Here is a 72,089-nt window from a genome sequence, read left to right as displayed (position 1 = left end):
TCAGTAACTTGTAAACACTGAGCGAACAGAAATAAGTAACTGTTAATGCATCTCAATGATTCACAGATCATATACAAATATGTAGCTCCAAAAGCAAAGATCAGCCACTTCGGATCTTGCGTCGCAACTAAAACTAACTAGTACGATTCCCATACATAAGATCAACATGTTAATGCATCTCAATGACTCACAGATCATATACAAATATGTAGCTCCAAAAGCAAAGATCTAGAAAAAACATCTGTTCTTCCTACTAACATGGATGCTTCTATTGGCCAACATTCAGTACAGACTGAAAGACAAAAATTTTTGTGAAGTCTACAATTCCTCTTGCAAACATAAGTGGTTTCACCAACAGCTGGAACCATGAGAATGAACCAGACATGATGGAGGAACATGCACTGCAATATGATTTGGTCTTCCCACGATCACACTGCGAGACTATTTTCAGAATACAAACTTTAACTTAGGCAAAATGATGTCCATTGTATAATCAGACCAAACCAATGAAGCACCTAGTGTTGTCCAATAAATAGTACAGTACTACATTTCTGCAGTCCATGAAGTGGCTATCCAATCTTTCTGTGTCTATTTTCAAATGGCACTGCATGCAGTGACTATACTATTCTCTTCTGCAGTTCAACCAAAATTGCGGGCACTGTGTTGGTTTGCCAAATAGCAACGGGCAGACATCTCTGTCTGCACAAATATCAAGCAGCTAGTAACATATACCACACCTTGTATTTTCGGTTTAAACATGTCTCTTCCGCTTAGCATCTGTCATGTTCTGCACTGGACAATCTGATACAGTTATGTTTTGCCCTGGACAATTTCTTACTGAATTGATTTGCTGGTTGAGAGCAGAAATATAGCGCCTATTCTTCATCAGACCAAGGATATCCATGTTCGCAGTGATGGAAGAGGTGAAATCGATACAACCGAAATTGAGCATCCAATCATTGAATCCTGTCCTGCACCTCCAATGTAGGTCCACCCTGCCAATAAATTCACATGCAAACCACTAGTATTACTATCTAATGACAGTACAAAAAGAGTAGCAAGATAGTAGCAAACCATGTACCTTCATAATGAACAGCTCATAGTGCCACCAATTGGATATAAAGGTTGGGGGAAAACATGCTCCTAATGTTGAACCAGTTGGACTTTTTGTGCAGTTCCACTAAAATCGAGCATCCCTGTTTGCATAGATATTGAAAGTGTGATTACTCTAAAAGTGGCGCTAGTTGAAGCATAGACTCACAAATATAAGCATTCCAATTTCTTAATGGGAAAAGGTAGCAAGACTGTTTCTAACCACTTGTTTGAAGGAATAAATAAAGCAATAGTGGCTGATGTGAGGAAGGCATACATAGTTTTTTCTGGAAAAGTGAGCCATTCCTGACCTTTCCTCTTCTTTTAAGCAAATTTTGTGCAGTTCTACTAAAATAAAATGCCATCACCGCCTTGACAATTCAGTGACACTGTACAAAAGGAAATGACTTAACATTACATCATGATGTCAGGTATGTAGTCAACAGGCATTAGAGACAAACATACAGACCTCCTCAAGAGAACAACCGGAGAAGGAGGTGCCCACTCTTGACCTTTCCTCTTGTCTTCATAATTGTCTGTGCAGTTTAACAAAAATAAAATGACATCAGCGCCTTGGCATTTTGGTGACACTGTACAAAAAAATTAACTTATCTCATGAAAGTGAGGTATGTAATCTATAAGCATAAAAGTGCAAAAATCTGACAGGAGTAACAAGTTTCATCGTTGGTATACTGGCTGTGCAACATCATTAGAATGCCTTATAGCTGAAAAATCTTTAATACATCCACAATCAATAGCTAACCCTGAAATAATCGAGTGACATTAAATGGCATTGCTTAAATTTATGGGTGGCATTAGACTGAGAGCAGCATTAGTTAAATGTGGCATCATTTTAGCAGTAGCATTGCTTGACTTGACTGCTGGCGTTATATTAACAGCAAAAAAAGTGGCAATAAGAGCATGGGAGGCACCAGTACGATGTACCTCCACGGACGCAGAGTGGTGAGGGAGGTATGGTTGCCTAGAGCAACAAATATCCACGCAGCATATGTGGATTACGGTCCCATTTTTGTTCTCTTTAGACACCTTTTCCTATGCGAGGACAACAAACCGATCGACCTGGTCATTCTCTATTGCGTTGTCATGCCTTTCTACTGTTCTTCAACCAAGAGACACGAGACTCGTTCCTTAGCTACTGATTTTTCACTTTTCAACCTAGATGCGGGTTTGATGCCTACTCTCTTGGACAGTACAGTCTCCCTTCCTTTCCTTATTCAACCCAGACATGGATTAGTCTGCATGAAGTAGGGTTTCCTTTAATAGTGCAAATTATGGTTTTCGTTTGCGTGGCCAGCAGAGTAGAGGATAGTAAATTGGGAAGATGGTGGAGTGGAAAAAGATCCACATGCAACGACGTAGAAGATGGGGCAATAGAACAAGGTTATGGCTCGAAAAGAGGTAGCATACCTGAGGGTGGGGGGAAGTGGCTTCGCTCGTGGTTGTCGTCCTCCGCACACACTACGGCAGCGAGCTTGGGGACGGAGGCCATCTCGTGCGGGCTATAGGTCTGAGAGGACGGCCTTGTCGTCAGTGCGTGACCTCTCTCGCCGACGACGAGTGCGTCAACGCTGCACGTCCTTTTCTTCCCCGGAGGATCTGTGACCACTGGTGAGGAGGGAGAGAGGGTCCGTCTTTTTAGATCTGGAGAGAGGGTGGTAGTGTGAGAAGCAAGTGGGCAGCCCTTAGCAAGAAAGCGCTGAAGCTCCAGCCTATATATATCTTTTTTATACTACTAGTACTGGAGGTGGGGCAGTGGTAGATTACTTTATATTTTATCTGCGTATAGTACTAGTTAGTTGTGCTTCAAAACTGATCGGCACACCATTAAAAAAATAAAGGTCGATTACTAATGCGGCACCTCGGGCCAACGCGGCCAGATCGCATTTTGCACGAGAAATTACACACCATGTTTCGTTGACATCTGGTCCCGTTCCAACATACTAGTGAGACGACGACGAGTAGTAGGAGTATTTCCGAACGGACGTGTAAGCCGGGGCGCCTCTTCATGAACCGTGGCAAACTCGCAACCGTCAACCGACTCTTCGCCTTTCCCTCTCGATTTGGAATTGTTGTCGCATGCTCTTCCTCTCCCTCCTCCATCTTCCTTCAGCCCTTCACCCGCTCTTGGAATTACAATAAGTATGATGTTGTTGCTATCTTCAACAAGCTTGTTGCTGTCCTTGATGGTTTCACTTGATGGATATTGCTCAAAAATCAGTTTCCGTACACGGATGAGTACTGTGATGCAATTGAATACGAGGGCCTTGTGTTTGCTGCCACCACTCGTGGCACTATTTCTTCATGGCATTCTCATTGTTTTCGTACATTTATCTTCCACCATAATTATAATTGTTTCATCCACATGCATGCGGGTTAGCAAGTTTCCCTTTACTAATTAACCTTCTTCTTGTGTTTCCAAGGTCCTGTCAACATCCCACCACCTATACTTGAAGATTTTTATAACCAAGGGGGAGATGACGATGGTGATGATCACGAGCATGAGGACGAGCAGCACCGATATACTATGTGGCGCCTGGCAACTAATTCCGATGGATCACCTCTTCTTGTGTGTATACAGCCCACTGATGATGTTACTGCTAAGGAAGCAGGTGTAGTCTCCCATGGGCGCACTCTTCGGACCTATTCCAACACCCGTTGCATGGTATTCGGGATGGATACTAGGGTGCTAGCGCCAACTCCTTCTCCTTGGCACGGAATTGATAGTCTTGGAGAAAACTCGTTCTTCCTTGGACAAAACTATCCGATGACGGTGAAAGGCGATCCAACTGCTGTTGACACATTTATGAGAAGCAAATGTGTCTATACCTCGGACATTTGGGTGGTTCCCTACCCTGGTACTGATATAGTAGGCCGCTTCAACCTGGATGATCAGTCCTGCGTTGGTCTCCAGATCGACAACGGATGGCCCGTCCCAGAGAATCACTTGTTGTTCAAAGAAAGCGTTTCCAACACCGCGGAATGGTTGAGTTGAAGTTCATTTCATGGCTTGTTATTTTTTGTTTGGTGAAAACTTTAGTATTTATAATGTATCCTCGTTGTCGATGTGGGTTGATGACCTGTTGTACTATGTAATAAAATGATATGCATGTGATAAACTTACTAAATTTATGAATGGCTTTTGAGTCGCTTCTCTGAGTGAGTGGTGCGACGAGGCAAAAAAATATTTTCCAAATACATAGTTGTACGTGCATTGCAATAGGTTATCGGATGAGGCCAATCAACAATAGTAGTACACTATTTGTACTAGCTTCACATGCTTCGCGCGTCGGGCGGTTGTTTTTACTGTAGCCATATGTTAATGTGTTCGTTGTATGTAACCAACACCTCGAATCCTCGATATACTAGTAGTATAGTATATAGTGAGAGTAAGTAGTAGGAGTAGTAGGGTGGCATGGGCCAGAACAAGCATTCACGTCCAGGAGTACGGCACACGCCACCACCAGGACATCCATCTGACACCATATTATTTCTTGGAGTCCGTGCGAGAGCAATCTCTTCAACCTCGTCGTTTCTCTAACTTCATCCATCGCACGGCGTGCGAGGTGGGGGTTTGCCGATAGTCGGTTTCCTTAACCGCAGTCCCACTTGTAAGGCCAACTCCAACGCACGACCGCAAATGGACCTCTATTTTGCACGAACTCCAATGATAATTTTGACTACTCCTGTAGTAAGTTGGATTAGTGCCTTCTCGATGCATTCATTGTTGATCTGCGGAGGCTCGATCTTGCGTGCTTCTTTCTTCTTCGAGTGTAAAGAAGTAGACGTTGCTTCCTCGCATCTAGTATCATGTCTAGCCTCTATTCTATACTAGCTAAAAGTGATAGAACATCTACTAAATTGCGCTCTATCAATATATGGATGTACTCTCCTTCCCAATACAAAAACTTGCATCCATTCTACTCCCTCCGTTGCACAATACTACATGCCTTCTATTTGTCAAAATATATATGTATCTAGACATGTCTTAGTATATAGGTACATCCATTTTTGGACAAATGGAAGTCAAGTATTTTGGAACGGAGGGAGTACACAATAAAATTTTTAAGTTAGCACAACTAGTCTAATCCGAGAGCAGAACCGAAGATTTGGTCGGGTTCTTCCTCCTTTTGCCGACACGTGGGACATCCAGCATCCAGGTCGTGTCATGAAAGAAAATAGAGTGGTAGTTGAAGCCACGAGATGTGCATCTTGGGTTAAACTGTAAATAGAATCTTACTACTCTTGAGTAACTCCAAAAGCGGCCACCAAAGATCTTTATTGGATTTGTTTTTCATCACCAGCACGTCGAGGTGAAAGATGTGCAGGTTCAGTGGGTCCTCTTGTGTTTTCACTGACATGTGGGGCCGCATGTGAGCAAACAGACGATGGGCTCCGCGCGTCCGCTGGCTGGCTGAGAAGAGAGATAGAGGAGGGCTGAGCACGGACTGCAGGAAATTTGTTCTACGTACCTCGATATAGGCTCGATATAGTGGGGTGGCATGGGCCATAACTAGCATTCACGTCTAGCAGTACGGCACACGCCACCCACATGAGTCCCATCCGACACCAATTTTCTTGGAGTCCGTGCTACAGCCATCTCTTCTCCCTCCTGTCCTCTTTTCTCAGCCATCGCGCGGTGGGCGGGGTGGGGGTTTGCCGATAGTCGGTTTGCTCAACTGCGGTCCCACTTGTAAGTGAAAATGCAACACCGCACGCATTCCCGCTTGAGCGGCGTGCCGGACCAACCGTGTGGGGGTGCGACACGAACACGGCAGGCTTTTCCTTTTGAACTCGTAACTTGTAAAATTTGGTTCTGCTCCATGGCGCGACCGATAGATAGAAAATAACGATTTTGCCTAGAGTAATGAGAAGTTTGCTTCTGGCGCCGTTCATGCATGGAGTACGAAAAATTATGAAGTTGATGCGAAAGGTAAGATAATTACTGTAGTATCATATACTACTACATGGATATGACGGAAGGATAAAAATACATACGGATCCATCAACGTTCAACGACATCCTCACGCCCTAGTGCGCCGGGTCACCAACCGACGTGTGAGGAGCAGCGGCGTTGGCGGCGAGCTCAACGTGCTTCTGAACAGTGCCGTCCAAGGTTGCCCTGGGCTCCAAGAAGGCCAGCGTCCTATCGTCCTCCTCTTGCATGTACTAGTCCTTGTGGACGATTTGCGCGTAGACGTGGGTGATTATGTCGATGGTGTCTTGCTGCGCTAGGCGCTGCGCGGCGAGCGCGACCTCGAGGTGGACATTCTCCGGCGCGACGGCGGGCAGTCGCAGGGCCACCAGTGTGTCGAAGAGGTTGTTACCATAGTGGCTGTTGAGGGTGGCGGGCATCGTAGAGCCTGGGCGCGTCGACTGGAGGCTTACGTCAAAGTCGTCCGCAAGCTTCTTGACGACGGTGAACTTGTCGAGGAAACCGACGAGGACCTCGTCGAACAAGGATGCGAAGCTGTCGTCCAAGCGGCCCCTCGCCCTGGCGGCCTCAAGCAATACTACCTGCCGGGCCGCAGGCCGGCGTCATGGACCATCTGGCACAACCGGCCGATGCTCGCTCTCATCGCCTCCATGGGTCTAGCGTAGCTTCTAGTCAACTGATCTTGCGATTCGAGTGATCACTCAGCCCTTGGTTAGCGTGCGTAGGTGCGTAGGATTTCGTACTACTCCTCGGCCCTCTACTGCACCTGCCTTTGGCTGTATGATAGGTGGGCCAGCCACCCCCTGGGGCCACGTGTCATTCACCTCCTGACCCGTCTCTCACACGCACCCTGCTAGTGTATATACTCCCTCCTTTCCGGTTTATAGGGCTTATCTCAAAATTTTAGTTTTTCCATTTCATAAGGCTCAATTTGGTTGTTTTCCATCACATGTTCAGATTCCAAGGTGCATTAAATCATTGCATGCAAGTACTAAGAGAAAATTGACCAATGCATGTAATTTATGCATGCATGCATTGCAATTAATGCATTGGTAAACATACTTTTTTGAGGAAAACAAGAGCATTAATTGGGTGCTTTTGCAAACTACAAAAAGTATTCCACCACTCACCATCTACCTTGGTTGGTGAGAATTTTGAATTGAGCCTTATAAACCGGAAAGGAGGGAGTATAGTGGTTTTCTTTTTCTCTCCATATCAACCATTTTATATTGCGTACGTGTCATTCAAGAGTGAAATGATGGTTGCTTCTTCCGACTAACTTACTGTGTGATTTGACTGCTCCTTAGTGGCCCCTACACGTACTCCCCCTACGTGTATGCAACAGTCACACGTACACATGGATGCAAAAACGCGCGCGACGCCCTAATGCATGCATGTCCGAGCACACGACGGAACACACACGGTGACGCTCAAGTGCTCAACCTACACGTGCATGCACACACATACTCAGTCAGGGTGAGCTAGTGACCGTATGAACACCGGAAAATATATATATTGAGCGCAATGAGCGTATTATGAAGTCCACTGACCGTATTTTTACAAATATACAGTGACAGACAGTGTATTTATCTCGTTTGAAATTAAGCCATGTTAACCGGAGAGGAGGCAGCATGGACTAGCATTACTTTGCTGTGTCCCGTCAACTTGCCGAACGAGGAGAAGGTTGCAGGATGGGAGAAGCTTGCGCGCGGTGGCTCGCAGGACAAGGAGAAACTTTTGACTAATGCAAGCTCTCCCTCGCTCAGGCGGTGGACGTGCAACAGTTAATTCGGTGTCAGATTGCCAGAAGCATACTACACTATACTACTAGGAACCGGATGGAGGAGCGTCTGCACTCTTATTATAATTTTAAAATGTGATAAAGCAATCTTCAACACATTTGGTTCTCTTCGAGGGTTCTCGCATGTGATAATGGAAGTTGATTGCATGGAACACTCGCCACAATTCTCGCTTAATTCTGGCTCATATCCTGTTACAAATAGTAGCGCTCAGTAATATTTCCTCTTTTTTTGTTATTCGGCATGTAAACAGGTCAGCAAACCTTGCGGCGCATCTTCGTGCGAACCGTGCTTGCTGCACTTTGAATGTGGCCGAGAGCTGGCTTGATGAAACACCTCGCTTCCTACTTCTTTTTTTGGCTTCCTAGTGACCAGTGTCTTGGCTGATCGTCCTAAGAATGCTTATATATGAATAAAGCTCTCTCATTTACCCGCAAAAAAGATTAAGCCATATTAACCGGAAAGGAGGGAGTATGGACTAGCACTACTTTTTGGTGTGTCCCGTCAACTCGCAGAACGAGGAGAAGCTTGCAGGACAAGGTGAAGCTCGCTTACGCCTTTTGACTAATGCAACCTACCCTCGGTGGACATGCATCAGTCCATTCGGTGTCAGATTGTCAGAGGCATACACTGTAGTACCCAACATGCGGAGTACCATCATTGTTCGACTTCACGAAGGGGCGAAGAGCCAAGCGCAGTACTAGTACGCGTACTTGGTTTTGCACCTTCATACTACTCCACCCTCCGTCACAGTTTACAGGGCGCGCTTCATTATGATGCATTTCTCTCAATGCATTTCCACCACCAGAGAGACTTTAGACGCGTTTGGTTTAATGCTCAATTAATTAGGGCGTGGTAACCGCAATCAAGTCCACAATTTTCTCTCCATGTACTGTACTACTACGGAGTGCATGCATGTGTGTACCCGGGGTGGAAGCACTGCATGCATGTGTGTACGCATTATTCCCTCTAGTAATAGACGCCGTGCTATAACTACCAATGCTATTTTTCAGGCCGATCGCTAGTCGCCTTGGTCCCACAGATTTTTTTCTTTTTTCTGAAGCGCGCTGTATAAACAGTGACAGATGGAGTAGTATGAGCGGATTCAAAGAAGAGCGTATTGATGGTTGCTTCTTCAGAGCAACTTACAGTGGGAAAGGTGGGGCTTATGATTTGACTGCTCATTACTCACTATTAATGCGGCGCAACGACCGGGCTGAGTCTCCCATGCGGTTGTGCACTACCCCCTCGGTTCTTAAATATACTCCGGAGTATTTGTCTTTCTAAAATATGTTGAAATCTCTGTTAAGACGAATAGAATATTTAGGAACGGAGGGAGTACACATACGAAGCAAAATGAGTGAATCTACACTCTAAAATATGCCCGTTTGAAATTTGTAAAAAGACAAATATTTAGGAACGAAGGAGTATAATTTCGTGCATGGCACATGGACCCGGATGATGAAGAGGCTTCTGGCAATGCTATCAAGCTTCCATCATTTGTTTACATAATTGACGTACTATACAAATAATTTTCCAGCGACATGAAATTGTACAATGGTGTGAGCTTTCAGCTTTTGTTTCGCGTGTCTTGCCATCGATGCTCTTTCGGAAACAATAAAAAACTAACTTCCTTGCTAATGCATGTCAATTATTAGCAGATCAGAGCTAATAATTACATCACAACTGAAGACAAAGTTGTGAGAAGGTGTTAAATTAAAATTGATCCATGCTTTCATTGGCAGCAACGTCCCCCCAGCTCTGTCTAAATCAACAAGGCATGTTGGGAAAAAAGTAGCTGTCTGGAGCATGCAACATTCCGATCATTTTGTGCAGTTCCACTAAAATAGAGCTGAGCGTCCCTGTTCCAAAGATATCAAGTGTGATTACGATAATAGAGGACTGGTGATGAAACAATAAACACATAAATAGAAGCCGGTCACCTTTGCGGTCTCTCTTAAGACTAACTAGTTGGAGAAGATTAGGCTTGGAGTTGGATGAGGAGGATAGAGCAAAACCAATCTCCCTTTGTGAAGTCACACTGAAATGTAGAGACGTTGCCCGTGTGACATTTTATTACAACTGCACAAAACACTCTTAAGAAAAAACTGATTTGTGCAGTTCACCAAAAGGTCGCAATAGCAACGAGGTGAAATGGATAGCCCTGTTTGCAAAAAAGAGGTAGAAAGGAAACAATTACTGGCCAATAATAGTTGATGACACATGCGACAACAAAAAATAAGCATATTCCTTGTCCTAAGGGAAGATAACAACACGGTTGTGTTTGTCTAAAACGGTGTGAGGACGAGAATACAATACGGAAAGTACGCCGGACGAGCTACGTTTTGGGCAAAGAACTATGGAAGATCCACATGCAGTGACGTGGGAAAATGGGCAGTGGAGCAAGGCCGGAGGGGATACCTGGAGGTCGTCAGGATGTAACTAGGTGAGCGGCGGTGGGTGGAATCTGCGAGCAGGTGGCGTAGGCGTGTACCGCAGATCAGGACGTGCTGCCTCGGCGCCGTCGAACAGAGAAAGGATGCACTTCCTTCCTTTCCCCGGCAGATGGGATGCGGCCGAATCAGTGACCAACAGTGAGAGGGAGAGAGGCCACCGCACTCCCTTTCCCCCGGCGGACGGGATGCGGCCGGATCAGTGACCAACGGTGAGAGAGAGAGGCCACCGAACTCCCTTTCCCCCGGCGGACGGGATGCAGCCGGATCAGTTACCAACGGTGAGAGAGAGAGAGGCCACCGGAGCATTGTGTGAGATACTCTAAAGAGCGGACTACCTTTTCCTCCATAAAAATCATGTTATATTCTGTGTACGTGCCATTGAGCGCTATAACTTTATTTAAAAATAACGCGGCAATGCGTCAAGTCGAACTTTGTTTCGTGCACGCGTGGTACATGACCTCCCTAGGTAAACAACTGCTACAGGCGTTCAAATTAGCATGTGGGCTGCCATTTCGTAAAGAAATGAGCTCCACTGTGTACCCGCGTGGGTGTGGCTGGGCACGAAGCGTGAGTACGTGCACAGTGCACCTATTCTCTTCTTGTATACGTACACCACCTACGTGGGATTGTGTGAGAGAGATACAAACCTAGAGAGATATAGTGTGTGGGTTCTTGAGAGTTTTTTTTGGGGGGGGGGTCAATCAAAATTTTTAACATATGCAATGTGTGTGAAATAGAGTCCTGGATATAACATATATATAGAGGGGGCGATCCACGAGAAGAGAGTGGAGGTATCATCGGCTTGAAGTGTCTATAGAGTCGAAGAGAGGGATGATGTGTGTGTGTGTGCGCGCGCGCGCGATCGATAAAGAGTGCCATCGAATTTGTGTGTGCCCACGTCAAAGATATAGAGTGGCTGGCCTACTGGAATGTGAGGTGGGACATGTGCAGTTTGTCTCTGTGGCATGGATACCTACCTGCAGCGCTCGACTATCGGTGTGTGGTGGGGGAAGAGGGAGGCCCAATTAACTATAGAGGTATAATGGCTGGTATATGTGTGGAGGAGGAGAGAGGCCTACCTCATGTATTAAGGAGATCGATCTGCCTCATGTATTAAGGGAGATCGATCGGCATCCATGCATATGTGCAGGAGATGAATAAGGTTGGGAGAGAGACAGAGCTAGAGTGTTGGAGGGGGTGGTAGTGGAGTTGCTTCTAACAAATGGTGGGATAGGCTTGCTAGACAAACGGAGGGCACGCCCGCAATATCAATAAGAGAGGAGATGGCTGCTTGTTGTCTGTGCACGTGCGTGTGAGAGACGGGTCAGGAGGCATGCACGAATGATGAGGGGGACGATGTGGCTGTGGTAAGCAGACGTAACTACATAGGAAGATCAATCGCCCTTTGTAAGAGAAAGGAGAGACATAACTTGTGAGGTACGTCGATCGATGGGGGGGGTAGTTAAAGTCGATCTAGGTATATGTTGGGAGATCGATCGGTATACATGCATGTGTGTGTTAGAAGCAAATGAGGCACGAGGAGAAGGATAGAGAGAGAGGGATGCATGTAGGAGGTGGTACGAGAGGCATACTATATCGAGGGGGAGGAGTGTGCGAGTACGAGAACGATGAAAAGAGTGGTGGGAGTGAGGCATGGACGGTGACAAGAGAAGAGGGGAAGCTTGTGTTTGTGCTAGGCACACCTGGCTAGAGAGGCATATCGATCGATGTGTGCCGTAAAGAAGGAGCTGGGGGGCCTACACACACCGTGGGTGAACGACCTAAAGTGAAAACACGAATTTGCGCGATGGAGCTAGAGAATGCTGAGGGAGGGTGAGAGGGATGCGGGCGTGTGCATGCACAAGAGAAAGTTAGCGCTAGCTACAAAGATAAGAGGGTTGTGTGGGTGTAAAAGACGAATAGAGATCATATATACTTCATTATAAAAAGCGAATTCGGATATTTGAAGAATTTATCATAGTGTTTAAAACCGACGGATGTGTGAATATATATAACGGTGATAAACATGGTGTGGTTATGAACATGGTATACTACATTTAATATATTTTATCTCTACTCTTATAAAAAATGGAGTTGTTGATGATGGTGTGCCTGCCATCCTGCATTATAGGCCGTCTGATTTATATCTGGCGGATAGCAAGGAAACTTTGATGGTTGAAGTTGGCAACAATCATGATTGTAGATTCTTATTGAAATAGAGAAACGAATTCAAATTTAGTTCGAATTGCAGCGGTAGTATAGACATTTGGAATGCACTAAAATGTTGGTATGAGTAGGTTACATGCATTATACAGCAAGCGAAAAAATTTAATCGGACATAACATGGATTCATACTCCCTCCTTCCATCTACATAGGGCGTAATGAGATTTTTAAGACCGCCTTTGACTATTGACAAGATTAATAGTACATGACATGCACAATGTGAAAATTATATCATTGAAAGAACCTTTCACAGACGAATTTAACGGTGTGCTTTGTGTAAGTTGCATGTCATATATCATTGCTCTAATATTTGGTCAAAGTTAGCATCAAAAACGCATTAGGCCCTATATAGATGGAAGGAGGGAGTAGCTTTGAATAGCATTTGTATAGTAAAACGGGGCAAGACTCTCTCTTTGTGTGGTGTGAATAGTTTTATTTTTTCGTTTTCTTTTTGGTTGAGGGAAGTGCGAATTGATTTGGTACGTACAAGTACAATGTTACGACACGTTAGGCTTGTCCCTGAAATTCAACCAGCGTCTTGTTATATCCCGAAAATTCAGATATCGTGCTCCCAAAACTGGCGCCTTCATAACCCGCACCTTCCTATCCCGAAACTACAACGCGCGCGAAAACTCCCTCCAGCTACCAAATCCCGACATGCAAAATCCCCCTTCTAACCCTGAGCCGAAAGCGCCGCTAGTTCAAATCGGTGGGGGGTACTTTTGTAACACACCCTACATTTTGGACAAGCGAATTCCTAAGTCATGCTTCACCCCCTCCCATCACCCCCTTTTCACCATTTGAAATCACAGGCCGCCATAACCTCTCCGCTCCAGCCGCGAAACCCCACCCTCCTCCGTCCACCACGTCACCGCTGCCCAGTCAGAGCCTCTTCCCCGACGACGTCGTCCACCACAACAGCTCGACGTCCCTCGCCCACCTCCCCGGATGAGGATCCATCGTCCATCTTGCCGTCCCACCGGTTCAGCCGCCCCATCCTCCACCTCCAAGGAGCTGCTCCGACGATCGCCTCGTCTATCGTGGCTGCTCCATCCCCACAGCACCGCCTTAACCTGCTCCACCGGAACCGCAACATCCTCACCGACTCCTCGGACGAAGCCGAGGCCTACTCGGCGCCACCAAAGAGGTTGTACACTCATCGCATCGCACCTTCTCCTTAACTCGACCTCCCGGCACCGACAGTGCTCCATCCTGCACCCCCATGGAGCGGTTACCTTGAAGCCGGCGTCGAGGGCGACATCTCCATGGCGGCTCTTCCCCAGTGCGAGGCCCCTTCGGCAGCGGCGTCCATACCAGCCGGATCTGCTACTGCTGCTCCGGCTCTCGCTTGATCGCTCGCTCGCCCAGCTGCTGCTGCTGCTCTCCCCCTCGCTCGTGCTGCTGCTCTACTCCAATTAAGCCACACTTCAGTCGACTGAATCGACTTTTGGGTCAGTCGATTTTCAAGGGTTGGGGGGCTCGCCGGAGTTAAGGAAGAACCACCCGCAGCGGGGACGGGGGCTCGCCGGAGAGGTACCCCACTATCTATCTTAGGGTTCGGGGTGGGGGCGGGGGGCCTAGAGGGCTGGCCAGGGCAGCGGTGGCGAGTTGTTTTGGGGCGGCGAGGCGGCGCTGGGGCCGGCGGTTCGGCCAGTGGTGGCTGTAGGCTCAGGGGGGTGCAGGTTGAAGATGAACTGCAGGCCCTCCCTAAACTACATGTCAAGTGCCTCTCTGCTACCATTGCGTTCAGTTTCGACAGTAGCATTCAGATTCCATAGTAAATTTCAGTTTCGACAGTTAAGTTCAGAGTCCACTATTTTTACCTCATCTATTGTAGTCAGGTGGTTTTTGGTGATGTTAATTTTACATCCATTTTACATCATCTATTGGAAATGCTATTAGAATTCCACTTGAGATTGACGATGTCTGTCTTGTGCTGCTTCAGCCTTGACGTCTTACGGCTCACCGGAGCTGCTCCAACGATAGAACGATCCATCACAACAGAGCAGTGCCCTGGACGCCGTCTACAGATTCCTCAGATCTTCCTCCACACCTCCGACAGCCACCTCTGCCTCAACTGCTTCAGCGACCAACCCAATGATGCTGAGGTCGACACGGCTACGGCAAAGAGGTTGTACACTTGTTGCATCACTTATTACTATACATTCACGTCGATCCATTAGGGCTATTTTGGTTCAACGGAAAAACATCGATCCACTGGTTGTTACCATCACTCTAAATTTCTGCATGCTCTCCTTACATAATCTCACCATATTTTTTTCGTATGCATGTCAGATATTGTACACAGTCATGCTGAACATGTAGAGAAAAAGAGAAGAGTTTTGCGCGGCAATACAATGTCATGCAGACATCGCTCCATGGTGGGTTCAATGGCAAACCCTCCCCACCCCTCTCCAGATTGTAATCCAGAGGAAGATATCTGTTCTGAGGCGGATTCGGACGCCGCTGACCACTCCTATTTACCCCCAAGGTGTTTGCTCTACCTTGGCATGATGATGTTAGTCATATCATGCATATGTTGCCTTGCAGTGCCTACTTTTGACATCATATATGTCATCTGCTTAGTTTAGACATGTTCTGTAATGCCACCTGTTTAGTTTCTATATCATATATGGGAATTATGCAGTCTCATGTCTTTTAGCCAGCCATAATATATGTGAAATGTGCAATGCCATCCTGTTTAACCAGGCATCATATATTTGAATGATATCTTGCCCATCCTTTTCTTCATTACATTTCCATTTGTCGACAATGTTTGTACATTAAACTACTCTTCCTGTGAATCAGCCATTTGGGTGGGAGATGGAAAAATCTGGAGTGAAAACAAGGCCTTCAGAGCAGACAGTGCTACCTGTCGAAGCAGATCTCTTGTTGGGTCCCGATAGCTCCTCAGAGATGGATTCAGAGACAGATGACCAGTCCTATTCCCCCACTGAGGTGTATGCTCTAACTTGGCACGGTTATACTGCTCATATCATGCATACGGTGTCTTGCATTGCATAGTTTAGACATCATATACACAATATTCAACACCATGTTCTTAGTTCAGACATCATATCGAATGCCCTCTGTTTAGCATATAAATCATATATGTGAATTAAATGATGCGATCCTGATTACTTAGATAACATGTAGGTGAATTATGTCAGGCGATCCTGTTTAGTTATTCATCATATCTTTGAATTATGTTATGCTATGCTATCCAGTTTAGATAGACATCATATATGTGAAATTATGTCATGCTATCCGTTTTAGTTAAACAATATACATGTCAACTATTTCATGCCCTCTTTTTTCCACACTATCTATTGCATCTGTCTCTCATACAATGTCTGTACATTCAACTATGTTTCCTGTTTATCAGCCATTTGAATTGGAGCGGGTGATGCCAGTATCTAGCGGACTAAAAACACGGTCTTCAAATAAAACAGTGCTACCTCTTGGTGGAGATAGCACCCCGGTTGTACATGCACAAGAACCAGCCCTACCACACATAACCCAAACTCTCGCAGATTGTACCCCTACTACGATGGACAGAGAACCAGCTTCACCCAATCTAACCCCAACCCCAGCCGATAGTAACCCAGTTCCTGTTGACACAGCACCATCTCCACCACAGAGCTCCCAAACAAGAGCAGTTAGTAAGGCAGCTCCAGTGCCCAAAGGGCCAGTACTATCACGGCGAACCCCAACTCCACCAGTTAGTACGCCTATTCCTGTGGAGGAAGCACAACCAGCTAGTCGTAGTTTAGCATCTATCGCATTTGATGTTGTTAAATCGTATGTGCGTATCTTCCCATCTTGGAAATATTATACTGAAGATGAAGGAAAATGCCAGTTGCAGGTGTTTGTCCAGGAGTTATGTGTAAGTAATGTTATTCATGGCAATTACTTTGCTTTGTCCCATACATCCTACCTCCATGATGGTTATAATACAACAAATTTTCCCATTTTTCTCTATAGAGAAGGACCGATTTGGAAACTCAGGATGAGGTAACCTGTGCTAATACCTCTGCTATCTTCAAGAATGCTTGGTGGCAGTATCGGAATTACCTGAAGAAAACGTACTTCACCGGCAAAGAAACTCATCAAATTCCCTTACGTTCTCCTGAGACACATTTACTGGACGATGACTGGGAACGCCTTGTTCTGTACTGGTCCCGAACCAAGAATGTGGTAAGGTCTATGAGCTCATTTTCTATTTTTAAGTATTATATTCTTGCGTCTTACTGTACTCTGTTCATGTAGAACAAGTGCCTAAACCTGAAGAACAACTGTTCTAATTTAAGATTCCATTGCTACCATAGGACATAGATATATGTTTGTTTGATGCTTTTATTATGTACTAGTACTTGGCAATAGAAGACTTGGTAGTTTAATCCTGTCCACCTTACTAATGAACTGGTTCACCGAAATGAGTTTCATATACTAGTACATGCTAAACTTGTTATGTGTCTGCTTGTTTCTTCTTTTAGAATGCTGACAGAATATTGGGGAAGAGTGCCTTATTAAGCAACGGTAAAGGAAGTAATGCAGATAAGGTTCAGGATAGTGACACATCCTGTCTTGGTTTAGTGTTGGAGTTACTGGCCACTACCGCTTGCACAAGCTATTCAAACTCACTGTCTGAATCAGTTCGGTTTGTTGAGTCTCAACTACAAGCTGAAAGACATCGATCAGCTGTGCTGCGACAAGAAGCGGAAGGACTGCGGAAGTCCCTGGAGCATTCAGATGCATACTTTCTGGTGCAACAGCAAGCGTTGGAGGATTTTAGCGCCAAACAGGACAAAGCTAATCAGCTTGCTAAGCTTATTGCCAGCATGGTGGATACCCAGGATAACGTTTCTTGAGCTCTTCTGAAGTTGTTTCAGTTATGCTCTTGTTTTGCTGCCGCGTTTATTTGCACTTGTGGCCAATTTTGACGGCCAGTGTATATGATATGCTGCTTTGTTCCCTATATTTGCACTGGTGGCGAACTTTGATGCCCAGTGGATGTAATATGTGTAATAGCCGTGATAGCCTAGCGTTAGTTGCTTGCTTATTTATTTCCTTGTTGTCTTGTTTATTTGTTTGCTTGTAGTCATTGCAGTTCTTTTTCCGTGGTTAACTAGTGGCTACAATAACCTATTTTTTAAAACTAGGCCATAATAACCATGGGCTAATATTTACTGTAGTGACACTAGGCCTCCTACGGGCCGTAGAAACAGTGGGCCTTTTACGGGCCGTAGAAACAGTAGGCCTTCTACGGGCCGTAGAAACAATGGGCCTTCTACGGGCCGTATCATCAATGGGCCTTATACGGGCCATATGATCGATCGGCCAAACATGGGCCAATAACAGGCCACATTATGGCCGTAAATGGTCTATAGTTGGAATCGTCCGTTCATGGGCCGACCGTAACGGGCCATCGTTAATAGGCCGTATTTGATGACGCTATGAAAATGGCCCAACGTATTACCGGACCACAAGCGGGCCGACTGTAACCACGGGCTGAATTTGGCCCATAAGCAAAAAATGACAGTAACGGGCCGTAAGTAAACGAATGCTGGAATTGAGCCCAAGAATAAATGTGCTCTGAGAAGGCCGAAAGATAACATGGGCTGGAAACGGCCCAACGGAATAACGGACCGTTAATGGGTATAAAGTGACACACTGTTCATTACGGGCCAGTTTCACCACGGGATGTTAATGGGTGTAAAGTGATACACTGTTCATTACGGGCCAGTTTCACCATGGGCCGTTAATAGGCCAAGAGTTACATAGGGCCTCATATGGGCTGAAAGACGTCATGGGCCATACATGGGCCAGAAGTGAAAACGGGCTGGAATGATATTGGATGGCCCAGATGATGCTACTGGGCCTAATTCAGATAGGGCGTAACGGGCCTTGGGTTAGCGGGCTGTAAATGGGCTATATGCGAACAGGCCGTTAACAGGCTTTCCATGGGACAGCCCGCCAGCTTTTGACCAAGTCGAACGGGCCGGCCTTTTCACAGGAATGGGCCTCTGTTGGGTCGTGCCACGTGTCGACGTATCATAGGCGCCTATCTGACCAACTAACAAACTGACACGTGTTTTGTCCGGCTAATAAGAATTTTACACGTGGAAATTTCCCATTGGTCGGGGCTGTTAACGGGTTATCGGATCCAAAACCCGAACCGATAGCTTAACGGCATTCCGTTACGGTGGATGCCACTTGTCGGTCAACCTTGACGAAAGCACTTCTGTGACGCGCGATTTATCGTCATGGAAGTGGACACTTTCGTGATGATAATTTTGGTAACGTCATGGAACACTTCTACCACATCACAGGTATGACTATCTTGGTTCTGTCATAAATTTGTCATGGATGTACATGCATGAAAAAAAGTGATATGACTTCTGTCAACCTATAAGGCATGTCTGTCAAATTAACCTCGAGGTACTTGTTCTAAAATTAACCTCTGCACCTTGCAGGAGTGCTGCAATGTGTTAGCGTCAGTTGCAAGATGAGCCAGCAAGATAGCAGTGAAGTTGCCAACATGCTCAAAGTGCATGCAACATTGAGTAGAAAGAATTATGCCCAGGAAATTAATGTGTGCTTAGGGAGGCCTTTGCTCAAAGAGCAAGTGTATATAAGGTACAGTCGGCAGGCTATAAGGACGAGGAGTGAGAAGCAATACATGCTGCTGGATATACTATAACTAGTTGTCCCACGGAGGTAACATTCAAAGTTATTCTCACACTATAGAATGGTATAGAAATGTGGAGCGATTTGGTTGATTTGAAATCACTAAATAATACAAAATATTATGAGTGCAGACGCTTGACCACGAGGTTCCTTGCTCCTTCTTGGTCGTTGGGAATCTATGTTCTCCCACTCTTTTTTGACATTAGATTTGTTCATCCTTTCGCCAACACGCGAAACATCTAGCATCAAGGTGCATGTGTCATGCAAGAAAATGGAGATAATCAGATAATCAGTGCGTAAGTGAGTCGTGCACTTCGATGGCACCTACTATGCAATATTTTTTCTCCTCAATGGCATGTGAATAGTGCATGTACTCAACAACGGAGCATGCGATGGTAGCCATCAGTGTCAAAACTGGTGGATCTCGGGTAGGGGCTCCTGAACTGTGCGTCTAAGGCGGATGGTAACAGGAGGCAGGGGACACGATGTTTTACCCAGGTTCGGTCCCTCTTGATGGAGGTAATACCCTACGTCCTCCTTGATTGTTCTTGATAATATGAGTAGTACAAGAGTCGATCTACCACGAGATCAGAGAGGCTAAACCCTAGAAGCTAGCCTATGGTATGATTGTATGTTGTCCTACGGACTAAAACCCTCTGGTTTATATAGGCGCCGGAGGGGGCTAGGGTTACATAGAGTCGATTACAAGGAAGGAGATATACATATCCGTACTGCCAAGCTTGCCTTCCACGCCAAGGAAAGTCCCATCCGGACACAGGACAAAGTCTTCAATCTTGTATCTTCATAGTCCAACAGTCTGGCCAAACGATATAATCCGGCTGTCCGGATACCCCCTAATCCAGGACTCCCTCAGTAGCCCCTGAACCAGCCTTCAATGACGATGAGTCCGGGGCGCAGATTGTCTTCGGCATTGCAAGGCAGCTTCCTCCTCCGAATACTTCATAGAAGATTTTGAACACGAGGATCGTGTCCAGCTCTGCAAAACAAGTTCCACATACCACCGTAGAGAGAATAATATTTTAACAAATCTAATCTGCCGGCGCATTCCGCAGTGTGACATCACACCATAGCCAGGTCACCATTCGAATCGTTTTTCACAACCAACCTCAGCGTGTTTCGCGAGGCGGTTTCCTTGGCACGTCTTGTCGAAGCAGAGATCGTGTCCCCTTATTACGGGATTCCCATCAATACAGACGTGGGTAACCCAACCGTGCCATCAATTACGACGCTTGGGGGATAAGCGAGTTTTACCAGGTTGGCGGGGGCGCATAGTTTCGTCTGCCCTTATAAAGGGATAAGGTTTCACCTTTTTCTACCCATGCCTTCTTCCTCCTTGCTCATCCATTCTCGCGCACTCGAGCTCTAGCGCCCAAGTCCACATCCTTCTCCTCAACTCTCTCCAAACATGTCCGGAGCAGGAGGCAAGTAGATGGTCTCCTCTGTCATCGAGGGAGACATCAAAAAGCTACGCGGGGCCGGATATTTAGCCGCGGATATCGCGCACCGGCTACCAGCCGCGAGGCAGATCGTCCCTACCCTGGAACCTTACGAAAGGGTGGTTTTCCTCCCCCACTTCGTCCGCGGACTGGGGTTTCCCCTCCATCCATTCGTCCGCGGCCTTACGTTCTATTATGGGCCGGACTTTCATGATCTGGCCCCGAATTTCATCCTCAACATCTTGGCGTTCATCGTCGTGTGCGAGGCTTTCCTCCGCATCCGGCCCCACTTCGGCATGTGGCTGAAGACCTTCAATGTCAAGCCGAAGGTAGTAGGCGGCCAACAAGCGGAATGCGGCGGAGCCATAGTGGGCAAAATGCCCAACGTTACATGGCTCGAGGGCTCCTTCATGGAGACCATAAAGGGGTGGCAGTAGGGGTGGTTCTACATCACCGAGCCGCGTGACACCAACTGGGTGGCGGCCCCCGAGTTTCGATCCGGAATCCCCATGCGGCTCACTTCCTGGAAGGAGAAGGGCCTGTCCTGGGGCTCATCGGTGGAGCTGGACGGACTCCAGAAGTGTATCCGGAACATGATAAGCAAGAAACTCAAGCTTGTCAACATAGTCCAGGTCATGCTCTTCCGCCGGATCCTCCCCTGTCAACAACGGGCTTTCAACTTATGCGAGTTCGACCCGGCCCAGCACCAGACTCTACGCGAGCTCTTCGACACGATGCATAAGGACGTCTGGAAGGTGCTGTTCAAGGGCGCCGAGGTCCCCATCCCCTTACCAAGGACCGCGGGCTAAGCATGACGCGCCCTGCGAATCTGGTAAGTTCTGTACATCTTGTAGGGTATTTTATTTTCCATAGTTTAACCATGTGCGGGATCTGAGCTCCCATGCCTTTGACAGGCCTGGGTGGAGACATCGGAGTAGATTGACTGCCTAGCCCCTCTGCCCGAAGACCCTGCGGACGCTCTCCTGACGGAGATGCGGACTCTGGCTCCTTATGAGGTGCCGGAGAAGAAGATCAAGAAGAAGGCCACGGGAACCCGAAAGAGTTCCCGGCGCCAGGTGGTATCGGACTAATCGTCCGATAACTCCGAGACGCACTCCTCCCATGAAAACGAGGGAGAGGAAGACGAAGATTATCCCCTCTAGCCGGGGGAGACAAGAAAAGGAAGGCCGCCCCAACCGGGGAGGCCGAAGGGTCCAAGAAGGGAAGGACTCTCCTTCCAGACTATTCCAGCGCCGCCGCCGACAGCGTAGACGAGTGGTTACTCAGGGCCAAGCCCCTGGCAAAGTCATAAGTATTCAGATACCAGAGTAACTCATAGCATACTTTTATTGCACTGCTTCTCCTAACATCGAATATGATCATGCAGTCCACCCCAAGCCCGTATCAACGTATCCTCGTCGGACGGTTTCTTGGACTCGTCGGACATGAATAGTGAGTCCCTTCCAACCGCCTCCTCTCCTTTCCCTATGGACAATGTTGAGGTATTGTCTCAAGGGGCACCGAGCCGGGGGGAGATAGTCCTGGAGGTGCCTCAAGGCGACCATCCGGACTCCAGGCGTAAAGGGAGCAAGACTCCCAAGGGCTCCAAGTTCGGCCCTCAGCCGAACACCGCGCCAGAACCTCCAGTAGTTCCGGACTCCGGCAGGCGGCCCCCTTCCAAGAGGGGCCAGCCGCCTGTGCCGGTGACCTCTGTCCATCCAGAGGCACCGGACAACCTGCTGGGAGCGCTTCGCGGCGCTTCCATCGATGAAGAGCACCGCACTATTATGAGTGTGGTGATCAAGAAGGTTCATTCCTCCAAGAGCGGACTGACTGAAGCCTATGCCATCCTTCTAACAGGCTTTGAGGTAAGTATTTAAAATATAGGAAAATATTACCACATAGACAGTAGCCCCTGATGCTCTGTTTGGTGTTCACAAAGAAAAGCTGAATAGAGGATCAAATAATATCTGCAAGAGCCTAATATAAGTATGTCTATATGCATATGCAGGCTTCGCTACTGACCTTTGCCGCACTGACTGCGGAGGTCGCCGCACTGAAGCAGAACCTCGAGCGGTCCGAGAAAAAGCTCGGCCTTGCCAAGAGGCAGCTCAAGGATAACAAAGGTAAGTAATACCTTGTCTATATATATAAAAAAATAGAAAAGATGCGGTTGCAAAATGATAGGATCATCATGGATGTGCCAGGGGCCACGACCGAAGTGGCGGCCCTGAAGCAAGCGCTATCCGAGGCCGAAAACAAAGCGGCCAAGGAGCGCACCGAGCGGGAGAAACAAGAGGCACGGGTGGGCGAGGTGCAGCAAGAGCTCCAGGCTCTCATGAAGAAGCACAAGACTTTGGAGGTTGACTCGAAGACACGAGAGTCCGAGCTTGCCGCGGCCCTCGAGAGCACAAAGCATGCCAAGGCTGAAGCCCAAAAGGCCCTCCAGGAAATTGAGGCGATGAGGTAGATAGCGGCGGGTAAGGCATTCCTTATGCAAAGCAAGCATGTGAAAGTAAATTACTTGTTACTTACCCGAGTCCGGAGCTCTCCAGGAGCATTCGCAGATTTGCCCCGCAGTGTGTCGGATGCCACGAAGTACTACCAGGCCGAGGTGGGAAGCTCAACGGAGAAGTTGTTCTGGTCTTAGTATACTGGGACCGAACACCCGATGCCTGTGAGCGACCAGCTGACGCAACTGGTCGAGCTGCACAAGGCGGCCGAATAGGCCATGAGGGGCCTTATAGTCCGGATGTGGCCCGAGGACTCCCTTCCCAACAGCTACTTCGGCCTGGTGAGGCGGCTTGTGGATGCTTGCCCACGGCTGGAAGTCCTAAAGCGGTCTGTCTGCATCGAAGGTGCACGCCGATATTTTGCCCGTGTGAAGGTGCACTAGGCTAAGATGGACGCCAAGAAGCTGGTGAAGGAGGGGCCGCCGCAGGGCAAGGAGCATCGCCACCCCAAAATGTATTATGAGGGTGTCCTGAAGGGTGCCCGTCTTGTGGCGGACGAGTGTGCGAAGGATGTAATTTTTGAATGAACTTGCTCATGTGATCCTCTACTATGAAAACTTGTTCATATGCGCTATGCAATGCTTGTTTGAATTTAAAATATTACCTTCTGTGCGGTTGTTTATCAAATATGAGAGATGGCCAGTCATCGGCTTCTACCCCCATGCCAGGAGTGCTGGGGTGTTCGGGATAAATCTGAGCACTCTTTTCCCCATTTTTGGGTCCTTCGAGGGAGGTGCTCAGCGCAACGAACAAGGCAATCGGACTATAATGCTTTATCACTCTCACTTAGCCATAGAAATCTACAATTTTAAATTTTGGCGAAGCCCCTACTATTCGGAAGGCCGAATTCGGGGCGCTATACACGCCTAAGCCGGACAAAGCCGACTCCTCGCCCTAAGCGGCAAAAGTCTTTACGGACTTGAGACCTCTCGAACAGCCACCAACTCTCGCCCTATCATGACAGTCAGTTTTAGCTTTCTCTACTGAGGTGCTTGCCCAGATGAACCGGGGCACAATCGCAGTAGTTCTCCCAGTGCTACCTTAGCCGATATAGTGGAACATAAGGTACGAAAACATGGGAGCCGGGCAAACCCAACTATTGACCCAAGACATGATTCGGAGCTGATGCATATAATGCTATAAGTTCGGGGTGCCGCACTGTCGAAAGTGTTCAGACTTCTCATGCCGTATTATGGGGTACGCTTAAGCCCCTGGCGTATTGACCGTACCAGAGTGTACGGGTGCTGAATGTCATGAATGAACATATATATAAAAAAGAATAGAGAATGCGATAATAGTCTAGTGCTATGCATTGTTTGTTCAAAAAGGTGCGTCGAAGCAGAATGATACAAGTAGTGCGATAAGCAAAAAGTAGGACTATTTGACATGTCCCCTCAAAGGGCAAGCTGAGGAATGGTATTTAAAGCATGTATTTCACTCGTTATCAGAGACCACCTGGGAGTTCCATGGTGCGACGTAGCTTTCTGCCTCCTTGGTTATTGTTTCGTGTGTCCGGCAATCGTACTGCCGGACGGGGTTTCCAGAGAGTAAAGTCCTGAAAGAGATAAAAAATAACAAAGCGAGTAGCCCCTAGTGCGGTTAAGCCGCGTTTTGGGGCGTGCCGTAGTCGTGCCCCTCCCCACCTATGCCCATGGTATTTTTCAATGTGTAGTTATGTACGCGTGGCATGGATTTCGCCGTTTGGCTGGGACTGGGGTGGGGGCCGCATTGCTATGCGAGCTCGGAACATGCCAGGCGGTCTTGTTGCAGATTACTCCGGGCGCACTTGACGGTGTCCGGGTGTTTAATCACCGAACTGGTGGATTGCCTGAAGAGGCTGCTTTGTGCTTCTGCTGCGAGGACCGCAGTGTGCTCCTCCGTGCGGAGAGAGCGTTCTGTGTTTCCATTGACTGTGATGACCCCCCGAGGTCCTAGCATCTTGAGCTTGAGGTATGCATAATGCGGTACCGCGTTGAATCTCGCAAATGTGGTTCGCCCGAGCAGTGCATGATAGCCACTGCAGAACGGGACTATATCGAAGATTAACTCCTCGCTTCGGAAGTTATCCGGGGATCCGAAGACCACTTCCAGTGTGACTGAGCCTGTGCACTGGGCCTCTACACCTGGTATGACGCCTTTGAAGGTCGTTTTTATGGGTTTGATCCTTGAGGGGTCTATACCCATTTTTTGCACTGTGTCCTGATAAAGCAGGTTTAGACTACTGCCGCCGTCCATAAGGACTTGAGTGAGGTGAAATCCGTCGATGATTGGGTCTAGGACCAGTGCGACAAATCCGCCATGACGGATACTAGTGGGGTGTTTCCTGCGATCGAAGGTGATCGGACAGGAGGACCATGGGTTGAACTTTGGGGTGACTTGCTCCAACGCATATACGTCCCTTAGCGCACGCTTCCGCTCCCTCTTGGGGATCTGGGTTGCGTATATCATGTTCACCGTCCGCACTTGTGGGGGAACCTCTTCTGGCCTCCGGCGTTCGGCGGCCGGGCCTCCTCCTAGTCATCTCTATGTAACCCCTTATCTTTGTTTTCGGCATTTAATTTTCCGGCCTGCTTGAACACCCAACATTCCCTGTTGGTGTGGTTGGCTGGCTTGTCGGGGGTGCCGTGTATTTGACACGAGGGATCGAGTATACGGTCCAAACTAGACGGGCCCAGAGTGCTTCTTTTGAATGGCTTTTACCGCTGACCGGGTTTAGAGCCTCTGAATCCAGCATTGACTGCCGTATCCTCGGTATTGTCGTTGTTGATGTGGCGCTTGTGTTTGCTGCGACGTGACCTGCCATTGCTATCCTTGGTATCCGAAGTACCATGGTTCTTTGATATGTTATTGCTGCGAGCCAGCCAGCTATCCTCTCCCGCGCAAAAGCGGGTCATGAGTGTCATGACGGCTGCCACAGATTTCGGCTTTTCCTGGCCAAGGTGCCTGGCGAGCCACTCGTCGCGGATGTTGTGCCTAAAAGCTGCTAGGGCCTCTGCATCCGGATAGTCGATGATTTGATTTTTTTTTTGTTAGGAACCGTGTCCAGAATTGCCTGGCCAATTCCTCTGGCTGCTGAATTATGTGGCTCAAGTCATCGGCATCTGGTGGTCGCACATAAGTGCCCTGGAAGTTGTCGAGGAATACGGCTTCCAGATCTTCCCAACGGCCAATGGATACTGCTGGCAGGCTGTTGAGCCAATGCCGAGCTGGTCCTTTGAGTTTGAGTGGGAGGTATTTGATGGTGTGTAGATCGTCACCGCGGGCCATGTGGATGTGCAGGAGGAAGTCCTCGATCCATATCGCAGGATCTGTTGTGCCATCGTATGATTCGATATTTACGGGTTTGAAACACTCTGGGATTTGGTGATCCATTACTTCGTCTATGAAGCATAGGGGGTGTGCGGCGCCTCTGTACTGGTCTATATCGCGACGCAGCTCAAATGAGTTTTGTCTGCTGTGTTCGGCCCGGCCGGGTTTACTTTTACTGTATTCCGCGTGACGGTTATCATCTCGCATAGTGGCGTGCCCTCGTGATCCGTAGATCGATCTTGCGTGTTTTGCTTTGTCCTCCAACACGTCTCGCAGGTCTAGCGTGTTTCCCCATGCCTTCACATTTTTATTTGAGTGGCGTCGGGGTGAGGGCTGAGCTTTTGGCTGAAATGCCTCTCTGTCGCGGCCACGAGGTGGCCGATCAGCCGCGTCATACGCTGAAGATGTAGGTTTTAATGCTTCCTCCTCCAGTCGGGGTAGCAACCTGCGTTTTGGGTAACTCTTGGAGGGGCATTCGTGTTCATATTCCTCGGCCGCAAGGACTTCAGTCCATCTGTCAGCTAGCAAATCTTGATCAGCTCGAAGGTGCTGGTGCTTTTTCTTAAGGCTATTTGCCGTGGCTATAAACCGGCGCTTGAAGCGCTCTTGCTCAACGGGATCCTCGGGCACGACAAATTCATCATCGTCGAGGCTTGCCTCATCTTCGGAGGGAGGCATGTAATTATCATCCTCCGCCTCTCCATCTGCCGCTCTCTCGGGAGGGCTGGCTTCTCCATCCTCCTGCTTTAAATCTTGCTGGAGGGGATTGTCGTCATCTTTGGCACTGTCCAGAGTGCTATTATCTCCTGTGCCGGTATTACTGCCTTTGCCTTGGCGAGACTTAGAGCGGTGCCACTGTCGTTGGCGCTTGGGTCGCTTCTTCGAGGGGTCATCCTCCGCTGTCCCATCGCCATTGCCTTCTTTGGGTGTGTCCACCATATATATATCATATGATGAGGTGGCTGTCCAGTGCCCTGTGGGTAGTGGTTCTTGTTCGTCTCTTGCATCGTCATCCATACCGTCGATGTCTTCGGAGTCGAAGTCGAGCATGTCGGTCAAATTGTCGACTGTGGCTACTAAGTGGGTGGTGGGTGGGCGGGGAATTTCTTCGTCATCCGCATCCCAATCCTGCCGGACATAGTTCGGCCAGGACTCTCCTGACAAGGAGAGAGACCTTAATGAGTTCAGTATGTCGCCGAAGGGTGAGTGCTGAAAGATATGCGCGGAGGTGAACTCCATGATCGGCGCCCAGTCAGATTCGATAGGCACGAGTGCAGGCGGTTTAGAGTCCGTGGCCGGGGAAGAATCCCGCAATTTGGAGTCATGGCTCTCGTGAAGGGTAAGGTCGATACTCGGCCCGATCGCCGCTGAGAATGCGGCCTCCGTGGCGGGGTCTATCCCCCCGTCCATGGATGGCACAATTGGCTCCGAATTGAGGGTCGGAGCGATTGCCGATGCGGTCTCCTGAACACTGTCCGATGGTAGAGCTAAATCATGCTCATCGTGACCTTGCGGTGCGCTCGGCAGGGGCTCGAATCCGTCGAAGACCAAGTCTCCGCGGATATCGGTCGTATAGTTTAAGCTTCCAAATCTGACCTGGTGGCCAGGGCGTAACTCTCGATCTGCTCCAGATGGCCAAGTGAGTTGGCCTGCAGTGCGAAGCCCCCGAATACAAAGATCTGTCTGGGGAGAAAAGTCTCACCCTGGACTGCATCGCTATCGATATTAAAGGAGCCATCCAGCCTAATGATGACAACACAGAGGAACTCTCAATGAAAGCACCAATGTCGGTGTTAAAACCAGCGGATCTCAGGTAGGGGCTCCCGAACTGTGCGTCTAAGGCGGATGGTAACAGGAGGCAGGGGACACGATGTTTTACCCAGGTTCGGGCCCTCTTGATGGAGGTAATACCCTACGTCCTGCTTGATTGTTCTTGATAATATGAGTAGTACAAGAGTCGATCTACCACGACATCAGAGAGGCTAAACCCTAGAAGGTAGCCTATGGTATGATTGTATGTTGTCCTACGGACTAAAACCCTCCGGTTTATATAGGCACCGGAGGGGGCTAGGTTTACACAGAGTCGGTTAAAAGGAAGGAGATCCACATATCCATATTGCCAAGCTTGCCTTCCACGCCAAGGAAAGTCCCATCCGGACACGGGACGAAGTCTTCAATCTTGTATCTTCATAGTCCAACAGTCCGGCCAAAGGATATAATCTGGCTGTCCGGATACCCCCTAATCCAGGACTCCCTCAGTAGCCATGGACATGGTCAGCCCTTTTTGGAGAGAGCACTGAATATATTTGATGTGTCCCGTTAACTCGCAGAACTACGAGAAGCTTGCTTACTACGCCTTCTCCCTCGCCAACGTGTGCGTGGTGGCTCGCAGCACGAGGAAAAACTTTTGCTTACAAGCGGTGGACGTGCAGTAGTTCATTTGGTGTCAGATTGCCAGAAGTAGTACTACTGTAGTACCATCATTATTGTTTGACTTCCGGAAGAGGCGAAGAGCCAAGCGCAAGGTCACCTACTAACCTAGTATAGTATACTACTATAGCCAAAGTTGGTCCACCTTTTTAGAGCATGGTTAATTAATATGGGTGGCTCTTGCAGTGGCAGCAAGTACTACTCTCTTCGTAGTAACTCCGTCTAGGTAAGTCATTCGCGTAGTTCTAGGTCTTCAATTTGAGGAATTAAATATGTGTTATATGTCATGAAAAGTATATCACTAGATTTCTACACGGAGTTAGTTTTTAAATATATATTTTTTGTCACATATAATACATATTTAGATAGTTAAATCGTCGACCTAGAACTACACGAATGACTTATTCACCGAGACAGAGGTTGTAGGAACTTAAAATGCAGGAATAGGAAAATTATGAGGGGGTGTCTCTAACAGTGTTCCTCAGCTCGCACGTAGCATCACGGTGGTCGAACTTGGAGTCATTCATCTGGGACATGTGGCATCTCAGATCTGGACACAAGGTGACGTACACTGTCAAGGTCCACAGTCAAGGGGGTCAAGACTGACGCGACCTCTCACTGTATCGCCATTTGAAGCAGAGCGCCGGCCCAGGGAGCCGCCCGCTGCGCTCCCACTGTACCTGCCTCCTCGCCTCATTCAAATACCTACACTTAAACCTGCGTGGGATGCAAGAAACCCACTCCGGCCACACACCTCCGTTCAGGAGCAGGACGCTGGCCAAGCTCCTCCTTCCACCAATTTTTCCACTCTTTCGGCGGCATCCGACGAGCAGGAAGAACAGTTCTCTAGCATAAATATCGACTGGGTGGCCCGCCGAGCCCGACAGTTACGAGCGAGGAAGCTCACTGTTCCACCTATCTCGCCTAGACCGTCGAAGGCAATTGCTGCACTAAGCCAGCGCGTGGTTCCGTAGCTGGATACTCTAGTATAGCTCGAGGAAGAGTGCTGACTTGCTCCATGCTGGCTTGTCGGGGAGCATGGTGGCAAGGGCATCGTTGCTGCCCTCAATGCCGCCGCATTGTACAACACCTCCAGTGTCTGTGACTGCGCCATCCGCCGTCGACGCGCGTGTAGCCGCGACATGCAGGTAGAGAAAGAAGCCAACGTGGATGTCAACGAGGTGACGCGGCTATGCGGATGTCGACAAGGTGACGGCCAACACGTCCCCGCCTGCCACCATCATCGAGGAGAAGTAGAACACATGAGGCTGCCTCGATTGTATCCCATGAAGGCCACCGCCGAGGCGACGTCGGTGAATACAATCGGTGTGTTGCATGATTCTTCTTCTGCCGGATGCTGGAGGAGGACAAAGAGATCGGGTGGCGACCATTTCGATTAGGTATATTAATTCTACTAGGCTGGTTGTAATGGGAGTATCATAAGTAGTATTATTCATGCCAACTAGTAGGCAATTTGATGAGGTGGCGTAGAATTAAATGATGAAAGAGAGGGTTGAGTATCATATTATGATACCATATGGAATTAAGTTACTCCCACTGTGGTTAGTCTTAGGGCCTAGTTCGGTTCAACCTCCTCCCAAGGGGTTTGGAGAGGAATTTGGCTTGTACATGATTTAATCCCCCACAATCCATGTTAATCTATGTATATTGTGTCCATGTTATTTGACCCCTCATTTTTCCGCGCTACGACCAGTGTGAGTGTCTGCATGCAGTAAACCATCCTCTAATTTGGTGGATGCCAACCGACCCGAAAAGGAGCTATAACTTTTTTGAACTTGAAAAATGTTACCGATGAGGGGCCATAATTTAGCTGGAGGCGTCTCTTATTTTCTTTCGAATGGGCAATAAGCTTTTTTAGTGTGAATGGGTAATAAGCTGGAGAGCTGGAGAGTGTCTCTAATGGGCTGCCTCTAGTGTTAAGGCCCTCTAGTACGAAACACGGGCAGCCGACTGGGCCGAGACAAAATCCTATCCATCTTAAAGCCCATTTGTTTTTTTTGCAAGGAGAAGCCCATATTTCTTGAAGAGGGGGCGATCCCAGAAAACCCCTCCTTCCTCCTCGCTTCCACTTATAGTGCAGCTCGCTGGACTCTCCCGCTTCCATCTCACCCCAATTCCCCCCGCTCCCCATCTTCCTCACTTGTCCAGAAAACCCCCGCTCACCTTCTTCCTCACTCGTACAAAAAACACCTGCTCCTCTTCTTCCACTCCTGCAGAAACCCCCAGCCCTCCTTCTTTCCCACTGGCATGGCCACTAGGATCTCCTCTGGCTACTCTTCTCAACCCCATGAGCTTGGCGCAATGCCCGCAAGAAAAATGGAGTCGGTTGGCCCCAGCGCCAAGAAGATGAGGCTCCCGCCAGCGGTGACGCCGGTTGTAGATCCGGCACCCGGCAGCGCGGGGAGAAACGGCGAGCCCCCCCCCCCACCCGAATCTGAGGAACCGGTAGAATTTCCGGTGAACCGCATCAGCGATTTCCCAAACAACATCCTTGAGGAGATCATCTCGTTTCTCCCCACCAAGGATTGTTGCCGCACACAAGTCCTCTCAACTCGGCGGTGTCGTCTATGGCGCACCGCGCCCCTCAATCTCGACCGTCGTCGGATATCTGTCCTTCCTGAATTTGATCTCCTCAAAGCCATCTTCTCCTCTCACCAGCACGGCCCCGTTCAATGCCTCTGCATCCCGGCATGGTGGACACTTGACTGATATCCCCTGAATTCGAAAAACTCCAGCGGTTTGAGTTATACCATCACCATGAAACCGAACACCAAGAATTGTGCGCACACCACCATTGTCCATCTCGTGCTTTTCCTCCTCTCTTTCCACACCGCCACCTTCGCCCAGTGCCATCTACCAGACGATCTGGTACAAATGCTTTGACTCCCCTGCTAAAAAAACTTTCGCTAGTGTTGGTTTATCTGTCGGGGGCCTCTCTGCACAGCATCATCCACTCCAATTGCCCTGCCCTAGAGCGCTTGCTGATTGTTTTGGGAGTAGAAATCCCTATCAGTTGTCTCCAAATAATGTCGCCTCAACTTAAAAGCATTGGAATTTGTTTTGAAGGACAGCAGCTCATCATCGAAGATGCCCCTTCACTTTAAAGGTTGCTCCTTCATTATTGTTATAAACCTTGGCAAATAACTGTTGTCTCTGCGGCCAAACTGGAGACCTTGGGTGTCATTCATGATCCATTTAATGATCACACGAAGTTGGTGTTTGGCTCCTCACTTTTTCAGGTATCATATATTATCATCTACACATTTTTAATCATAATCTGCATTTTTCATTTGTGTGCATAAGTTTTATATCATCTTGGAGTACACTTTGGGTACTAATATTATGTTACATGCTCAATGAAGAGTTCGTCCATGGATAGCCTATCAATGCTACTAGATTTTGTGAAGATCTTATATATCGGGATGTTTAGTTATGATCTGGACATAATTATTGGCTTGTTGTGATGCTTTCGATCTCTGGAGAATTTATATATATAGGTGATGATTATTGAAAGACTGTATATATTGTACTAGAATTAACCGTTCGGCTGTTGCTCTTTCGACATACTCTTTTTCGAACCTTAACTGTTTTTCAAATCTTCATGTCTACTTAGGCACTACAACCACATGGAGAAAAATGTATAACCAATCGGTGGCATAATAAGCACCAGGGTTTTCTCAGTTCTCATGACATTCGTTTGAGGACAATAACGATGGAAGGATATGCATCCAACCAGGCAAACAGAAGCTTTGTCACATTCTTCACGTTGAATGCGAGGTTACTATTGTCCATGAGGCTTAAGTTTTACAGCAAGAGATTTCTCATGGACGGACACGTTGAACATCAAAAAAACTAGTTTCAAGTGGACAAATTGGCTTCTAAACATGCTCGTCTTCTATTTACAACAAATTGTAGTCATCCTGAAATAATTTTTTTTGCACAGGATGTTAATTTTATGGATCAGACTGATCCATTTTTTGTGACTGCTAAAAAGAGTGGTTGGGTTAGATGTTACTTCCATGTTCAATCTGGGTTTTGTCTAAATTTGAGGAACAATTAATCTTTGGGCTTTTTGTACCGTTTGTAAGCTTGAGTTGCATTTTGTTACCTTCGTACTCCCCTTCGCCTACCACTACGCTGCTGCATCTTCCACGGCTCCTGTTCGTTCTCGTCCGAGGCCTCGCCATCGTTCTCCGCCTTGGTTCACTCACTATGCCCGCCGCCATCTGGCGTTATCAACATAGTCAACAACCGAGAGGAATCAGGAGATGACTGTACGTGGGAAGGCTGACAGTAGGGACCCACCAGGGTAATTGCATTACGCAAGCAGGTGCCTCGTTATTACAAGACAAAAAATACTTCCTCCTAATTGTTTGACAACCAGGTCCCACGCCATTGTCAATGTAGTCAATAAATGAGAAAATTAGACAACAAGCAGATAACACAAGTGACCCAATAGCTCACCCAGTTGTTTTTTAGTTTCAGAGATGGAGCTCAACTGTGCGCTGTGCGGGGGCTGCTGGGTTGCAAATCTTTCAAGACGAGGAGGGATGTAAGTAGTAAGAAATGGGCTTCCCTAGAAAATGGGCTATAAGTTGTAAGAAATGGGCTGTAAATTTTTAAGCCAAAGCCAACCGGCAATTACATTAAAATATCGTTTTTTCTGGATTTCTCTACTCTTATAAAAAGCAGAGTTGGTGATGATGGTGTGCCTACCATCCTGCAATATTGGCCGTCCGATCTATGTCTAATGGATAGGAAGGAAACTATGACAATTTACCCGCACTCCTCTCCACATTTGCAGATACGGCCTTCCCTAGTTCATCCTTTTCTTACAAAAGATAAACTACTCATACAAATGCATCTTTATGTTCCATGCAACGCATGGGCATCTTGCTAGTTAAGATTTAAGTTTCATTCATTTTTTTGCGAAGAATTTTTATTGAATTTTATTTTGATATAATTTTTAAAAAATTACTTTCAACGTGACTCAAAATTTCATGATTAAAAGAGTTCAAACCCCACCGAAATATCCAAAATTTCATTGAATTTTTTAGAAGTGCCCAGAATATATGGTATGTAATGCTAATAGAAAGAAAATGGGCTTCAAAATATCCTTAAGAATTATTGAAAATAATGGCTAATGGGTTGTTAGCTGTTTTCCACGGATTTGGAGGCTGACTTCTGGGCCTACTAGGTTGACGATGACGCTGTCCTAAAAAAATTTGACGCGTACGCAAGGCTTTGTCAACCTAGTCAACACAGAGCAGTGACTGTTGGATGTCCATCCAACGGCCACCATGCTTCTTCAATCTCTGATCTTCCTGCTCCAGCCGCCCAAACCAGTGCCGGCGGGACTACCTGCTCCCTCCTCCCGTGGCCGGCTGAGCTGCCGCCAGGCCATCCCTCTACCCACCCGCACATCCTGTTATTTTCCGGCGACGTCAGCCTCACCCCTGCAGCCGACTAGTCAATGCTCGTACTCCCCTCAGCGTGGGTATCCACTGCTGTGGCTTCGCCGGATCCGGGTCGTTCCCTTCCTAGGCCTCGCCCTTGTCCACCGCGTTTGTTCTCTCGGTGCGGCGAGGTCAACATAGTCAACAAACAACATCCCTCGGAAGAGGCTGACAGTAGGGACCCACACAAGCAAGTGACTCCTTATTACGCGCAAAATAATGATTCCTCCACCTGATAGCTGAGCCCACCGATAGAGCCTCTGTATTTCGCGAAACTAACATTCCTCCCGCTGACAGCTTAGACCCACTAGTTATATCTTCGCACGCAAGGAAGTGCCTCCTTATTACGCACAAAAAATGAATACTCCCCCTGCTAGCTGGGACCCACCATAGTGGGAGGCTGACTTGTGGGCCTACTAAGTTGACGCGGACGGAGAGCTTTGTCAACTTAGTAAATATGAATGATTCTAGCTCCAGTGACCGTACGATGTCCATCCAACGGCGGCAGTGCTTCTTCAACCTCTGGTCTTCTTGTTCCAGCCGCCCAAACCAGCGCCGGTCGTGTCGCCTGCTCCTGCCTCCCGTGGCCGGCTGTGCTGCCATGGAGTCCTCATGCCCCTGCTACTCCCACCGCTGGCCAGGCCATCGCTCTACTCACCCACACCCCCTGTTATTCTGCGGTGATGGCAGCTTCACACCATAGCCAAACCAGTCAACCCTCGTACTCATCTCCTCGTGGGCATCCACTGCCGCCTCTTCCCCGGCTTTGCGTCGTCCCCTTTCTAGGCCTCATCGTCGTCCACCGCCTTGGTGCTCTCGGCGCACCGTGGTCAATGTCGTTAAGGAACAACTTCCATCGGAAGAGTACTATACGTGGAGAGGCTGACATCTGGGTCCACGGCTGGAGCAAGGAAGTGCAACCTTATTACGCATAAAATAATTATTCCTCCACCTAGCAGCGGGGACCCACCAGATGGGCCACCGTATTTCGTGAAAATAATGTTTCCTCCCTGATTGCTGGGACCCACCAGCTACATCTTCGCACGCAAGGAAGTGCGTCCATATTACGGGCAAAAAGATGATTCTCCCCCTGACAGCTGGGACCCACCAGCTACATCTTCGCACGCAAGGAATTGCCTCCTTATCCTCCCTAACAGTTGGGACCCACCTGGTCGAAACATACATAGCGTTGTCATTCTGGCCATGAACATGTACGTACATACTGGTCAATCGTTCTGTCTGCACGCTGCAGCAATGAACCGTGGCTGAGTAAGGAAGGGCACGTGTCATAGTAGAGGCGGGGACATAGCATGTACATGTACGTATAGCCAGGGTGCAAGAAAGTAAATACGGCCATGTATGTACATACGGGCGGGGTCTCAAATACCTACTCATGCAAATGTACAGCCAGGGCTTGTGTTCATGGAGAGGCAGCAACGGCGTCCTGTTCATCAGCACCCAACCATCTAGGTCGGAACAGAGGAAACAACGCCATGTCCGCCGGGAGCCAAGTGACTGGGTCAGAACACGTCCTGTTCATCAGGAGGCAACAGACTGGTCGGAATGGGGGAGCCTACTGGCTTGGATGGAATAGCCGGAACAGGGTCTGGTGTACCGCTAAATGGAGGAAAACGACCTTGTGTTCGACCGCGTATGGTCGAAACGGGGTCATGTTCATCGGGAAGGGTTTGGCGTACCGTAAAACGGAGGAAATAGACTTGTGTTCGAGCTCCTACGGTCGAAACGGGGTGTTGTTGATTGGGAGGGGTGTAGCGTACCGCAAAATGGAGGAAACGGACTTCTCTTCGGCCGCCTATGGTCGAAACAGGGTCCTGCTCATCGGGAGGGGTGTGGCATACCACAAAACGGGACTCCACGGGCTACTGTTCATCTCCACCATCGACTACCTCCATAGGCTACTGTTCATCCGCCATCGACCTCCTCTAGCCTCCACCTCCGACTGTTCATCCACGGGCTCCTGTTCATCCAGCCTCCACCGCTCCTCCACCGGCTACTGTTCAACCAACCCTCTCCATGGGGTCCTGTTCAACCATCCCTCCATGGGCTACTATTCATCCGGCCCTCCACCGGCTACTGTTCAACCAGCCCTCCACGGGGTCCAGTTCATCCAGCCCTCCATGGAGTCCTGTTCATCCACCCCAACTGGCTCGATTGGGGTCCTGTTCATCCAGCGGAAATGGCCTCTACTACCACGGGGTCTTGTTCATCCAACTCCCCATTGGGAACTGTTCATCCAACCCCCAACAACGCTCACTGTTCATCAAGAGGCAGCAGGTTCGATCAGCTTCAGTTAGCAGCAGTAGCAAAGGAATCGCTCGAACGGGTCAGTTAACAGCTAGATCGATTGATCGCTCGGGTTCAGTAACGCATAGCCTGCAGTGCAATCGCTCGGGTTCAGTTAGAGCCCAACGCCTCGCACCCCGCACGTACATGTACGAGAGAAACGAGCATCGCTCAGCCCTGGCCACCCACCATAACCAGGAACTGCCAGATATTTTCCTCGCCCTCGCTTCTACCACTGTTTTTTCCGTCACGGACGGCCTAAAGAATGTCATGCAGCTGTGTCTGCGGCCTGCCCAGGACGAAAAGCCCATTTTCTATCATGATTTTTTGTCATAGAAGTAGGAGCCCACCACATCTATGATGATACCGTGTTTTGCCACAATTATCATCATAGAAGTGTCATAAGCATGACAGAAGAAATTTTCGTTCGGCCCAAAATGTCACGGATGTGTCTTTTTTTGTAGTGCATACTTGCACATATACAACATCACGTTGTGAATAACTGGAATAAACAAGGCATACTACGAACAACCAAAGATGGTATTTGACACTGGACATATGCTAACTACAAACAATCGAACAACCAAAAACTTTAAAAGATGCATATCCTAGCTACAATACGCTGAAAAAGAAGCAAATATATACATTTCTATCGGTATATTTAAAACTAGTATTGAAATGTACTGCACAGTAAATAGTTGCACATATAGAGCATCACATTGTGAACAACTGAAATAAACATGGCATACTACAAACAACCAAATATAGCAATTAAAACTGGACATATTCTCACTACACTACAAAAGGGACTCGACAAAACAAATCATGGGTCCCCCCTATGAAGAGGCATGATAATCCACAAGTATAGGGGATTGATAACCCACAAGTATAGGGGATCGCAACAATTTTCGATAGTAGAGTATTCAACCCAAATTTATAGATTTGACACAAGGGGAGCCAAAGAATATTTGAAGGTATTAGCAGCTGAGTTATCAATTCAACCACACCTGGAGATTAATTATCTACAGCAAAGTGATCAATAGCAAAGTAGTATGATAGTCTTGATAATAGTAGCAGTAGTAAGGGTAACGGTAACAGTGTTAGCAGTAATTTTGTAGCAAGTGTAACATTGATCATAGCAGTAGTAACTCAGCAAGAACAATATAAGATAAATTCGTAGGCATTTGATCGGTGACTTGTTGGATGATTTTCATCATGAGACAGTTATAACCTAGGGCGATACGGCACTAGCTCTAGTTCGTCAATATGATGTAGGCATGTATTCCATAAATAGTCATACATGCTTATGGAAAGAACTTGCATGACATCTTTTGTCCTATCCTCCCGTGGCAACGGGGTCCATATTGGAAACTAAGGGGTATTAGGGCCTCCTTTTAATAGAGAACCAGATCAAAGCATTAACACAAAGTGAATACATGAACTCCTCAAACTACGGTCATTATCGGGAGTGGTCCTGACTATTGTCACTCCGGGGTTGCTGGATCCTAACACATAGTAGGTGCTATAACTTGCAAGATCGGATCTAGAACATGGATATAATGGTGATAACATAAACAGTTCAGATCCGAAATCATGGCACCCGGGCCCAAAGTGACAAGCATTAAGCATGGCAAAGTCATAGCAACATCAATCTTAGAACATAGTGGATACTAGGGATCAAGCCCTAACAAAACTAACTCGACTACATGATAAATCTCATCCAACTCCTCACCGACAGCGAGCCTACAAAGGAATTACTCACCTCCAATGGGGAGCATCATGGAATTGGCGATGGAGAAGGGTTGGTGATGACGAAGAATGGAGATCCCCCTCTCCGGAGCCCCAAACGGACTCCAGATCTGGCCTCATGATGAAGAACAAGAGGTGACGGAGGCTCCGTATCGTGGATCCCGATAATTCTTTCTCCCTGATTTTTTCTGGAAAACTAGGATTTTATAGCATCGGTTTCAGGGTCAGCGGGACCACCAGGTGGGGACAACCCACCTGGGCATGCCAGGAGAGGCGGCGCGCCCTGGTGGGTTGTGCCCACCCAGGTGCCCCTCTTCGGTAGGTCTTGCCTCCAGAAATTCTTATTTATTGTATAAAAAATCCTTGTAAAGTTTTGTTCCAATCCGAGAACCTTTATTTCTACACAAAAACAATACCATGGTAGTTCTGCTGAAAACAGCGTCAGTCCGGGGTTAGTTTCATTCAAATCATGCAAATTAGAGTCCAAAACAAGAGGAAAAGCGTTAGGAAAAGTAGATACGTTGGAGATGTATCAACTCCCCCAAGCTTAAACCTTTGCTTGTCCTCAAGCAATTCAGTTGATAAACTGAAAGTGAAAAAGAAAAACTTTTACGAACCCTTTTGCACTTGTTTGCATAAATAAGCTTAAACAGCATCCAGGTTTTCAGCAAACATTATGACTAACCATGCCGACAATAACTCTTAAAGATTATATTAACTCATATAAATGACATAATCAGCTAGCGAACAATAATAAGACATCTCAAACGGCAACACGTTGTCAAAACAACCATGATATAATATGACAATAGTGGTATCTCGCTAGCCCTTTCTAAGACCGCAAAACATAAATGTAGAGCACCTCCAAAGTCTAAGCAGAAACTAAACATTGTAATTCATGGTAGAAAAGATCCAGTCAGGATGCACCCAACATTAGCTACACACAATGCATAAGTCATGACAGCTGTGCTCTCAGGTTCTAGCGCTTGTTTCAGAAGTTGATGACACAACATAAAAGTAAATATATAGTTGATGACCCACAAGTATAGGGGATCTATCGTAGTCCTTTCGATAAGTAAGAGTGTCGAACCCAACGAGGAGCAGAAGGAAATGATAAGCGGTTTTCAGCAAGGTGTTCTCTGCAAGTACTGAAATAAGTGGTAACAGATAGTTTTGTGATAAGATAAATTGTAACGAGCAACAAGTAACAAAAGTAAATAAAGTGCAGCAAGGTGGCCAAATCCTTTTTGTAGCAAAGGACAAGCCGGAATAAACTCTTATAATAGGAAAAGCGCTCCCGAGGACACATGGGAATATCATCAAGCTAGTTTTCATCACGTTCATATGATTCGCGTTCGGTACTTTGATAATTTGATATATGGGTGGACCGGTGCTTGGGTGTTGTTCTTACTTGAACAAGCATCCCACTTATGATTAACCTCTATTGCAAGCATCCGCAACTACAACAAAAGTATTAAGCTAAACCTAACAATAGCATGAAACATATGGATCCAAATCAGCCCCTTACGAAACAACGCATAAACTAGGGTTTAAGCTTCTGTCACTCTAGCAACCCATCATCTACTTATTACTTCCCAGTGCCTTCCTCTAGGCCCAAATAATGGTGAAGTGTTATGTAGTCGACGTTCACATAACACCACTAGAGGCTAGACAACATACATCTTATCAAAATATCAATCGAATACCAAATTCACATGACTACTAGTAGCAAGACTTCTCCCTTGTCCTTAGGAACAAACGTAATTACTCACAAAGCATATTCATGTTCATAATCAGAGGGGTAATAATATGCATATAGGATCTGAACATATGATCTTCCACCAAATAAACCAACTAGCATCAACTACATGGAGTAATCAACACTACTAGCAACCTACTAGCACCAATCCCGGACTTTGAGACAAGAATTGGATACAAGAGATGAACTAGGGTTTGGGGATAAGATGGTGCTGGTGAAGATGTTGATGGAGATTGCCCTCTCCCGATGAGAGGAGCGTTGGTGATGATTTCCCCCTCCCGGAGGGAAGTATCCCTGGCAGAACAGCTCTGCCGGAGCTCTAGATTAGTTCTGCCAAGGTTCCGCCTCGTGGCGGCGGAGTCTCGTCCCGAAAGGTTCCCACTGGTTTTTTTCTCATCGAAAGACCTCATATAGGAGAAGATGGACGTCGGAGACCCACCAGGGGGCCCACGAGGTAGGGGGGCATGCCCTAGGGGGGGGGGCCCACCCTCGTGAGCAGGGTGTGGGCCCCGTGGCTTTCATCTTTGGCGAGGATTTTTAGTTTTTTATTTTAATATGTTCCGTGGAGTTTCAGGACTTTTGTAGTTGCGCAGAATAGGTCTCTAATATTTGCTCCTTTTCCAGCCAGAATTCCAGCTGTCGGCATTCTCCCTCCTTATGTGAACCTTGTAAAATAAGAGAGAGTAGCCATAAGTATTGTGACATAAAGTGAAATAACAGTCCATAATGCAATAAATATCGATATAAAAGCATGATGCAAAATGGACGTATCAACTCCCCCAAGCTTAGACCTTGCTTGTCCTCAAGCGAAAAGCCGATAACAATAAATATGTCCTCATGTTTAGAGGTAGAGGCGTCGATAAAAAATAAAATACGGACATGAAGGCATCATGATTATTCCCATAACAGCAACATATATAGATTTTGTCATATGATTACTTATGTTCAAGTGATGATCTATTCACAATGCAAGAGTATAAATCATAAACCTTATTGGGCTCCGACAAACTATAATCGCAGTCATTGGAGCAATTGCTATTTATCATAACATCAGAAAGAGTCTATGTCAGAGCTAAAAAGCAAGTCCACATACTCAACTATCATTTAGTCCTCCATAATTGCTAACACTCACGCAATACTTGTGGTTACAGAGTTTTAATCGGACACAGAGAAAGATAGGGGCTTATGGTTTTTCCCCACAACCTTTTACCTCAAGGGTAATGCTAACAGGACTCCGGTATTCATCGTGTGACATTTCCCCGAAGGGACAGACACAGGAACGAAGAAGGACACATGCCGGCCAGCCTAAGTGTTCCGGAGCAGTAGCAAGCTACCATGGCTCAGTGGAAACACTAGGAGACATTTCCCGGTAAGAGAGGCTACTAAGGATAAACAACTAGATAGTCAGATCCCACACATACCAAGCATTTCAATAACATACACACAATATGCTCGATATGTGCAAATACAACATGGCACCACAACATGACTCTACAACTCAAGTATTGTATTCATTAGGCTCTGAGGAGCGGGATATTACAAACAGGGGTCTCATGACCCAACATTCAGAGCATACAAATCAAAGCACAAGCGGGAGCTATCATGTCTGAGTACAGACATCTATAAATGAAAAAGGCTAAGAAGCCTGACTATCTACCAGATCCTGCCGAAGGCACAAGATCGTAGCTGAGGTAACAAGCTAAACGTCGAAGTCCACGCGGTACTACTAGCGAGACTGAAGTCTCTCTGCAAAAACATAAATTAAGCAACGTGAGTACAAATGTACCCAGCAAGACTTACATCAGATCTAGCTACATATGCATCATTATCAACAAGGGGGTGGTGGGGTTTAACTGCAGCAAGCCAGCTTTGACTCGGTGGCTATCCTAAACTACGACTGCAAGTAACTCTTTTGAGGTGGCGCACACGAGTCCACATATTCACCATATCAATACACCACTATGGATCCACTCCCGTCTCCCTACGAGAACGCCATCCATAGCACTCACGCTTATCTTGCGTATTTTAGAGTATCCACTTTCACTTGTCTATGAACTGTACAGGCAAGCCAGAAGTCCTTTACCGCGGACACGGCTATTCGAATAGATCATATTAACCCTGCAGGGGTGTACTTCTTCACACACGCTTTCGCCACTTACCGCCATGTACACCTCGTGTGTCTCGGCAACCTTCAAGCGGAAGCCTGGCGAGGGAGTCGGCCACGACCTGACTAACCACACAAGTCTCTCGTCCAGGTTTATCGCCTATTCGGGTTCCATCCGCAAGGAGATCCGGCCGGGGTGTCGCTCACGGCCCCAAACGATGTGAGCAGGGTTCCCAAGCCCACCTCGACGGGTGGATCTACGCTTGGTACACCGTGCCACTGTGCCTAGTCTGTCCCAAGCCCACCTGTACCGGGTGCCACTTGGTAGACTACTAACACTACCTACAAACACCAGAAACTAGTTGCAACTCGTGGACAGAGATCGAGTTGATTAATAAGTCGAGAGAGCTTGGAGCGCCTGGAGCCCAATGTGTGGTAGTAACTGATCATGGATCACAAACACAGAACTCAGTTCCTGAGGACGGCTGCAATGAGACAACCCACCATGTACTCCTACATGGCCTCTCACCGCTACCTTTACCAAATCGTGTTCACACACTTAGTTCACACACAGTAGGACATGTTCACACATCTCTGATTCATCCCCGATGAATCAGACCTGACTCAACTCTAAGCAGTAGCAGGCATGACAAACAAGCATGAAAGAGTAGGCACATCAGGGCTCAAACAACTCCTACTCATGCTAGTGGGTTTCATCTATTTACTGTGGCAATGACAGGTCATGCAAAGGATAAAGGGGTTCAGCTACCGCAGCAAGTTACAAATATGTCGTTGTTGTCCTAATGCAGTAAAAGAGAGCAAGAGCGAGAGAGTGGGATTTTATCGGAATGAACAAGGGGGTTTTGCTTGCCTAGCACTTGTGAAGATAGCATTGAGTCTTCATCAGTGTCAACGATCACATCGTCGGAACATCGTCTACCGAGAGGGGACAGATACCGGCAACAGAGAAGAAATACAATCAATGCAATGCACAATATGATGCATGCTCATGACATGGCAATATGAGTGTGTTTTGGGCTAATGCAAGTAGCAACAGGTTAAATGAAGTTGGTTTGAATCCAAGATTCAAATTCAAACTCCATATGTGAAATTCAAATGTCATTAGTATGATTTGTGCTAAACAGCATCTATAAGTTGTTCTAACATGCATGAAAATGGTACAAATGGATTCCTTGAATTTTTCTGATAATTTTTCATATATAAATTATTTCATTTGGAGTTACGGTTGATTTTCTATGAATTTTAGAAGTTCAAAATATTTTCTGGAATTTATAAACCTTTTCTGATTTATCCTAATTCCAGAAAATACTTACTACGTCAGCATGACGTAAGACTGAGGTCAGCAGGTCAACTGGGTCGCCCAGAGTCAAACCTGACGTGTGGGACCGGTCAACGTTGACTTGTCCAAAGTCAATGCTGACACATGGGGCCCGCAAGATTAGCACTAATTTAAGCAGGATAATTAGATTAACCTAATTAGGCTTGGGGACCCACATGTGAGTGGCTCAAGGGGGTGATTAGCACGGCCATTAGCAGCTAATGACATCGCCATGTCAGATACGCCGGCGATGAGTCGCCGGTGACCACAGTAAACGGCGGCGAGCTTCGGAAATCGCCGTTCGGCAACGGTTTGGTGCACGACTAGGCTCTATGGAGAGCTTGGAGTGCTCCGCGTCCAGCGGTGTGGGTGGTTGAGCGTGCGGTGGCTGGGAACGACGACGGCGTTGAGCCGGACGGCGGCCGGAGCTCGGGGGTTCGCGGGACCGGCGCTGCGGTGTGCAAACGAGACGGTTGCCGTGCTAGTTTTACTCTACGGGACGTTGTGAGTGCAACGGACGCAGGCGTGGGACCAAAAGGTCACCGGGGCTTCGCCGGTGATGAGCCCGTGCGTCGGAGCGTCTCGGCTCCGGTAGAGGGGGCGGCTAGAGCTCGAAATCGGACATGGGGTTAGGGGGAAACGAAACAGGGGCTCACGGGGATCATGCAGGGAGGGTCAGCGAGCTCGGGGAAGCACGAACGGCGGCGAATCGACGGCGACCATCGGCGGCGGTCGAGGACGAAGACGATGGCGTGGAGGCGATGCAGAGCTTCCCGAGGGGCTTGGCTCGGTGGGGAGGAAGAGGGGGTCGAGGCGGAGCTCCTGAGCTCAGCGGAAGGGCGAGGGGTGGCCGGTGGCTATGGATGCAACGGTGGCGCCCTCCGGTGGCTCTCGGTGGTGCTCCAAATCGAGGTAGGGAGAGAGCTAGAGCGAGCAGAGAGAAGGGATAGCGGTCGAGGGGGTCGAGGGCGTCTCCGTGGCGTCGCTAGAGGGCTCGGGGAGGAAGCAGGAGGTGGCCAGGGGCAAGCGCGCGCGCGGGCGACACGCCTCTGTCCTTCTGGCGAGGAGGAAGACGACAGGGGGGGGAGGCGGCGGTGGGCTGGGCCGGAACGGAAGCTGGGCCGGCTCTGCTGCAGGTGAGCGCCAGGTAAGTGGCTGGGCTTCTCTCTCTTATTTCTGTTTTCTTTTTATTTGCTCTGTTTTGACTTAGTTTATAAACCAAATCATTTTAATAAATCCTGAAAATAATTGTGGGCATTAACTGAATTATTACAGAGGCCCTCAACTATTTTTAGAATTGTTGGAGCATTTAAAAATATTAACAGTATTTAAATGCCCCAATTCAAATACAATATGGTTTATTCAAAAATCCAAAATGTCTTGGAAAAATATCCATCATCTCTGGATATGGTTTTCACTCTTTTCCATTAATCATGAACATTTTTGCAAACCAATTTGGGTTCTTTGAAAATATTTTGAAGTTGAACCTATTTGCATTGCTTTGGTGCTAGGGCTTGGTCATCCCCATTTAAAATTTCATGAACTTTAAACATGATGCACACATGGAAGCAAGCATAGGTCAGGCCAGAACTAGGGATGTGACAACTCACCCCCACTAAACAAGAATCTCGTCTCGAGATTCAAGCGTAGGGTAAGATGAAGGGGAAACGCAAACTAGTATAATCTTCACGATCCAGGGTGCACTTCAACTGAACGTTGATTCGTTCACCATCATTGTCTCGAAGTCTTGCTCTGAGAACTCCAACTATCATGACAACGAGAGGAAGGAAAGACCCTAAAAGAATCGTTCTTCTCCAAGGTCGAACAACTCAGGATTAACTCACGAAAGGAAGCATAGCAACATCTCTTGAGCTGAGAGACGAAGAACACATCTAGAGGGATGGGGTGAAACGGATGACGAAGGTTTACTAGGTAGGCAACAATTCCACACCTAAGAGGGTGGTGAACGGTTGTCAACGTAGCGAGGAGTTAAGTTGACATGATACCACAACGAGACACCTTAGGAACCGTGACTCGTAGATATATCCCCTTAAGTGGCAAAAAGAATTACCTTTGATTCAAAGATCATTGAAACTCTTTAAACCAGCCTAAGGCAATTCTTGAGCGATCGTTTGGAGGGGTTTGGTAGAATGGCATACCCGGATTAGAATGGATGATGTGGATTACCTTGTTGAAGGCAACGTAATGGATGAATTTGCTTACCACCGGAAATGGAAGAGACCCATGGTAGAATGGCACATTGGCGGTACAAGCTGGGAACAAAATGCAAATGCTGGGAATGATTCTGGTAACTGGGGAAGAACCCAACAATAAAGAGTGAATTCACTGTTTGAAAAGGTCATAGCATTGCCGAGGAAACTGAGAGCAATCCAGTTAGTGCCGATGATAACACCTAGCGCTTGTGCGTGCTCTCAAGAACTTGAGCATTTCCATAATCATCAAGATTTTACCAATATCTGTGTCAAGGATCCTGGCAACACAACTTGCTACCATGATGAATGATGATGGATGATGCAGATGCAAAGGAAGATAAAACTTTCTCAGATTTTACCTTAGCGAGGCTAAGGAAACAAAACCTGGATGATCGACTGAGAGACATTTAGCACTCTGCTTCTAATGTTCTCCTTGATGTACTAGCGTATCCCATTCCTTGAAATGGTCTGGTATCTAGAACATCAAGTAAAGGTCGGACTTCGGAAACACAAAAATCATAAGGCATAACTAGGGAGTAAATCCTACGAAGTCCTTATGGGGAGGTGGCCAACTTCCTCAATCAAGATACTACAATAATAGGTCTTCCGGCTGGGTGTGTTGGCCACGACATCCACTTTACCGGTTATCGAGAGACCAATATTATAGTTCTTGGGAAATGTTCCAACCATCATATCTGCCTGAGATTGAGATCTGGCTGGTGTCAGGATATTCCAGACTCATCGAGTCTAGAAAGAAAAATGAAAGTTTGCAACACAAATCGACGAGATGACGTTGCGAGATTCTCAGGAAATGAACTATGATAGCAAGCTCCAAAACATGAGCTGGTTCTGCTACACACATGTGTGAACACGCTGCCTCAGACAGACATGATCACATGGTAGTCTTACAATAAAACAATATCGAGTTCTGGTAGGGAACCATCATTGAGGATATAGGAATCTTGTGCATGTACTAGTATTTGCACGGCAACTCCTTTTCCTTGAACAAATCAATCAGTGGCTTGGTGTGCTAGGGATACATAGGGAATGAAGATGATCAGTCTATCAGACCATAGAATACTTCGCACATGCATGACTGACCTGGGATGATTCCAGAGGAGCAAAAACAAACTTTCTCGAATTCACGATGGCAACTTACATCAAATGCACGTGAATCAAAGGAAGTCACTTCTTTCATCCAAACATATACTTCATGAACGGGGCATGAAGAAAATGCTTACACAAGTTTCCAACACTAGCTTAATGTTCAACAAAATCATGGAGGAGATAAGGATGTTGTCAATGGGCTCAACAACAATTCATCCGGGTTTCCTTTTAAAAGGAATTCCATAGTTAAGTGAACACGGTGATAGCATTGGTCAGACCAAAGAATATAATGGTGTATGCTCGAGGAAAAACCACGAGTAAGACAACATTACGAATATCGTTGGTTCTGATTTGATTTGACGATATCCCATACTTAAATCAAAGGTTTGGGTAAGATAATAGATCCAACAATTGTTCACAAGGACCAATTGATGAAGATATCATCTTTCTTCAGCACACACACACACAAAAAGATATCCCTTAACATGAACTAAGTCGGACAAGCTTTTATCTTCCAACTCTCCAAGTTGTTGTTTAGCTTATCCAACTAGCTCAGGGTATCCAACACGGATTCTTGGAGAAGGGGTGGTTTACAGGAATAAACCAACTTGATCACGAGCTCAACATAACAGTCAGGTGACAACCTGGTGATACTTTCGAGAAGATATTCGGAAAATCACGAACCACCGATATGTTACTAAGATCGAGAACAATCTTGCTTTTCAGGGCAAGACGATATGATCAACGAGCGAGGGATTGATGAAATCCTAACTCACCGATCGAAATGTGCCCCAGAAAGATGGACAAGGTAGCACGATCAATCTTAGAATGATGATTCAAGAACCAACACGTTAAGAATGAGGTTATTGTCCATTTAACTACCAAGCAACAGAGTTGCTAGCAGTATTGATTTCACACACCACGATTCACTTGTCGGTATTCCGGTTACAATAACACATGAACCGAGGAATGAACAATGATGGCAAGAAGTATCACTGTACCAAGAGTTCATAGGATGGTGTGCAATTCCTACAATAATCCCGATATAAAGATGGTAATACTCCAAGGTAGAACAGACCAGAAGCTGGATTGCAACTTGATCTGTGGAACACAACTACTTTGACCCAATCCTAAATATGGATGAGGTACTGGAGTTTGTTCCTCCTAGTCATTCCGGAATAGAATGGCTTGACAGACCACAAGAGTAATAGGCATCGCTGAACGAATGCACACATAATCTTGACTATCAATTGATAGACGAGGGTCAGAAGACAACTAAAGAGGGACAACTCAAAGGAACATACGATTTTGTGAGTTGTGGATGCATGGTTTAGCATGTCGAACGAAGTTCAACATATTTCTTCCGGATAACCCATGCAGAAAGGTAGAACTGGCAGAGCCACAATATATAATGGAGAACTCATCAAGAGCACTCTGGTTGTGATCGTTCAGTTCAACGAGGAACTTCTGCCATAAGTAGTTCATGGTATTTGGAAGAAGAAGATACCACGGACTTCAAGGACTATCGCAAAGGTTACTAATAACCTAAGGGAGCTAGCAATTACTATCAACATGAAGTAAGTAGGGTGAATCTCGGGTTCAAAACCCAGAAGTGAAATGCCTACTAACTAAGTGGCATCACGGGGTGCTTACAAGAATGATGGCCAGAATCATCACACTGGGACACAAATCATGGCTAAATTACTAGATGATCCCCTAAGACACCTAGGGTCATAATACTAGCTCCAACATATATGTCAAGGCAATAAAGTACCTCAACTCACTGATTTGTGTGATTAATCTGACCAAAGGCACATCGGAAACAGGAGGAAGGGATTTGCAAATGCATCCGACTATTTAGAAACCTGGGATGACTCGGACAGCATAACGGCTGTAAATGCTCAAAAAGATTTGAGACAATCACAAAAATGGTGGCATAACCACTCAGAAGCACAATATCAAGGTTTCGAGATCAACAGTTAACATACAGAAGTCGTAGGAACTGAACTCAAGCTTAAATCCAACAATCTTATAAGTCTACGGATTAGTAACACGTGATCCTGATAGAAAGAAGAGAAAGCCTAGTTCCTTAACCCCGTAGAAAATATAAGATGACTCAGATCAGAAGGGCATGAGGTATAAGGAGTAAAAAGAGCCTTACGTTCCATCCCATAATCAATTCCCTTATATAACTAAAGAATTTCTAGACTCAACTTCGACCAGTTTGGCTTGGTAATCCTACAGGCAGTCAAGCTCTGATACCAAAGCTGTCAGGACCCCGATCCTAAGTCACACCGATCTAGCATGTAACACATCATATCACTTTGCGGCCTCACGCACGGTATTCCCACGGGTGCCACCTTACCTGGCCCGGGACCGTTTGCGCCTTTTGGCTCACGTATATGATAGTGTCGCTAGCATCCATATGACAAAGAACCCGGGCTGACATGGCTAGTCGTGAACCCAAAGTGGCACTAACTTACAGGGACAGGCATCCATGACCCAGCATCGAACGTGTCGGTCATCAGCAAGTGAATCCAGGCTGTAGCACTGGGCTAGCAGGACTCCAGTGAACCGGGCTGTAGCGGGCTAACAGGACTCCGGTATTCATCGCGTGACATTTCCCCGAAGGGACAGACACAGGAACGAAGAAGGACACATGCCGGCCAGCCTAAGTGTTCCGGAGCAGTAGCAAGCTACCATGGCTCAGTGGAAACACTAGGAGACATTTCCCGGTAAGAGAGGCTACTAAGGATAAACAACTAGATAGTCAGATCCCACACATACCAAGCATTTCAATAACATACACACAATATGCTCGATATGTGCAAATACAACATGGCACCACAACATGACTCTACAACTCAAGTATTGTATTCATTAGGCTCCGAGGAGCGGGATATTACAAACAGGGGTCTCATGACCCAACATTCAGAGCATACAAATCAAAGCACAAGCGGAAGCTATCATGTCTGAGCACAGACATCTATAAATGAAAAAGGCTGAGAAGCCTGACTATCTACCAGATCCTGCCGAAGGCACAAGATCGTAGCTGAGGTAACAAGCTAAACGTCGAAGTCCACGCGGTACTACTAGCGAGACTAAAGTCTCTCTGCAAAAACATAAATTAAGCAACGTGAGTACAAATGTACCCAGCAAGACTTACATCAGATCTAGCTACGTATGCATCATTATCAACAAGGGGGTGGTGGGGTTTAACTGCAGCAAGCCAGCTTTGACTCGGTGGCTATCCTAAACTACGACTGCAAGTAACTCTTTTGAGGTGGCGCACACGAGTCCACATATTCACCATATCAATACACCACTATGGATCCACTCCCGTCTCCCTACGAGAACGCCATCCATAGCACTCACGCTTATCTTGCATATTTTAGAGTATCCACTTTCACTTGTCTATGAACTGTACAGGCAACCCAGAAGTCCTTTACCGCGGACATGGCTATTCGAATAGATCATATTAACCCTGCAGGGGTGTACTTCTTCACACACGCTTTCGCCACTTACCGCCATGTACACCTCGTGTATCTCGGCAACCTTCAAGCGGAAGCCTGGCGAGGGAGTCGGCCACGACCTAACTAACCACACAAGTCTCTCGTCCAGGTTTATCGCCTATTCGGATTCCATCCACAAGGAGATCCGGCCGGGGTGTCGCTCACGGCCCCAAACGATGTGAGCAGGGTTCCCAAGCCCACCTCGACGGGTGGATCTATGCTTGGTACACCGTGCCACTGTGCCTAGTCTGTCCCAAGCCCACCTGTACCGGGTGCCACTTGGTAGACTACTAACACTACCTACAAACACCAGAAACTAGTTGCAACTCCTGGACAGAGATCGAGTTGATTAATAAGTCGAGAGAGCTTGGAGCACCCGGAGCCCAATGTGTGGTAGTAACTGATCATGGATCACAAACACAGAACTCAGTTCCTGAGGACGGCTGCAATGAGACAACCCACCATGTACTCCTACATGGCCTCTCACCGCTACCTTTACCAAATCGTGTTCACACACTTAGTTCACACACAGTAGGACATGTTCACACACCTCTGATTCATCCCCGATGAATCAGACCTGACTCAACTCTAAGCAGTAGCAGGCATGACAAACAAGCATGAAAGAGTAGGCACATCAGGGCTCAAACAACTCCTACTCATGCTAGTGGGTTTCATCTATTTACTGTGGCAATGACAGGTCATGCAAAGGATAAAGGGGTTCAGCTACCGCAGCAAGTAACAAATATGTCGTTGTTGTCCTAATGCAGTAAAAGAGAGCAGGAGCGAGAGAGTGAGATTTTATCGGAATGAACAAGGGGGTTTTGCTTGCCTGGCACTTCTGAAGATAGCATTGAGTCTTCATCAGTGTCAACGATCACATCGTCGGAACATCGTCTACCGAGAGGGGACAGATACCAGCAACAGAGAAGAAATACAATCAATGCAATGCACAATATGATGCATGCTCATGACATGGCAATATGAGTGTGTTTTGGGCTAATGCAACTAGCAACAGGTTAAATGAAGTTGGTTTGAATCCAAGATTCAAATTCAAACTCCATATGTGAAATTCAAATGTCATTAGTATGATTTGTGCTAAACAGCATCTATAAGTTGTTCTAACATGCATGAAAATGGTACAGATGGATTCCTTGGATTTTTCTGATAATTTTTCATATATAAATTATTTCATTTGGAGTTACGGTTGATTTTCTATGAATTTTATAAGTTCAAACCATTTTATGGAATTTATAAACCTTTTCTGATTTATCCTAATTCCAGAAAATACTTACTACGTCAGCATGACGTAAGGCTGAGGTCAGCAGGTCAATTGGGTCGCCCAGAGTCAAACCTGACGTGTGGGGGCCACACGTCAGTGACACAGGGCTCGTTTGGGTGCTTGACAGGTGGGACCGGTCAATGCTGACTTGTCCAAAGTCAATGCTGACACATGGGGCCCGCAAGATTAGCACTAATTTAAGCAGGATAATTAGATTAACCTAATTAGGCTCGGGGACCCACATGTCAGTGGCTCAAGGGGGTGATTAGCACGGCCATTAGCAGCTAATGACGTCGCCATGTCAGATACGCCGGTGATGAGTCGCCGGTGACCACAGTAAACGGCGGCGAGCTTCGGAAATCGCCGTTCGGCGACGGTTTGGTGCGCGACTAGGCTCTATGGAGAGCTTGGAGTGCTCCGCGTCCAGCGGTGCGGGTGGTTGAGCGTGCGGTGGCTGGGAACGACGACGGCGTCGAGCCGGACGGCGGCCGGAGCTCGGGGGTTCGCGGGACTGGCGCTGTGGTGTGCAAACGAGACGGTTGCCATGCTAGTTTTACTCTACGGGACGTTGTGAGTGCAACGGACGCAGGCATGGGACCAAAAGGTCACCGGGGCTTCGCCGGCGACGAGCCCGTGCGGCGGAGCGTCTCGGCTCCGGTAGAGGGGGCGGCTAGAGCTCGAAATCGGACATGGGGTTAGGGGGAAACGAAGCAGGGGCTCACGGGGATCATGTAGGGAGGGTCAGCGAGCTCGGGGAAGCACGAACGGCGGCGAATCGACGGCGACCATCGGCGGCGGTCGAGGACGAAGACGATGGCGTGGAGGCGATGCAGAGCTTCCCGAGGGGCTTGGCTCGGTGGGGAGGAAGAGGGGGTCGAGGCGGAGCTCCTGAGCTCAGCGGAAGGGCGAGGGGTGGCCGGTGGCTATGGATGCGATGGTGGCGCCCTCCGGTGGCTCTCGGTGGTGCTCCAAATCGAGGGAGGGAGAGAGCTAGAGCGAGCAGAGAGAAGGGATAGCGGTCGAGGGGGTCGAGGGCGTCTCCGTGGCGTCGCTAGAGGGCTCGGGGAGGAAGCAGGAGGTGGCCAGGGGCAAGCGCGCGCGCGGGCGACACGCCTCTGTCCTTCTGGCGAGGAGGAAGACGACAGGGGGGGAGGCGGCGGTGGGCTGGGCCGGCTCTGCTGCAGGTGAGCGCCAGGTAAGTGGCTGGGTTTCTCTCTCTTATTTCTGTTTTCTATTTATTTGCTCTGTTTTGACTTAGTTTATAAACCAAATCATTTTAATAAATCCTGAAAATAATTGTGGGCATTAACTGAATTATTACAGAGGCCCTCAACTATTTTCAGAATTGTTGGAGAATTTAAAAATATTAACAGTATTTAAATGCCCCAATTCAAATACAATATGGTTTATTCAAAAATCCAAAATGTCTTGGAAAAATATCCATCATCTCTGGATATGGTTTTCACCCTTTTCCATTAATCATGAACATTTTTGCAAACCAATTTGGGTTCTTTGAAAATATTTTGAAGTTGAACCTATTTGCATTGCTTTGGTGCTAGGGCTTGGTCATCCCCATTTCAAATTTCATGAACTTTAAACATGATGCACACATGGAAGCAAGCATAGGTCAGGCCAGAACTAGGGATGTGACACCCAGCTCGGAGGCGAGAGGTGACTTCTTGATCCTCCATGGCATCTACTCTCATCAAGTCAGCCTCCATCTCTTCCTTCATTGCTGGCCCAAAGTGGTCAGCGTCGCTGTTTGCCCTTGGTTCCGGTGCCAGATTAGATACCCGGCTCTCCCCGATTGACTCTTGAGAAGACATCTTGCTCTAATCTGCTGCAACAACAGCTCGAAAACAAAAACAGACGAGATTTGCGTGATACAGGAGTCAAAACCTTCAGGAGAATATATAATGAATTTTTACTGACCAAAATACGTATCGTATAAGAAAACGGAGTCTGAAAGGCACACGAGGTGCTGACGAGGTAGGGGGCGCACCTAGGGGGGTAGGGCGCGCCCACCACCCTTGTGGGGCCCTCATGTCCTTCTCGGACTGCTACTTATTTTTCTAGTTTTCTAAATATTCCAAAACAGAGAAATATTACCTTAAAAATTGTTTTGGAGTCGGTTTACTTACCGTACCACATACCTATTCCTTTTTGGGGTTTGAAATGTTCCGGAAAGTGTCCCTTATGTATTCCTCGGGGGTTATGGTTTCAATAATATTGGTTTCAACATTTATGGGATTACCTGAGATATAATGTTTAATTCTTTGACCGTTTACCACCTTCGGATTCGTGCCCTCGAAGTTGTTGATCTTTATGGCACCAGAACGATAGACCTCCTTGATAATGTAGGGGCCTTCCCATTTAGAGAGAAGCTTTCCTGCAAAAAATCTTAAACGAGAGTTGTATAGCAATACATAATCACCTACATTAAACTCACGCTTTTGTATCCTTTTCTCATGCCATCCTTTAACTTTTTATTTAAACAACTTGGCATTTTCATAAGCTCGGGTTCTCCATTCATCAAGTGAGATAATATCAAATAACCTCTTCTCACCGGCAAGTTTAAAATCATAGTTGAGCTCTTTAATAGCCCAATATGCCTTATGTTCTAGTTCGAGAGGTAAGTGACATGCTTTTCCATAAACCATTTTATACGGAGACATACCCATAGGATTTTTATATGCAGTTCTATAAGCCCATAATGCATCATCAAGTTTCTTGGACCAATTCTTCCTAGACCTATTAATAGTCTTTTGCAAAATTAATTTGAGCTCTCTATTGCTCAACTCTAATTGACCACTAGACTGAGGGTGATAAGGAGATGCAATTCTATGATTGACATCATATTTAGCAAGCATTTTACGGAAAGCACCATGAATAAAGTGTGAACCACCATCAGTCATTAAATATCTAGGGACTCCAAACCTCGGGAAAATAACTTCCTTAAGCATTTTAATAGAAGTGTTATGATCAGCACTACTAGTTGGAATGGCTTCTACCCACTTAGTAACGTAATCAACAGCAACTAAAATATGTGTGTATCCATTAGAGGAGAGAAAAGGTCCCATATAATCAAAGCCCCAAACATGAAATGATTCAATAACAAGTGAATAATTCATAGGCATTTCTTGGCGTCTACTAATATTACCAATTCTTTTACATTCATCACAAGACAAGACAAACTTACGGGCATCCTTGAAGAGAGTAGGCCAATAAAAACCAGATTGCAATACCTTATGCGCAGTTTTATCTCCAGCGTGGTGTCCTCCATAAGCCTCGGAATGACACTTGCGTAAGATCTGTTCATGTTCATGCTCAGGTACACAATGTCTAATAACACCATCTACTCCTTCTTTATAAAGATGTGGGTCATCCCAAAAGTAATGTCTCAAGTCATAGAAAAACTTTCTCTTTTGCTGGTATGTGAAGCTAGGTGGTATAAACTTAGCAACAATATAATTAGCATAATTAGCATACCATGGAGTACTACGAGAAGTACTTATAACATTTAATTGTTCATCAGGAAAGCTATCATTAATAGGTAGTGGGTCATCAAGAACATTCTCTAACCTAGACAAGTTGTCTGCAACGGGGTTCTCAGCTCCCTTTCTATCAACAATATGCAAATCAAATTCTTGTAGCAAGAGAACCCATCTAATAAGTCTAGGTTTAGCATCTTTCTTTTCCATAAGGTATTTAATAGCAGCATGATCAGTGTGAATAGTTACTTTAGAATCAACAATATAAGGTCTGAATTTATCACAAGCAAATACAACTGCTAAAAGGTCTTTTTCAGTAGTAGCATAATTTCTTTGAGCATTGTCTAGAGTCTTACTAGCATAATAAATAACATTTAGTTTCTTATCAACTCTTTTCCCTAGAACAGCACCTACATCATAATCACTAGCATCACACATAATTTCAAAGGGTAAATTCCAATCAAGTGGCTGAACAACAGGTGCAGAGACTAATGCTTTCTTAAGTATTTCAAATGCTTCTACACAATCATCATCAAATAAAAATGGTATATCTTTTTGCAATAAATTAGTTAGAGGCCAAGAAATTTTTGAGAAGTCCTTAATGAACCTCCTGTAAAATCCAGCGTGACCAAGGAAACTTCTTATACCTTTGATGTCCTTGGGACATGGCATCTTTTCAATATCATCGACCTTGGCTTTATCAACTTCAATACCTCTTTCAGAAACTTTGTGCCCCAAGACAATACCTTCATTAACCATAAAGTAGTACTTTTCCCAATTCAAAACAAGATTAGTTTCTTCACATCTCTACAAAACTCGATCAAGATTGCTCAAGCAATCATCAAAAGAGGAACCATAGACGGAAAAATCGTCCATGAAAACCTCACAAATATTTTCACAAAAGTCAGAGAATATAGCCATCATGCATCTTGAAAGGTAGCAGGTGCATTACATAAACCAAAAGGCATACGTCCATAAGCAAAAGTACCAAAAGGGCATGTAAAAGTAGTCTTAGATTGATCAGCAGCTGACACAGGTATTTGAGAGAAATCAGAATAACCATCTAGAAAACAATAGTGTGTATGTTTGCATAATCTTTCTAGCATTTGATCAATAAAAGGTAAGGGGTAATGATCTTTCTTAGTAGCTTTATTTAATTTGCGGAAATCAATTACCATCCTATAACCTGTGATAATTCTTTGTGGAATCAATTCATCTTTATCATTAGGAACAATAGTAATACCTCCTTTCCTAGGGACACAATGGACAGGACTTACCCACTGACTATCAGCAATGGGATAGATTATACCTGCCTCCAGAAGCTTGAGTATTTCTTTTCTTACCACTTCTTTCATTTTAGGATTCAGACGTCGTTGAGGATCATGAACTGGTTTGGCATCTGCTTACAAATTTATTTTATGTTGACATAGAGTGGGACTAATGCCCTTAAGATCAAGAGTATATCCAATAGCAGCACGATGCTTCTTTAGAGTTTTCAATAATCTTTCTTCTTCATGCTCTGAAAGGTTATCACTAATAATAACAGGATATATCTTCTTTTTATCAAGATAAGCATATTTAAGATTATCAGGCAACTGTTTAAGCTCAAACACGGGATCACCCTTGGGTGGAGGAGGATCCCCTAAAATTTCAACAGGCAAATTGTGTTGCAGAATAGGTTCCTGTTTAAAGAATACTTCATCTATTTCTCTTCTTTCATTCATGAACATATCATTTTCATGGTCTAGCAAATAGTGTTCTAAAGTATCACTAGGAGGTACGGCAATAGAAGCAAGACCAATAATCTCATCCTTACTAGGTAATTCTTCCTCACGATGTTGTTTACTAAATTTAGAGAAATTAAACTCATGAACCATATCATCCAAGCCAATAGTAACAACATTCTTTTTGCAATCTATCCTAGCATTAACAGTGTTCAAGAAGGGTCTACCAAATATAATGGGACAAAAGCTATCTTGCGGAGAAGTAAGAACAAGAAAATTAGCAGGATATTTAGTTTTCCCACACAAGACTTCAACATCTCTAACAATTCCAATTGGTGAAATAGTATCTCTATTGGCAAGTTTAATTGTGACATCAATACCTTCTAACTCAGGAGGTGCAATTTCATTCTTAATTTCTTCGTATAAAGTATGCGGTATAACACTAGCACTCGCACCCATATCACATAAGCCATGATAACAATGATCTCCTATTTTAACAGAAATAACAGGCACGCCTACCACAGGTCTATGTTTATCTTTAGCACAAGGTTTAGCAATTCTAGCAGTTTCACCTTCGAACTGAATAACATGCCCATCAATATTATCAGACAAGATATCTTTAACAATAGCAATATTAGGTTCTACTTTAACTTTCTCAGGAGGTGTATAAGTTCTAATATTGCTTTTACGAACAACAGTTGAAGCTTTAGCATGATCCTTTATTCTAACAGGGAAAGGTGGTTTCTCAACATAAGAAGTAGGAACAATAGGATCATTATAAGTGACATTATTTTCTTCAACTTTAATAGGTGCAGCTACTTTTACTTCTATGGGAGGATGATATTTAAACCACTTCTCCTTAGGGAGATCAACATAAGTAGAAAAAGATTCACAAAAAGAAGCCACTATCTCAGAGTCAAGTCCATATTTAGTGCTAAACTTACGGAAAATATAGGTGTCCATAAAAGATTTAACACAATCAAACTTAGGTGTCATACCTGACTCCTTACCTTCGTCGAGGTCCCAATCTTCAGAGTTGCGTTTAATTCTGTCCAATAAATTCCATATGAATTCAATAGTCTTCATCATAAAAGAGCCAGCACAAGAAGTATCGAGCATGGTGCGATTGTTTTCAGAAAGCCGAGCATAAAAACTTTTGCATAATTATTTCTCTCGAGAGCTCATGATTGGGGCATGAATATAACATTGATTTAAGCCTCCCCCAAGCTTGAGCAATGCTTTCTCCTTTGCGAGGCCAGAAATTATATATATAATTGCGATCACGATGAACAAGATGCATAGGGTAATACTTTTTATGAAATTCCAACTTCAATCTTTTATAGTTCCATGATTTCATATCATCACATAGCCTATACCATATCAATGCGTCTCCCTTCAAAGATAAAGGGAAGACCTTCTTCTTAGCAACATCATCGGGTATACCTGCAAGCTTAAATAATCCACAAACTTCATCCACATATATTAAGTGCTTATCAGGATGCTTTGTTCCATCTCCTGTAAAAGGGTTAGCTAGCAGTTTTTCCATCATACCTGAAGGAAATTCAAAAGGAGTTTCATTTTCAATAGGTTCAGTAGGTTGAGGAGCAACTCTTTGCTCTACTGGACGGGGTGAAGATACCCCGAACAAGCCCCTCAGAGAATTACTTTCCATAGTAACAAGTGACAGTAAATTTCAGCACACTATATAAATTTTTCCTTACCAAATTCCACCTACCAAAGGCGCTACACTCCCCGGCAATGGCGCCAGAAAAGAGTCTTGATGACCCACAAGTATAGGGGATCTATTGTAGTCCTTTCGATAAGTAAGAGTGTCTAACCCAACGAGGAGCATAAGGAAATGATAAGCGGTTTTCAGCAAGGTATTCTCTGCAAGTACTGAAATAAGTGGTAACAGATAGTTTTGTGATAAGATAAATTGTAACGAGCAACAAGTAACAAAAGTAAATAAAGTGCAGCAAGGAGGCCAAATCCTTTTTGTAGCAAAGGACATGCCGGAACAAACTCTTATAATAGGAAAAGCGCTCCCGAGGACACATGGGAATATCGTCAAGCTAGTTTTCATCACGTTCATATGATTCGCGTTCGGTACTTTGATAATTTGATATGTGGGTGGAACGGTGCTTGGGTGCTGTTCTTACTTGAACAAGCATCCCACTTATGATTAACCTCTATTGCAAGCATCCGCAACTACAACAAAAGTATTAAGGTAAACCTAACCATAGCATGAAACATATGGATCCAAATGAGCCCCTTACGAAGCAACGCATAAACTAGGGTTTAAGCTTCTGTCACTCTAGCAACCCATCATCTACTTATTAGTTCCCAATGCCTTCCTCTAGGCCCAAATAATAGTGAAGTGTTATGTAGTCGACGTTCACATAACACCACTAGAGGCTAGACAACATACATCTTATCAAAATATCAAATGAATACCAAATTCACATGACTACTAATAGCAAGACTTCTCCCTTGTCCTCAGGAACAAATGTAATTACTCACAAAGCATATTCATGTTCATAATCAGAGGGGTAATAATATGCATATAGGATCTGAACATATGATCTTCCACCAAATAAACCAACTAGCATCAACTACAAGGAGTAATCAACACTACTAGCAACCTACTAGCACTAATCCCGGACTTTGAGACAAGAATTGGATACAAGAGATGAAGTAGGGTTTGGAGATGAGATGGTGCTGGTGAAGATGTTGATGGAGATTGCCCTCTCCCGATGAGAGGAGCGTTGGTGATGACGATGGTGATGATTTCCCCCTCCCGGAGGGAAGTATCCCCGGCAGAACAGCTCTGCCGGAGCTCTAGATTGGTTCTGCCAAGGTTCCGCCTCGTGGCGGCGGAGTCTCATCCTGAAAGGTTCCCTCTAATTTTTTCTCATCGAAAGACCTCATATAGGAGAATATGGACGTCGGAGACCCACCAGGGGGCCCATGAGGTAGGGGGCGCGCCCTAGGGCGGGGGGCCACCCTCGTGAGCAGGGTGTGGGCCCCCTAGCCTTCATCTTTGGCGAGGATTTTTCTTTATTTATTTTAAGATGTTCCGTGGAGTTTCAGGACTTTTGGAGTTGCGCAGAATAGGTCTCTAATATTTGCTCCTTTTCTAGCCCAGAATTCCAGCTGCCGGCATTCTCCCTCCTTATGTAAACCTTGTAAAATAAGAGAGAATAGCCATAAGTATTGTGACATAAAGTGAAATAACAGTCCATAATGTAATAAATATCGATATAAAAGCATGATGCAAAATGGACGTATCAATAGTCCTTCGCAGAGGGAAGCAGTGATTTGCAGAGGTGCCAGAGCTCAAGTTTTTAAAACAGATATAAATGATATTTTGAGGCATGCACCCTTCTCTCATCTCCCACTGTCAAACTATGATAAAAGGCCTCAAACTCCGCCGACCTAGGCTCGGCTAAGCTCCCATCAGAAGGGATCATGCATATGTTACAAAATTCAGTAAGTGGTATCTGATGGTTTTCAGCATATAAATCAAAACTCACTTCAGGAGGATTATTCCTAGGAAGGAAAAAAATTTGAACAAAGATGTTTGTGAGGATTTGGTGTTGTTCACACTCATCTGCGTTGAAGTCGGTGAGGCCGGCATTAGCAGCATATTGTATGAACTCCTGAAGGATTCCGGCCTCTTCCAGGAAGGAGTGTGTGGCCATTGACACGGTAGTACTTCCGCCAACGTCCAAGGATGAAGATCACTGTCATATGACTCCCCAATAACACCCTTGGAGTTCTTCTTGGAGCCAAACTTCCTAAAGATATTCATGGTTTTCCTATGAAAACCTGGGTGCCCACAAATTTAGTAGCCCACAAAATTTTCTCAACAAAACTTCACAAAATTGATACCAACTACTCCTAGGGATACATAGAGGCCATAGCAATCATTCAAACTACTTAGAACTCTAAGAATTCAACATGCAAGCTCATCTACAATAGCACCAAGAGTAGCTAATTATTCAAAATATAAACCACTAAAACAAAAACTAATTGGACAAATGGTGGAGTCACATACCAAGCAACAATCCCCTGAAACTATTTTGGAAACAGAGCTTCGAGCAAAGAGATCGAAATCCATGGGTTTGAGAGCAAGAACACGGGAGAGAGAGCAATGGAGATCTTTTTTCTGGAGGTAAGCAATGATGTGGTATGAAGAGATAAGTGAGGGGGCCCACATGGGGACCACAACCCACCAGGGCGCGCCTGGGGGTGCTGGCGCGCCCAGGTGGGTTTTGCCCATCTGGTGCACCTCCCTCTGATGTTATTTGCACCAAAAATTCTCAAATATTCAGAAAAAAACGTATTAAATTTTCTGGGCATTCTGAGAATTTTATTTTAGGGTCATTTTTTATTGCACGGGAAATTCAAAAAACAGACAAACACATGGCATTTTATTTATTTAACTAATAAAAACAGAGAATAAAAGGTAGGGACAGAAAGTAGTGCTTACTAAATTCATCAACCTCATACCATTAAAAATGATCCATTAATAAGGTTGATCAAGTCTTGTTAACAACCACTATCGATTAGCATGAAACCGAAGAACTTTCGTAAATCACTAAGTTACCTCAATGGGGATATGCATTTCCCCAACAATAAGCATTTCATATTTCTTTTTGACAGTAGGTAGAGGTATTTGAAAACTTCCAATAGTGATTGTCGGAGATTTTTCAATAACATTAATACCATTCACTTAGAATTGTTTCTTCGGAAAGTGCACTGTATGCTCATTACCATTAATATGTAAAGTGACCTTGCTTTTATTGCAATCAATAACAGCCCCTGCAGTATTCAAGAAGGGTCTACCATGGATAATCGACATGTTGTCGTCCTCGGGCTTCTCAAGTATAACAAACACTACAAAAAAAAGACACATCCGTGACATTTTGGGCCAAACGAATTTTTTCTGTCATGCTTATGTCATTTCTATGATGATAATTATGATAGAACCCGGTATCATCATAGATGTGGTGGGGTCCTACTTCTATGACAAAAAATCATGGCAGAAAATGAGCTTTTCGTCCTGGGCGGGCCAGAGACGCAGCTGCATGACATTCTTTGGGCCGTCCATGACGAAGAAAACCTTGGTAGAAGCGTGGGCGAGGAAAATATTGCTGACCCACAAGTATAGGGGATCTATCGTAGTCCTTTCGATAAGTAATAATGTCGAACCCAACAAGGAGCGGAAGGAAATGATAAGCAGTTTTCAGTAAGGTATTCTCTTCAAGCACTGAAATTATCGGTAACAGATAGTTTTTTGATAAGGTAATTTTTAACGGGTAACAAGTAATATAAGTAAATAAGGTGCAGCAAGATGGCCCAATCCTTTTTGTAGCAAAGGACAATCCTGGAAAAACTCTTATATAAAGGAAAGCGCTCTCGAGGACACATGAGAATTATCGTCAAGCTAGTTTTGATCACATTCATATGATTCGCGTTCGGTACTTTGATAGTTTGATATGTGGGTGGACCGGTGCTTGGGTACTACCCTTCCTTGGACAAGCATCCCACTTATGATTAACCCCTCTTGCAAGCATCCCCAACTACAAAAGAAGTATTAAGTTAAACCTACCCATAGCATGAAACATATGGATCGAAATCAGCCCCTTACGAAGCAACTCATAAACTAGGGTTTATGCTTCTGTCGCTCTAGCAACCCATCATCTACCTATTACTTCCCAATGCCTTCCCCTAGGCACAAACAATGATGAAGTGTCATGTAGTCGATGTTCACATGACACCACTAGAGGATAGACAACATACATCTCATCAAAATATCAAACGAATACCAAATTCACATGACTACTTATAGCAAGACTTCTCCCATGTCCTCATTAACAAATGTAACTATTCACAAATCATATTCATGTTCATAATAATAGGGGTATTGATATGCATAAAGGATCTGAACATATGATCTTCCACCAAATAAACAAACTAGCATCAACTACAAGGAGTAAGCAACACTACTAGCAACCCAAAAGTACCAATCTGAGGTTTTGGGACAAAGATTAGATACAAGAGATGAACTAGGGTTTGAGAGGAGATGGTGCTGGTGAAGATGTTGATGGAGATTGATCCCCTCCTGCTGAGAGGATCGATGGTGATGACGATGGTGATGATTTCCTCCTCCCGGAGGGATCTTTCCCTGGCAGAAAAGCTCTGCCGGAGCCCTAGATTGGTTCCGCCAAGGTTCAACCTCGTGGCGGCAGAGTTTCGTCCCGTGAGCTTGCTTATGATTTTTTGTCGGATGAAAGACTTCATGTAGGAGAAGATGGGCACCGAAGGCCAGCCAGGGGGCCCACAAGATAGGGGGCGCGCCCAGGGGGGTAAGGCGCGCCCCCACCCTCGTGGCCAGGGTGTGGGCCCCTCTAGTTAATTCTTTCGCCAGTATTTTTTATATATTCCAAAATGTGCTCTCGTGAAGTTTTAGGACTTTTGGAGTTGTGCAGAATAGGTCTCTAATATTTGCTCCTTTTCCAGCCCAGAATTCCAACTGCCGGCATTCTCCCTCTTCATGTAAACCTTGTAAAATAAGAGAGAATAGGCATAAGTATTGTGACATTAAGTGTAATAACAACCCATGATGCAATAAATATTGATATAAAAGCATGATTCAAAATGGACATATCAACTCCCCCAAGCTTAGACCTCGCTTGTCCTCAAGCAGAAGCCGATAACGAAAAATATTTCCACATGTTTAGAGATAGAGGTGTTGATAAAATAGCATACGGACATGAGGGCATCATGATCATTCTTATAACAACAACATATATATTGTCATATGATTTCTTATGCTAAAGTAACAATTCGTTCACAATTTCAAGTATGAATCAGAAACTTCATTGAAAACTAACAAACTATAATCTCAGTCATTGAAGCAATTCTAATTTATCATAACATCGGAAAGAGTCAATATAAGAGCTTTTCAGCAAGTCCACATACTCAAGTATCATTTAGTCTATCACAATTGCTAACACTCACGCAATATTTATGGGTATGAAGTTTTAATCAGACACAGAGAAAGATACGGGCTTATAGTCTTGCCACCCAACCCTTTACCTCAAGGGTAATGTCAGCAATAATGGTTCATGAAAACTCACATCCAATTAGCTATATATATATATATATATATATATATATGTCAGTATCTTTTCAACACACAATGCTTGCCAAAGGATAAAATGTAAAAAGTAAAGGTGAAAATCACCATGACTCTTGTATAAAGTATAAGACAAGGATAAAAGATAGGCCCTTCGCAAAGGGAAGCAGAGGTTGTCATGTGCTTTTATGGTTGGATGCATGAAATCTTAATGCAAAAGAACGTCACTTTATATTGCCACTTGTGATATGGACCTTTATTATGCAGTCCATCGCTTTTACTTCTTCCACATCACAAGATCGTATAAAGCTTATTTTCTCCACACTAATAAATCATACATATTTAGAGAGCATTTTTTATTGCTTGCAACAATGACAACTTACTTGAAGGATCTTACTCAATCCATAGGTAGATATGGTGGACTCTCATGGCAAAACTGGGTTTAAGGATATTTGGAAGCACAAGTAGTATCTCTACTTGGTGCAAAGAATTTGCCTAGCATGAGGGGGAAAGGCAAGCTCAACATGTTGGATGATCCATGACAATATAATTTATTTTGGATGTAAGAAAACATAACCCATTACGTTGTCTTCCTTGTCCAACATCAACCTTTTAGCATGTCATATTTTAGTGAGTGCTCACAATCATAAAAGATGTCCAAGATAGTATATTTATATGTGAAAACCTCTCTTTCTTTTATTAGTTCCTATTAATTGCTACAATGACCAAAACTATGTTTGTCAACTCTCAACAACTTTTATTTGTCATACTCTTTATATGTGAAGTCATCACTCTCCATAAGATCCATATGATCTCTTTATTTCTTTTTATTCTTTCTCTTCTCTTTTATTTTTATTCCCTCCAGATCATGGCATGATAATCAGGCCCTTGACTCATAACTAATCTCTATTATATATAGCTCATGGACTCGATTACATAGAAGGATCATAAAGCAAAACTCAAAACTATATCATACTAAAATTTTATTCTACTAGATCAAGATATAACCAAAAGGATCGAACTAAGAAAAACGATAAAGATAAAAGTGTGATGGTGATACGATACCATGGCACCTCCCCCAAGATTGGCAGTTGCCAAGGGGAGTGACCATACCCATGTATTTATGCCTCTTTCTTCGGAAGTGGATGAGATGGTGATGATGATGATAATTGTGCCTTCAGCTTTTTCATGTTGTAATTGAGATGAGCGATCTCCTCCTTTAAATCATCGACCTCTAATTCCCGCTTCAAGATCTTGTCACATAAATCTACTTTGCTTTTCTGCCAAAAACAAGAAGGAATAGATCAGTTGTTAGACAGTTTAGCCCTCTTGGGGAGACTAGACTTCTTGAACTTCACATGCATATCCCCAGTTTGAGGTAGAGGAACATCCTCCTCCTCTGAACTTGAATCATTGATCATCCTCAAGTGAGCATCCTCTTCATCATCCATAGTTCAACCACAAGGAGATAGGTCCCCGTAGATCTTTGGGTCAGCAATGAGACGTGAGACATAGCTCTCCCCGTCGGAGTTTTGAGATGACATCTTGCTCTAAATCTGCGGCAGAAACAGCTCAAAACAAAAACAGAGGATAATTGTGTGGTACGGTGGTCAAAACCTTCAGGAGATTTTATAATGAATATTTACCGACCAAAAGAAGTATCGCACAAGAAAACGGAGTCCGGAGAGCACACGAGGTGCACACGAGGCAGGGGGTGCACCCAGGGGGTAGGGTGCGCCCTCAACCCTCGTGGATACCTCATGTCCTTCCCGGACTGCTTCTTATTTTCCTATTTTCTTAAATATTCCAAAACGAAGAAAAATTGCTATTAGAATTGTTTTGGAGTCGGTTTACTTACCGTACCACATACATCTTCCTTTTCAGAGCTTGAAACGTTCTGGAAAGTGTCCCTTATACACTCCTCCGGGGTTACGGTTTCAATAACATTAGTTTCAACATTTATAGGATTACCTGAGATATAATGTTTGATTCTTTGACCGTTCACCACCCTCAGATTTGTGCCTTCGAAGTTGTTGATTTTTATGGCACCGGAACGATAGACCTCCTCGATAACATAAGGACCTTCCCATTTAGAGAGGAGTTATCCTGCAAAAAATCTTAAACGAGAGTTGTATAACAAAACATAATCACCTACATTAAACTCCCGTTTTTGTATCCTTTTGTCATGCCATCTTTTAACCTTTTCTTTAAATAGTTTGGCATTTTCATAGGCATGGGTTCTCCATTCATCAAGTGAGCTAATATCAAATAGTCTCTTCTCGCCGGCAAGTTTGAAATCGTAATTGAGCTCTTTAATGGCCCAATATGCCTTATGTTCTAGTTCGAGAGGTAAGTGACATGCTTTTCCATAAACCATTTTATATGGAGACATACCCATAGGATTTTCATATGCAGTTCTATAGGCCCATAATGCATCATCAAGTTTCTTGGACCAATTCTTTCTAGATCTATAAACAGTCTTTTGCAAAATTAATTTAAGGTCTCTATTACACAATTCTACTTGACCACTAGACTGTGGATGATATGGAGATGCAATTCTATGATTAACATCATACTTAGCAAGCATTTTACGAAAAGCACCATGAATAAAATGTGAACCACCATCAGTCATTAAATATCTAGGGACTCCAAACCTCGGAAAAATAACTTCTTTAAGCATCTTAATAGAGGTGTTATGATCAGCACTACTAGTTGGAATAGCCTCTACCCACTTAGTAACGTAATCAACATCAACTAAAATATGTGTATACCCATTAGAGGAAGGAAACGGTCCCATATAATCAAAGCCCCAAACATCAAATGGTTCAATAACAAGTGAATAATTCATAGGCATTTCTTGATGCCTACTAATATTACCAATTCTTTGACATTTGTCACAAGACAAGACAAACTTACGGGCATCCTTGAAGAGAGTAGGCCAATAAAAACCAGATTGCAATACCTTATGTACAGTTCTATCTCCAGCGTGGTGTCCTCCATAAGCCTCCGAATGACACTTGCATAGGATATGTTCCTGTTCATGCTCAGGTACACAACGTCTAATGACACCATCTACTCCTTCTTTATAAAGGTGTGGGTCATCTCAGAAGTAATGTCTTAAATCATAGAAAAACTTTTTCTTTTGCTGGTAAGTGAAACTAGGTGGTATAAATTTAGCAACAATATAATTAGCATAATCAGCATACCATGGAGTAGTACGAGAAGCATTTATGACAGCTAATTGTTCTTCAGGAAAGCTATCATCAATAGGTAGTGGGTCATCAAGAACATTGTCTAACCTAGACAAGTTGTTTGCAACGGGGTTCTGAGCTCCCTTTCTATCAATAATATGCAAATCAAATTCTTGTAACAAGAGAACCCATCTAATAAGTCTAGGTTTAGCATCTTTCTTTTCCATAAGACATTTAATAGCAACATGATCAGAGTGAACAGTTACATTAGAATCAACAATATAAGGTCTGAACTTATCACAAGCAAATACAACTGCTAAAAATTCCTTTTTTGTAGTAGCATAGTTTCTCTAGGAATGTTCTAGAGTTATACTAGCATATTGGATAACATTTTATTTCTTATCAACTCTTTGTCCTAGAACAGCACCTACAGCATAATCACTAGCATCGCACATAATTTCAAAGGGTAAATTCCAATCAGGAGGCTGAACAATAGGTGCAGAAATCAAGGCTTTCTTAAGTATTTCAAATGCTTCTACACAATCATCATAAAAGACAAATGGAACATATTTTTGTAAGAGATTAGTCAGAGGCCTAGAAATTTTAGAGAAGTCCTTAATGAACCTCCTATAAAAACCAGCATGACCAAGGAAACTTCTTATACCTTTAATGTCCTTAGGACACGTCATCTTTTCAATAGCATCAACCTTAGCTTTATCAACTTCAATACCTCTTTCAGAAGTTTTATGCCCCAAGACAATGCCTTCATTAACCATAAAGTGGCACTTCTCCATTTGCAAAACTCGATCACGGTTGCTTAAGTAATCATCAAAGGAAGTTCCATATATGGAGAAATCATCCATGAAAACCTCAACAATCTTTTCACAAAAGTTAGAGAATATAGCAGTCATACATCTTTGAAAGGTAACAGGTGCATTGCATAAATCAAAAGGCATACGTCTATAAGCAAAGGTACCGAAAGGGCATGTAAAAGTTGTCTTTTCTTGATCCTCTTTTGACACAGGTATTTGAGAGAAATCAGAATAACCATCTAGAAAGCAAAAATGTGTATGTTTGGATAATCTTTCTAGCATTTGATCAATAAAAGGTAAAGGGTAATGATTCTTTTTAGTAGCTTTATTTAATTTGCGGAAATCAATTACCATTCTAAAACCTGTAACAATTCTTTGTGGGATCAATTCATCTTTATCATTAGGGACAATAGTAATACCTCCCTTCTTAGGGACACATTGGACAGGACTTACCCACTAACTATCAGCAACGGGATAAATTATACCTGCCTCTAGAAGCTTTAGTATTTCTTTTCTTACCACTTCTTTCATCTTAGGATTTAATCGTCGTTGGTGATCAACAACCGTTTTCGCGTCTTTCTCCAATTTTATTTTGTGCTGGCATAGAGTGGGACTAATGCCCTTAAGATCATCAAGAGTATATCCAATAGGAGCATGGTGCTTCTTTAGAGTTTTTAGTAATTTCTTTTCTTCATGATCTGAAAGGTTAGCATTTATAATAACAGGATATATCCTTTTCTCATCAAGATAAGCATATTTAAGAGTATAAGGTAATGGTTTAAGCTCAAACACGGGATCACCCTTGGGTGGAGGAGGATCCCCTAGGGTTTCAACAGGCAAGTTGTGTTTCAAAATAGGTCCCTTTTTAAAGAATACTTCATCTATTTGCCTTCTTTCATTCATAACCATATCGTTTTCATGGTCGAGCAAATATTGTTCTAAGGGATCATTAGGAGGCACGGCAATAGAAGCAAGACCAATAATTTCATCTGTACTAGGAAATTCTTTATCATGGGGTTGTCTATGAAATTTAGCAAAATTAAACTCATGAGACATATCCCCAAACCAATAGTAACAATATCCTCTTTGCAATCTATCCTAGCATTAACAGTATTCAAGAAGGGTCTACCACATATAATGGGACAAAAGTTATCTTGTGGGGAACCAAGAACAAGAAAATCAGCAGGATATTTAACTATCCCACACAAGACTTCAACATCTCTAACAATCCCAACTGGTGAAATAGTGTCTCTATTGGCAAGCTTAACTGTAACATCAATTTCCTCTATCTCAGCAGGTGCAATATCATGCATAATTTCTTTGTATAAGGAATGAGGTATTGCACTTGCACTAGCACCCATATCACATAAGCCTTGATAGCAATGATCTCCTATTTTAACAGAAATAACAGGCATGCCTACAACAAGTCTATGTTTATTTTTAGTGTCAGGTCTAGCAATTCTAGCAACTTCATCACAGAAGTAAATAACACCCCCATCGATATTATCGACCAAGAGATGTTTAACCATAGCATTATTCTTCCAGATTCTTACGAACCACAGTTGAAGCTTTAGAATGATCCTTTGTTCTAACAGGGAAAGGTGGTTTCTCAATATAAGCAGTAGGAACAACAGGATCAACATTATAAGTGATAGTATTTTCTTCAACTTTAATAGGTGCAACCACTTTTACTTCAATGGGAGGATTATATTTAAACCACTTCTCCTTAGCAAGATCAACATGAGTAGCAAAGGATTCACAGAAAGAAGCTACTGTCTCAGAGTCAAGTCCATATTTAGTGCTAAATTCATGGAAAACATCGGTGTCCATAAAAGATTTGAGACAATCAAACTTAGGTGTTATTCCTGACTCCATACCTTCATCGAGATCCCAATCTTCAAAGTTGTGTTTAATTCTTTCCAATAAATCCCATTTGAATTCAATGGTCTTCATCATAAAAGAACCAGTACAAGAAGTATCAAGCATGGAGCGATTATTGAGATAAAGCCAAGCATAAAAATTTGGAATAATAATTTCTCTTGAGAGGTCATGATTGGGGCATGAATATAACATTGAATTAAGCCTCCCCCAAGCTTGAGCGATGCTTTCTCCTTCGCGAGGCCAAAAATTATATGTATAATTACGATCGCGATGAACCAGATGCATAGGATAAAACTTCTGATGAAATTCCAATTTCAATCGGTTGTAGTTCCATGATCCCATATAATCACATAGCATAAACCATGTCAATTCCTTTCCCTTCAAAGATAAAGGGAAGACCTTCTTATTGATAACATCCTCGGGCATACCTGCAAGCTTAAATAATCCACAAACTTCATCCACATAGATTAGGTGCAAATCGGGATGTAATGTTCCATCACCTGTGAAAGGATTAGCTAGCAGTTTCTCTATCACACCCAAAGGAATTTCAAAGTAAACATTTTTAGTAGGTACAGTAGGTTGAGGAGCAACTCTTTGCTCTACAGATCGGGATGAAGATACCCCGAACAAGCCCCTCAAAGGATTATGTTCCATAGTAACAAGTGACAGTAAATTTCAGAACACTGTATAAATTTTTCCTTACCAAATTCCACCTACCAAAGGTGCTTCACTCTCCGGCAATAGCGCCAGAAGGAAATGATAAGGAGTTTTCAGTAAGGTATTCTCTTCAAGCATTAAACTATCAGTAACAGATAGTTTTGTGATAAGGTAATTTGTAACGGGTAACAAGTAATAAAAGTAAATAAGGTGCAGCAAGATGGCCCAATACATTTTGCAGAAAAGAACAAGCCTGGACAAAATCTTATATAAAGGAAAGCGCTCCCGAGGACACATGGGAATTATCGTCAAGCTAGTTTTCATCACGTTCATATGATTCGCGTTCGGTACTTGGATAATTTGATATGTGGGTGGACCGGTGCTTGGGTACTGCCCATCCTTATATAAAGTAAATAAGTATTAAGGTAAACGTAACCATAGCATGAAACATATGGATCCAAATCAGCCCCTTACGAAGCAATTCATAAACTAGGGTGTAAGCTTCTGTCACTCTAGCAACCCATCATCTACTTATTACATCCCAATGCCTTCCCCTAGGCCCAAACAATGGTGAAGTGCCATGTAATCGACGTTCACATGACACCACTAGAGGAGAGACAACATACATCTCATCAAAATATCGAACGAATACCAAATTCACATGACTACTTATAGCAAGACTTCTCCCATGTCTTCAGGAACAAACATAACTACTCACAAATCATATTCATGTTCATAATAAGAGGGGTATTAATATACATAAAGGATATGAACATATGACTTCCACAAATAAACCAACTAGCATCAACTACAAGGAGTAATCAACACTACTAGCAACCCACAGGTACCAATCCGAGGTTTTGAGACAAAGATTGGATACAAGAGATGAACTAGGGTTTGAGGGGAGATGGTGCTGGTGAAGATGTTGATGGAGATTGACCCCCTCCCGCCGGGAGGATCGATGGTGATGACGATGTTGACGATTTCCCCCTCCCGGAGGGATGTTTCCCCGGCAGAACAGCTCCACCGGAGCCCTAGATTGGTTCCGCCAAGGTTCCGCCTCGTGGCGGTGGAGTTTCGTCCCGTGAGCTTGCTTATGATTTTTTATTGGACGAAAGACTTCATATAGCAGAAGATGGGCACCGGAGGCCTGCCAGGGGGCCCACGAGACAGGGGGGCGCCCAGGGAGGTAGGGCGCGCCCCCACCCTCGTGGCCAGGGTGTGGGCCCCCTCTGGTTAATTATTTCGCCAGTATTTTTATATATTCCAAAACATGCTCCCGTGAAGTTTCAGGACTTTTGGAGTTGTGTAGAATAGGTCTCTAATATTTGCTCCTTTTCCAGCCCAGAATTCCAGCTGCCGGCATTCTCCCTCTTCATGTAAACCTTGTAAAATAAGAGAGAATAGGCATAAGTATTGTGA

Source organism: Triticum aestivum, chromosome 3A, assembly GCF_018294505.1.
Source record: "Triticum aestivum cultivar Chinese Spring chromosome 3A, IWGSC CS RefSeq v2.1, whole genome shotgun sequence".
Taxonomy (NCBI): Eukaryota; Viridiplantae; Streptophyta; class Magnoliopsida; order Poales; family Poaceae; genus Triticum; species Triticum aestivum.
This window is presented reverse-complemented; position numbering follows the sequence as displayed.